General features: G+C 55.9%; 2 protein-coding genes across 2 annotated transcripts; one reads left to right on the top strand and one right to left on the bottom strand.

The window, feature by feature from the left end:
• Positions 1-19288: 19288 nt before the first annotated feature.
• Positions 19289-34558, top strand: SLC7A10 (solute carrier family 7 member 10; the record flags this gene model as incomplete). Its single annotated transcript, XM_079759577.1, has 11 exons — positions 19289-19553; positions 28288-28492; positions 30840-30991; positions 31191-31316; positions 31386-31539; positions 32296-32419; positions 32502-32605; positions 32951-33047; positions 33266-33415; positions 34009-34186; positions 34425-34558. 11 exons carry the CDS (start codon positions 19289-19291, stop codon positions 34556-34558), a joined length of 1689 nt encoding a protein of 562 aa, XP_079615703.1.
• A 1310-nt stretch (positions 34559-35868) lies between these two features.
• Positions 35869-48084, bottom strand: LRP3 (LDL receptor related protein 3; the record flags this gene model as incomplete). Its single annotated transcript, XM_079759576.1, has 7 exons — positions 47999-48084; positions 46159-46206; positions 40430-40568; positions 38696-38910; positions 37107-38223; positions 36675-36807; positions 35869-36453 (listed from the first exon to the last, which is right to left on the bottom strand). Exons 1-7 carry the CDS (start codon positions 48069-48071, stop codon positions 35869-35871), a joined length of 2310 nt encoding a protein of 769 aa, XP_079615702.1. The 5' UTR covers positions 48072-48084.
• Positions 48085-67110: the final 19026 nt, after the last annotated feature.

Genomic DNA, 67110 nt, shown 5'->3' with positions numbered 1-67110 from the left:
TCCCCAGCTGTGGTGGAGGACACGGGGCAGAGAGAGCAGGCACCTCAGGAAGCAGGCCTGTGGCGCTATCTGCAACCCGTCTGTCTCCTTCTCTCCAGATGTTGTCCAAAGTGCTAGGGGCCAGCAAGTCCAGGCCACATCTGCCTCTCTGCCCACCAGGCAGGCCCTGGTCACCAGGTGGAGAGAAAGCATGGCCCAGACCCACACGCAACCCAGACCCACCTCTGCTCTTACAGCAGAATTTCCCACTCAGCGGCCTGACTCCCAGCCTAGGGTCCAAGTCCAGCTCCAGTTCCTGGGGTAACTGTGGAGTCCTTCACCTCTCTGAGGCTCAGTTCCCTGGCCCTGAGTCAGGTAACCGGCAGACTTAGCCCAAGACAGGCAAGGAGGGGCTGCCCCGACACGTGGCTACTGCTGTTTGACCACTACCTCCTCTAACCCAGGATCCTGCTTCCTCGTTCGTCTCCCCCTTTCTTTCCTCCTGCCCCTCCCTCCCTTCTCATTGCTGGAGTTTCGGGGCCACTGCCCCTCCCCTGCTGCAGACGCAGACCGAGCAGGACAGAGGCTGCTGGGCCCCACGGCCTTCAGGTTGCCCATGACGCAGAAGCAGCAGCCAGTGTGCGGATACTCCAGGAGCAAAGAAAGGCAAGGGTCACAGCGAGTGACCAGCAGGTCCCGGGGTCCTGGCCAGAGCCTCTGGGGGCAGAGTCTCAGTGTGATCGCCTGGGAGCCCAGGACTCCCTAAATTGCATCCCAACTTGTGGTGGAAAGACCCATAGGTTCAAAAGACCAGGCTCTCAGAGTCCACAGAGGACTTTAGGGGGACAACGGGCTAGACCTCCGGCGGGTGCCAGGCCCGAGCTGGAGCAGGCTGGGCGGGCCAGGGCAGAGTGGCCCGGGTGGTGACTCTCCCGGCTGAGCCGAAAGGGTGGGGGCCCAGGCAGCATGCTGGAGGCCTCTGAGCAGCCCCTTCCTCATTCTCAAGCCTAGGCTGCTGGGCGCAGATTGGTCAGGGGGATGGCCGTAGAGAGGGGCCAGCAGGGTCAGAGCCTCCATCCCCCGGAGGCTGGTGCCCTGACTGTGGGGCCATGTGGGAGGCATGCTATCCCCCCTATACACCTCCCTGTCCCGGGTCCTTCTCAGCCAGGACCATGCTGAGGACAGGAGTGTTGAGCCTCAGGCCCCAGAGCAGAGCCATTTGCAGGGGAGTGGGAGGTGATGTCTCTGTGGGCCTCAGACAGGAGCCAGGGAGCACAGGGCCCTTCCAGGATGGCTGCACCCCCCAGAGCCCCTGAGCCCCTGGAGGGAGCCTCCAAAGCCTTCCCTCAGTCCTGGGCTGCCTGGCCTGGTCAGCTCCAGGTCCCGGCCTCTTCCCCTGCCTGGCAGGGCTCCTCACCCACCTGCCCCTGAGCGGCCGCTGCCTGTGACCTGCGTGTGGATGAAGGGAGGAGCCGGACCCTGGAGCCTGAGGGTGTCACACTCCCTTCCCCTCACAGCCGGGGCTGGAGCCAGGGAATCACCCCTCATCCACCCCGGAGCCCAAGACAAGGATTGGTGGAGAGACCCATAAGTTCAGGGGTCACTGTGTGTGGCTGAGTCAGAAGTCAAAGATTTGCTGACAGCAGCCTTGGAGGTATTGATCTGGTGGGGGAGGTGACAGAACCCTGTCCCTGCCAAGGGCTGTGGGCTGGTCAGCACACTGGGTTCAGCAGAGCCTACTCCAGGGCAGGCTCCTTCGGATGAGGGGCTGAGGGCCCCTCTCGTGGCCCGGGCCCCTCGGCAGGCAGGGCAGTGATTGTCACACAAGTGATTTCAGTTATCACTCGAGGCTGATGGTCCAGCGTACCTGGGCCTGTATGGCCAACGGGGACAACAGGGACAGGGAGACCGTGTGCTCCAGCTCCCAAGCCCTCCCAGGCTGAGATGACAGGATCTGGGGGGGCTGGGAACTGAAGAGTCACTAAGCCCAGCCTCCCCTGGGAGAGGACAGCAGGCTGTGGCTGGACTGGCGTCCTTGGGGCGGGGATAGACAGCTGCAGTGGACGCAAAGGCCGCGCCAGCCTCACCTGCTCCAGGGAATGGGCCTGGTCGTCCCAACACAACAGCGACCAGAGCACCCCGGAGACAGGCTGTCCCCACCTCAGGACACGGTGCCCGGCGCACTGCTATGGGGTGCAGGCACAAAGCCAGCTCCCTCCCTCCCCAGAAAGATGCAGTGACCATGACTGGGGGGGGTGAAGAAGGGGCCACCTCTCTCGACCGAACTCCCCCAAAGAAGACTTCGCCAGAGGTGGTTCTCCATCCATACTGGAGGCTGCCTGGGGAGTGCATGTGCCTGTGCACGTGTGCACGTGTAGTTGCATGTGTGTACATCCATGCGCTTATTTGGTGCATTTGTTGGTGCACAGTGAGTGCCTGTGTGAACTGTGTGATTATGTGGACACATGGGTGCATTGTGTGTGTGTGTGTGTGTGTGTGTGTGTGTGCGCTTACATGTACTTACTTGGCCCAGGCTCCAGGCTAGGCTGGCCCCCTTCCAGGTGCTGACTGGAGAGACACTCCAGCTGTCCCTTGGAAAGGCTTGGTCTGGGCTTAGCCAGAAACCCTTACCAGTCCCTATGGCCCGGCCCTGGCCGCTGTCCTAGACCGAAGGGCTTCTGATCAGCCCCGGCCAAGCTGGCCGTGTCACCAGAGGGCAGCTCTGTCCACTGGGAGGGCGTGTGGTGGCCCCTGGCTCAGAGCAGACCTAGGCTCGAGGTCACTGGCACGGAGGCAGAGGCCCGTGGCCCACTGGGGTCCAGAGTGCTCCTTGATGCCACCAGGGCCTGGCTGGGCCTCCTCCCACCAGTGTCCCCTGCTGGGAACATCAGGTACTGCAGACTGGCTCTGAGAGCCATTGTCACCACACTGAGGTTCCTCCCTTCAGTGAGCAGGAGGTTGACACCTACGGTTTGCAACCATGCTCCAAGGAACCCCTGGGGCTCCTTTACTTCCCTTCCAAGTTTCCCGAAAGTGATGCTCCCCAGCTCCCCACCTTCCTCCTCAAAAGAGCATGGCTTTTAAGCATTGGGCTTTTGAAGACATTTCTCCAAAAATATTTTTAAATCTCTAGGCTAGATTTTCACCTTTTAGTTCTAGGAGTCTGTTTACGAGTGAACTTAGTCACATCTTTTAGAGCCATTCATTGGGCTTTAATCCCTGTCAGCTCCTGCCAGGTGTCAATGTCACTTTAAGTGGGATTCTGATGTAAATCAGAATCAGAAGAAATCAGAAGAAGCAACGAGGAAAGATAAGGTGCCCAGGGGCCCACCCTGGGCCGGCGTGGACTTCATGGTCCAGTAAAAGGTGTGTATGAGAGAGGCTCCCAGGGAGGCGCTGCCTTACCACTCCAACCCTGACATGGGGAGACCCTGATAACGGGGTAGCACCACCTAAGAAGCCCATTGGCTTCCCCCACAGGGGGGGGGCAGGGCAGTATGGCTTCTCTCTCCCTGCCATGTGGATTCCCGCATCCGCCCACATGCCCCCAGTGTCCCCGTGGAACATGCACAGCACCCCACCTTGCAGTGTTTGCCTAAGGCCCTTCAATGTGGTGTGCATAAGGCAGGGCCAGATGTGCTGTTGTCCGTGGCTCTGCCACCCTGGCCCCAGCCTGGCCCAACGCTCCCAGCTTAGATTGGCCCTAGAAAACTCCCCGTGGGGGCCACCTCCCTGAAATTCCCTCCGGGGGTGTGGCCGGACCCAAAGCAGACCAAGCAGAGCCTCGGGGCCTCTGGGGCAGACAGCGCCTTGTTCAAGCCTTTGGTTCTGCTCCAGGGGGACGTAGGCTGAGGCCCAAGATGGTCCTGCAGTGACCAGACAAGGTCAGGAGGGATGAGGATGGCCGTGTCCCGCTTGTCCCCAGACATTCATTCACTCATTCACCCAGCATCAGTGGACCAAACAGATGGTTCAGCTTATGATCTAGGGTGGCTGGTGGGGGAGACAGCAATAAAAACTAAGTAAGTAAAACATGTAGAATTTCAAATGGTGGTCAGGGAGAAAAGCAGGACAGAGTGAAGGGAAAGTGCTGAAGGAGGGGTACGCTTTGCAATGGAACAGCCCACGAAAGCCTCCTGAGGGGGTGAGCTGTGAGCAGTCCTGAGGATGTCTGGGAAGAGCATGCCAGGCGGAGGGAACAGCAAGTCCAGGGCCTTAAGGCAGGAGTGTGCCGACTTAAGAAGCCGTGTGGCTGGAGCCAAGTGGGTACAAAGAGAGCGCCTAGTGGGTGAGCAAGGTTAGGGGCTGTATGCAAGGCCATGGCCACGGCACGGCCTTTGGATTCACTCGGAGGGTGCGGAGGCACGGCCAGGGGTTGAGGCCGAGCGCCTCAGTGTGGAACCTCGGCCACCCTCCCCTCTGCCCCGCGGCCTCGACCTTGCTCCCAGCCGAGGGGACCCCCTCCAGGAGCCCACGAGCTTCCCGAAAGTGACGTTCCCAGCTCCCCGTCTTCCTCCGGCCCTGTCTGGAGGAGCCCTCCACCCTTGAGGGAAAACCCGCTTGGGTTTTACCTGCACCTCAGCCCTCAGGGAGGTGAGGGCTTGTCCTATGGGGTCTCCCAGGAGCTGTGCCATCGAACCCTCACCAGCCACACTAACCCCAGGTAGGACAGGCCCTCCGGGAAGGCTCAGACGCCCTGCGGAGGGGATGGCCCTAGGAGCCTCCTACATTGAGTGTCCTTGGCGAGAAGAAAGCAATGTGCCCCAAGGCCCTTTGCGTTCCGTTTCCTCCCACCCTCCACCCGCCACCACTGCACTTCATCCACAGGGCCTCGGTGCTTCCCTGACAACAGGTTTGGCTTGTTCTTGCCCCAGGGCCTTTGCACACACTGTTCTAGCTGCCCTACGTGCTCTTTTCCCTGGGGTTCACATGACTGATCCTCCTTTTTACCTGCTCACAAAGGCCCTCCCTTGAGTACCCCCAAAAGCAGACATCCTGATGGCCCTCCCAGTCCCCCCCCCCCCCCCCCCCGCCCACCTCATGACTTATTTCCTGTGTGACATGTCTCCATCACAGATTTTCTTGTTCATTTATTTGGTGACTCTAATACTCGGTAGCGTGCTCAGTGTGTGGAGCCCAGGCATCTTGTTTGCAGCTGGATCCCCTGCCTCCAGCACACAGTAGGTCGTCGCTGAGCATTGCATGAATGAACGCATGGCAGGGGGTGGGGACAGGCCTGAGAAGGGCCGAGGAAAGGGTGAAGAAGGCCCACGGGGGCCCGAGTGGGGCTTTAGGAACCTAATTGCCACACGGGACCTGGGTGGGCACCAGAGTGGTTAAATGCAAGCAGGCAGGCAGGCAGGCCCAGGGTGCACAGGGCAGAGTGCTCACCTGAACGTGCTGGCAGGAAGGAGACCTGTTCAGGGTGCCTGGTCCAGGGAGAGGCAGGGTGGCTGAGAGGGAGGTGTCCCCACCATTCCCTGGCTCTGTCCTCAGCCTGGTCTGTGTGGGTTGGGGGGGGGGGTGGGGACAGGAGGATAGCACCTCCTGGACAGGGCACTGCCATCCCACTGGCTCGACACAGCTAGTGGACACTCAGACCCGTGACAGAGCAGGGAGCACGCCCTGCCTAAGGGAATGAGCACCCCTGGGGGGACCAGGGGCTCTGGCCCCTCACCTGGGCCCTTCTTCTGTCTTGTGAGTTCCTGGTGACACCTAGTGGCCAACATCCTTGGTGCACCGTTTTCCCCATTGCCCAAATTCTCCTGGGCCTTGAGGGTGTCCGGGTCTGAGGCCTCTACCCACTCACATACTCCCCGTTTCCCACGAGGACTCTGGGGCTCACACCCACACGCTCACTCTCACACCCTCTCTCGTCCTTCCCACACAGTCACAGGGCCCCAGGTGCCAAGGGATAGATATCCTCGGGCCCTCTAGGCTGAGGGTCTCTGGTGTCCCACCAGGGCTGCTCCTGCCCTCCAGCCGCCCCCGTCCCCAGGTGCACCCACCCGCTAGTGCCCGCTGGGGACAGAGCCTGGAGAAGATTGTGTAATGGCATCTCCAGCTCTCCACCGCCCGGCCTCACGGATGCTGCTGCTAGAAACAAACCCCGGGCGGAGAGAGGCACGGGGCCAACGTCAAAAAGCAGCAAGAACCCGGAGGTGGCCATCCTGACCAGAAGCCTGTGAAGGCTCGGCCCGTGGGCAAGGCCCACTCCAGTGAGCGTGAGGACCCGTGAGGACACCGGCAGGGAAGGGACCTGGAGCCAGGCCAGCCAGGCCCAGGAGCAGACATGTGCACATGGCCAAGAGCAACCTCAGCTGAGCCAGGGCCAGGCGGCTTGCCTCACTGCGCGGAGCCCGAGGAACTGGGGGAAAGGCCTGGTAGGCAGGATGCCCGGGCCTACCAACTGAGGCATGGGGCACGCATGACCAGAAGTGCAGGGTGGTGCCCAGGGCCTGGGACCCCAGACCCAGCGGGCCTGAAGGGACCAGCTTCAGGTATCCCAGGACCGCTGGCCTTCCCCCGCCCCCCCCCCCCCCCGTCGTTGCCAGGAGAGAAGGGCAAAGATCACTGTCCCAGCTCCGAGATGGGCACTGCGGCCTGGCACCAGCCCACAGAGACAGAGTTGCTGACGCCTCACTTTCTAGAGTCTCAGGGTCTTTACTCCTATGTCCTCCCAGGACCCCAGGTGCCCCTCACCACCGTGCACCCACCCCTGCTGGCTTGCAGACGGAGTCCTCCAGCAGTGCGCCCTCTCAGACCTGCCCCACCACCCGGCCTCCAGTCCCTGCCCTGCACAAAGGAGGTGCCCCACCCCCGGATTAGAGAAACCAGGGCACCACAGGACAGGAAGGCTCTCTGCTAAGGACTGAGGCGTGGCCAGGGAGGGGCGCTGCAGCCCACAGCCCTCGCCTGCTTGCCTGGCACGAACCTTGGTCGGGGACTGGCAGGCTTCGGGGGAGATGAAGAGAGAGGTGAAGACCAGCTCCGGGTGCTCCCAGCTGCTGCCATGCCTGGTGCTCCATGACTCAGGGAAGTCCAGGCCCCACAGGGGTAGATGCCAGGGGCTGGGCCCTCTAAGGGTCCCCCAGATAGGAATTTAGGAGCCCCTCTGCCTCCCCAGGCTCTCCCTAAGCCCCAGCCCCACTTTGGATTGGCGCAGACCTTCCCGGGTGGGCACTCTCGGGTGGAGAAACTCCAGAGCCCACTCAAGTCCCCACGCTTCTCAGATTCCTTTGGGAGAAGGGACAGAAGCCCTGGGCAGGGAGCCGCGATGCTGGTTCCTCCGAGTCGCTCCCCTCCAGGGCTCTAGCCCACTGCTCTCCCGCACGTGCCCCTGAGCATGCACCCCCTTCGGTTATGAGGTGCACCGGGACCTCCGTGGATGAAACAGAATGGAACTGAGTCATGGGTCTCAGCCAGGCCACCTCCTCGGAGCCAGACTCTGAGGACACTAGGGATGGGGCAGAGGCAGATGGGAAAAGTGGGGCGGGTGGACGCTGCCTTGGGGGCTGGGGCAGCCCAATCAGGGGAGAGGGCAGTCAGGGAGGCTCCCTGGAGGAAGACCCCAGGCTGAGAACGCTCCTCCCGACTAGGACTGGATGGAATCCCAGGGCGACCCAGAGGAAAGGGCGCTGAGGGAGGAGAGACCCTACGCTGCTGGAAGGTGGGGGCAGGAATTAGGGAGGGAAAGGTGGGGGGGGGGGTGACGGGGCCGGCAAGGCTGGAGCATGGGTACAGTGGGGCCACGGCAGGAAAGGGCCAGGGAGGAGACAGGGACTGGGCCCGAGGGAGAAATCAAGAGGAAGGTTCCCACAGTGTATGTGGGGGAGGGGAGGGCTTCGCGGCCTGGCTGCCCACCCCAGGATGAGAGAACGGGGTAGGTGAGAGGCCCTCCGCGTAGCTGTGCTTTCCCCGGGTGGTATTTAGGAATCGAGGGGAAATGCCGGGTGTGGCAGTAATGGGGGTGCTGTAGGCATTGCTGGTAGGGGCCTGGGGTGTGACGGCAAGGGGGTTCTGCCCTGCAGCAAGTCGCCCCCTGTCCCACAGTGTCTCAATAGTCCGCCAGCCACTTGGACAGGTTGGTGGCTCCCAACTGGGGGGCGGTTTTGCCCTGGAGGGACCTCTGGCAATGTCTGGAGACATTTCCGATCATCACGACCTGGGATGGGGGTGCTACTGGCATCCGGCAGGTAGAGGCCGAGGGTGCCGCCAGACATCCCACCGTGCACACAGGCGCCGAGAGTGCCGAGGCAGAGGATCCTGGCGGGGGGCACCCCTGTTGGTTATGATCAGAGCCTGGAACCTACTTCCATTTTACATGGTTTCCAAACACAGAATTTTAGGAATGTTAAGAAGCATGAAAACCCAGGGCTGAATGGAATCTGGCTTCGTTTGGAAACTGACCAAGAATCATTTGCCATTTGGGCAAGTCATGTCCCTCAGATGGCACAGTGGCTGCAGCGGGCATCCGAGCCTGGACGGACACTCCAAGCCCGGCTGCATCTGCAGCCACAGCCCCCAATTCTACGGAACCAGCACCTGAGTCCTCGGGAGTCACACCCCCACATTTCATCAAGTACACATTATGGAGTTATAAGTTCTCTTCCTTTTATTCCTCCCCCCCCTTTTTTTTTTTAAGTTAGGACATATTTACTGGTATTTTTAAATTATGATGGTAGGTTAAATTACTTATGAATTTTATTTTGGAATGGTGAGAAGGTGGGATAAGATTCTTTATAGAAGGGGCAATGAGTGTGGTTGCATTGATCAGATTTAGGCGCTCACGGGAGGTGAGGGATCACGAGGAGATGAGGACGAACCCCCAGGGTTCTCGTCTGAGCAGCAGAATGAGGGGTATCCCCTGGCTAAGGGAAGGTAGGGGAGACCTGGGCATGATGCTGCCTCTGGGACCCTCGGCTCAAGGAATGCTGGGTCTTGGAGTGGACAGCAGAGTGGAAACGACAGACCCATAAATCACCAAGTACAGAAAGGGGGCCTGGAGGGCGCCTCAGGGGTGTTGTTGGGGCAGGTGGGGGCAGGGCCAAGCCCAGGGCGGCCTGGAAGGCAGGGTCTGTGGGCAGTTCCCTGAGCTGAGGGAGGTCTGAACAGCAGGGGTCAGACATCTTCTGACCTATTCAGAGGCCTCCCTCCAACCACAGGCAGTGTGAGGAAGAAGCCACCTGACCCCACCTAACCCCACAAGGCTGGCCACATGGGGCCTCAACAGACCAGGGCCTCTGCCCATGAAAATGACAGGCCAGGCGAATGCCAGGAGGGCCCCAGGGAAGGAGGGGCGTGGGAAGCCCCAGAACCAGGAGGCTCCTGCCTTCCAGGGGTTGCGGGACGATCCCACTTACCAGCTCTGTGACCTGGGACTGATTATTCCCTCTCCGTGCCTCGGCTTTTTCCTCTTTGAAATGGGGAGATAACATAGTCCCACCCTGCTCCATCTCCCCCAGACAGTGCCCCAATCCCACCCCATGGCCTGGCCAGGCCAGCACCTCACCTCCTGGCAGGACCCAGTCCTGGCAGCCTGACTGGGGCCCGCACCCGTGGGCAGCCTGGATCTGATGGAGGTGCGTTGCATCCTGACTTCACACTTCTCCCCTCAGTCAGAGGGGCCAAAGAGGAAGAGTTGCAGCGGACGTTGGTCCTAAAGGCCCTTGGCCATGGTGCTGGGTGGGCCCGAGGCTCCCAGCCCCACTGCTGACTCATATCAGGACAGGGCAGCAGGGCGATTCGAACCCTCCTTTAGTGGGGATTTCAGTCCAGCCCACCCAGGCCCCTGAGGGCCCCTCTGGACAAGGTCCCTGGAGAAGTGGCCTCCGTGGCTCCAGAGTGGCTGCCCCCCACCACCCAGGGAAATCAGATCCCCCTGTCCTCGCTGGCTCTGGCATCAGTCAGCATAGGGGTGCCCCCACCGGAGGGAGCTCTAGCTGTGGATGGGGAGGGGACACAGCATAGTCCGCACCCGGGAATGACCTCCTGCGGTGCCCTGGGACCCGTGTCCTCAGACCCACGCGGCAGCTGGTGGTGTGCATCTGTGCGCACCTTAAAAGCACTGGCTTGTTAGAAGCACACCCTGAGTTGCCCCAGTGTTCTGTCACTGGTTTTGATGTGTGTTGGGACCTCAGAGGGGCCTGCCCCTGTGGCCAGCCCCACGCTGCCCGCTTCCCTCCAGGGGCGCCCACTGTGCCGCCCACGCCTTTCCCAGGCTCGTGCCTCCCTGCCTGTTGGACAGGTGGGAAAGCTGGGCCGCGGGGCCTGCAGAGCCCCTGCCCACAGGTCACGGTCGGCCTGCCAGGGCGGCTCCACTCAGCTGTGAGAAAGTCTGGGTCCCATCAGATAAAGCTCTGGGCCCTCCCCACACCACCGCCACCGCAGGAGGCTCTGCCGCCTCCCAGCCCCTCCCAGCCCTGCACCGAGGCAGGTGTGCCGCTCGGAACGAATTTCACCACAATCTCTCTCTGGTTTCACTATGAGTGTCCTGACCCAGGCCAGCCCCCCAGGCTCCTGGGGCCTCCCCTGCACCCCTGGGGCCAGGAGGCAAGCCTGCCCCTCAGGCAGCAGCCAGAGGATGCCTGGGCAGCCCTTAAGAAGGACTTTCCAACGGATTCCGTGGTCCCAGAACAGGCTGAGTCCTGGTCCCAGGAAGCCTGCGCCACCCTCCCCGGCCCCCTGGAGCAAGGTCCAGCAGCGGCCTGGATTCCTTGGCGGCTCAGAGGCAGATCAGGAGGCTGCCCTCTGGTGGTGCCTTATGGAATGGCAGGTGTCCTTATGTGGGTCCAGAAGGCTGCCTGGCAGAATTTGGGGCTCAGAAAACCAGGAAGAAGAAAAGAGCCCAGTTTGAGAGTAAAGGCCCAAACTCCAGTTTCTCATGTTCCTTAGTGGTACCTGCTACCCACAGCCCCATCATTACCAACAGGGCTATGCCTATAGAAGCCTTAGGGGAGGAGATGGGTGACACAGGAAGACATGAGACTCCTAGACCATCTCCCCACCCCCACCCCCGCCCCCGCATTTTCCTCTTCTGACCAGTGGGGCCCAAAACCCTACAACCTAAACCAGCTGCCTCCCACAGCAGCTGTTGGCACTGAAGGATCGTGGGCCACCTCCACTCCTTCCACCTCACAGATGTTAAGTGACTCGTCCAGTTTACAAGTCCGTCACAGAATGGGACTAAGCATCTCTCTTTTTTAAAAAGAAAAATTTTTTTTTTTAGTTTTACTTTTCATTGTGTTTCTTTTTATTGTGATGAAAAACATATAGCATACAATTTTCCATCTTTTTTTTTCAATTATAGTTCACATTCAATATTATTCTGTATTAGTTTCAGGTGGTTTGACAAAATAGTGGTTTGGCAGTCAGTTTGATGCCTCTCTGTCTCCGGATCTATTTTTGTTCATCAGTTTATTGATTTTTTTTTTTAGAAAGATAGGAAGGGAGAGGGATAGGAAGATAGAAACATCATTGATCGGCTGCCTCCTGCACACCCCCTACTAGGAATTGAGCCAGCAACCCAGGCTCGATTGGCTCATGGGTCCATGCTCAACCACTGAGCAACGCCAGCCAGGCTGAACCTGCCTCTCTTGATTCCCAAGTGAGACACCTGGGACTCTTCACTGAGGACCTACTGGGAGGAAGGCCACGTCTCTACCTTTGAGGAGCGCCAGCCCAGGGGGAAGATAACAGCAAGGAGAGGGAGCGACATGGGCACATCGTCCAGTGTGGGGACCAGGATGGCTCCCTGGGGGAGGTGATAACCAGGTTTATTCACCAGGGACAGTGAGCATAAAGGTGTGCGGGGTGCAGGCCAGGGAGACAGCATGGTCAAGGCAAGGTAGGGACCAACATATGAGCCTGCAGAGCTGGGAACACTGGCCTTAAGGAGAGTGACCACACACCCCAGTTTACTCAAACATCCTGCTTTATGCCTATTACCCAGGTGTAGTTATTAATAACACCCCTTTCATTTTCAAAAGTATCCCAGTTTGGACCATACGTGAAATGATCTCCCTACTGAAACATCACTGTGAGGGGTGATCCTTACCCCCGTGGCTGTAATGAGCAAGGGCAGTTTTGGGGATGGGGCTGGGAGGTTAGAATTTGCACTTTGGAGCAATCCTGGGGTAACAAAGAAAGGTGGTCAGCCTGGAGAAAAAAGGTGGGCAGTGGAGAGTATCGGGTGGAGTGTGTGGTATGAAGTGGTAAAGGCCAGAGGTGGGAGGGGAGAATGGGATGTGGGTCCATCGCAGGAGGGAGTGGATGGCCCTGTGTGGCAGCATCGTTTGATCATTCCAGAAGCCCTGAATGTGCAGACTGAGCCCTTAGGCCTGGCGAGGTGGTCCCTGCCATGGACCCCCACACCAGGAAGAGCCAGAATGTCACCGGCACCAACTACAGAGGGTGTGGTGTGTTGTTGGTTTTTTTTTTTTTCATTTTAGTCTCAGAACATTTTGAAGCTTAATAACTAACTGAACACAGGTGAAATGTGAGAGAGAAACAAGTGGGCTAAGAGGAGTGAGTGAATGCGTGTGTGTGTGTGCGTGTGTGTGTGTGCGCGTGTGCGTGTGTGCGTGTGTGTGTGTGTGTGTGTGTGTGTGTGTAGGGGGGCTGTTACAGCCTTCACCCTAGGAAACCAGGGGGGGTGGGGAATGATGCTTTATTGCTTTTGTTTACAGTTGGCTGCCCCCAGTCACCAACAGGGTGTCCAGGCAGCCAGTTCTCCATAACTGTGCTTCCTCTATTCCTGTTCCATCATGACATTTGGAGGGGGGATTAGAAAGGCCTGGAAATCCCCGGTTGGAAAAGTGAGGTGTGGAGAAAGGGTTACCAGGCCAACCCCCATCCCAAGTGTGTGCTCACACCCAAGCGTGTTTGACACTGTCCCAGCTTCCCCTCTGCCCTATGAGGAACAGAGCGAAGACGTAAAATGGAGTCCCTGTCGTCAAGTTGCTAAATTACTAAAATCAAGTAGGCTGCGGCAGAGGAGATTATTCTACTCTTGCTTTTACGAGCCTGGAAACTTAAACTTTTGATAAACTATCCTATATAATAAAAGCATAGTATGCAAATTGTCTCCTCAACCAGGAGTTCATCCGGGCGTTTGACCAGGGGGCGGGGCCGGCCAGGGGAAGGGAGGGAGGCCCGGGCCAGCAGCGGCAGCTGCTAGGGACCCTACCAGTGCACAAAGTTTGTGCACTGAGCCTCTAGTGTGTGTGTGTGTGTGTGTGTACACATACACACACTGTGGTAGTGCTCTTATTACCCCCTAAAGAATTTATCTCTAGCCAAAGTTTTCTGACTCATTTTAACTCTTGGTCAACACCTGCCTCCATTGGTAGTGGCCATCAGGACTGCCCTGGGAGTGTGGTACAGGGCCGGGGTGTGAATGAGGCCTTGGCCATGGCAGAGTTTAATTTGTAACTTCTAAATATTTAGGCATAGAGTACGTGGAACCTTGGTTTGTACTTCTGCCCAAGAAGTGTTAGGAGTGGACATGAGTAGGGACTGTCTAGCCAAAGTGCAGAGGGAGGAGAGAAAAGAAGGCAAGAAAGGGCAGCAACAATGTCCAGGGCAAGGAACCCCACAATACAGAACCAAGAGCCATAAACAAAGAGATGCCTGAGACTGACAGGGAATGGTTTGGGATCAGAATGGCAGAAAGCAAGGAGACGCTGAGGCTGCCTGAGTGGATAGCTGGGCTGGAACTGCGGGTAGGAAGGAGAAGAGGGGCTGAGGCCAGAACTGGTGTGGGAGCACTGAAGGGGTTCAAGGCCCATGAGGAGCTGGTGGAGAATGCAGGCCCAGAGTCCCCCCCAGCGCAGATCCTGTCCCACCCAAGGACCATGCCCAGGACATGTTTAATGTCCTATTCCAGTTCAAATGAGTGTACTAGTAACCTCCATACAAAAAACTGTGCAAACTACTAGTGTTTACCTTTTTAATATATTTTTTAATTGATTTCAGCATCAATGATGAGAGAGAGCCACTGATAGGCTGCCTCTTGCGTGGCCCCTACTGAGGATTGAGCCCGCAACCCAGGCATGTGCCCTTGACTGGAATCGAACCCGGGACCGTTCACTCCACAGGCTGATGCTCTATCCACTGAGCCAAACCAACTAGGACCACTGGTGTTTAACTTTAAGCATTCTGGTGGATGTGAAGTAGTATCTCGTTCTGGTTTTAATTTGCATTTCCCTGATGACTGATGAGGTTGAACACCTGTTCAGGAGCTTACCAGCCATTGACAGCCTCTTGTGTGAATCACCTGTTTAAAGTCTTTTTCCTATTAATTTGAAGTCATTTTCCTATTTTTTAGATACAAGTCCTTTATCACATAGATGTATTGAAATAACTTTTCTCATATGTGGCTTACTCTTTCTTCTCTTAACCATGGCTTTTGATTAACAGATGTTTCTAATTTTGTGTAGTCCAATGTATCACTTGTTTGCTAATCGTGCTTTTATCACTTTCTTACTAATAGTGCTTTTGGTGTCCTGTTTAAGAAGATAAATCTGTTCTCTCCACATCTTCTTCTGGCAGCTTTGTGCTTTTACCTTTCAACATACGTTTTCCTTTTACACTCATGAGGGTGGGGGTGGGGTGGGGACAGGAGGATGGCACCTCCTGGACCTTTGCACGTGCTGGACTCGTGCACTGTTTTCCCCACCCCCCACATTCTCCCGGGGCCAGAAGGGTGTCCTGGTCTGAGGCCCCTTATGATCTAGGGTGGCTGGTGGGGGAGACGGCAATCAAACTAAGTAAGTAAAACATGTAGAATTTCAAATGGTGGTCAGGGAGAAAAGCAGGACAGCGTGAAGGGAAAGTGCTGAAGGAGGGGGTACGCTTTGCAATGGAACGGCCAAAGAAAGCCTCCTGAGGGGGTGAGCTGTGAGCAGTCCTGAGGATGTCTGGGAAGAGCATGCCAGGCGGAGGGAACAGCAAGTCCAGGGCCTTAAGGCAGGAGTGTGCCGACTTAAGAAGCCGTGGGGCTGGAGCCAAGTGGGTACAAAGAGAGCGCCTAGTGGGTGAGCAAGGTTAGGGGCTGTATGCAAGGTCATGGCCACGGCACGGCCTTTGGATTTACTCGGAGGGTGCGGAGGCACGGCCAGGGGTTGAGGCCGAGCGCCTCAGTGTGGAACCTCGGCCACCCTCCCCTCTGCCCCGCGGCCTCGACCTTGCTCCCGGCCGAGGGGACCCTCTCCAGGAGCCCACTAGCTTCCCGAAAGTGACGTTTCCAGCTCCCCGTCTTCCTCCGGCCCTGTCTGGAGGAGCCCTCCACCCTTGAGGGAAAACCCGCTTGGGTTTTACCTGCACCTCAGCCCTCAGGGAGGTGAGGGCTTGTCCTATGGGGTCTCCCATGAGCTGTGCCATCGAACCCTCACCAGCCACACTAACCCCAGATAGGACAGGCCCTCCGGGAAGGCTCCGCCGCCCTGCACCATTGTTCCAGCACCGTTTTTGTTGTTGTTGTTAATCCTCACATGAGGATTTTTTTTTTTTCCCATTGCTTTTTCAGAGAGAGTGGGAGAGAGGGAGGGAAGGGGGAAAGAGAGAGCAACATCAATGTGAGAGAGACACATCAACTGGTTGCCTCTGGCAGGCACTCTAACCAGGGGTGGGGAGCGAACCACAACTCAGGTCTATGCCTTGACCGGGAATCGAACCTGCAACCCTACAGTGTGCAGGCAGATGCTCTAACCGTTGAGTGCCCTGGCCAGGGCAACCCAGCACCATTTATTGAAAAGTCTGCCCTTTCTCCACGCCCTGAGATGTCAACTTTGTGGTGATAAACCAGGTGTCCACTGATGGATGAGTCTGCATCTTCTGTTTCATTCTTCTGGTTGGTTTGTTTATCCTTGCACTGAAACCGAACTGTTTCCCTAGCTGAGGGATAAGTCCTCCACCTTTGTTCTTCTTCATCCATATTTTAGACTCAGTTTGTCAAGTTTCATAAAAATAAAATAAAATAAAGTCCATGCAAACCTCAGCAAAACCCTTGGGACTTGGAGTGCATTGGATCTATAGATCAATTCTATAGTTCAACCTAGAGAAAAATCAACATCTTAAATTCTCATCCATGAATAGAGACTATCCCTCAATTACCTTACATCTTACATAGTGTCATGTTTTATGGTTTCCATGTGTAAATTGTACACATAATTCACTAGATTTATTTTTAGGTATTGATTTTTATGCTGTTATAAATTTAATTTTCTAATTGTTGCTGGCATAAAGAAATACAATTAGTTTTTTATATTGGACTTATGCCCAGTGATAAATTAACTAATTAATGCTAAGTTTACTTATAAATTTTTTAGATTTTCTACTCAATTATGTCACATGTGAATGATAGTTATATGTTTTTCTTTCCTATCTTCATAGCTTTTTACTGCTTTTCAGACTGGCTTTTTTTCACTTAGTAACATGCATTTAACTTTTCTCCCTGTCATTTCATGGTTTGATAGCTCATTTCTTTCTAGCCTTAAACACTATTCCATTGAGTGGATGTACCACAGTTTATGTGTCCATTCACAAGATGCAGGACATCTTTTTTTTTAATAATTATTTTTTAAATATATTTTATTGATATTTTACAGAGAGGAAGGGAGAGGGATAGAGAGCTAGAAACATCGATGAGAGAGAAACATCCATCAGCTGCCTCTTGCACACCCCGCACTGGGGATGTGCCCGCAACCAAGGTACATGCCCTTGACCGGAATCGAACCTGGGACCTTTCAGTCCGCAGGCCGACGCTCTATCCACTGAGCCAAACCAGTTTCGGCAAGATGCAGGACATCTTGATCACTTCCAAGTTTTGGCAATTATGAAAAAAAGCTGCTGTAAACATCCATGTGCAGATCTTTATGTGGATATGTTTTCAATTTCTTTGGATAAATACCAAGGAGCACCGTTGCTGGATTGTATGGTAAGAGTTATTTTAGTTTTGTAAGAAACTGCCAAGTAGCTGTACCATTTTGCATTCCCACCAGCAATGAAGGAGAGTTCCTATTGCTATACAACCTCGCCAGCACTTGACGCTACCAGTGTTGTGGATTTTGGTTACTAGAAAGTGTGCCTTTTACTTCCTTTTCTTGCCTTATTGTACCCACTAGGACCTCCAGCACAGCGGTGTATATAATTGAAGAATGCTAGCATTCTTTCTCATCTCCAGACTTAATGGAAAAGCACCCATCATTTCACCATTAATTAGCATGATTTTAATTGTAGGCTGTTGTTGTTTGTTTGTTTGTTTGTTTGTTTCTTGATGGGGTTTGGGTTTGGGTCGATATCTTTATCAGACTGAGAAAGTTCTCTTCTGTTCCTAATTTGTTAAGAGTTTTTGTCCGTTTAAATCATAGATGACTGTTTCCTCAACCTATTGAGAAGATCCTGTGGTTTTCTACGTTTTTCTCTGTTTATGTGGGGAGCTGTACGGATTGACTTTGGGATGGTAAAGCAATTTTACCAACCGTTTCTTCCCACTGCGGTTTGCAGGTTCCAGTTCAGCCCCCACTGAAATGGCCTCCTGAGCTGTGGGCCGGAGCAGCGCCCTGCAAACTCCTTCCTGTGCCGGGCGCTGGAGTCAGCCCTTCTCCAACGCTCCCAGTTCAGGTGCCAGGAGGCTCGCCCTCCAGAACCACGGGCTCCTGCCAGTGAGTCTCCTGCCACCCCCAGGGTGCTCTAGCCCTGGCTGGACCCTGGCGTTGCCAGTGACTGGATAGGGGGCGTCAAGCCAGCAGGTGGCGGCTACCCGGTGATCAGGACTACCCCGGGGGAACCAGAACTCTGCGGCCTCCCCTCACCCACTCCACCGCCCTGGCGAGAGGCTCCTTTAAGAGAGCCAGCCGCTGAATGAGGCTCACTGGGGCGGGAGGCGGAGGGCGCCAAGAATGCCTCCTTCCACTACGGGTGGCCTCCCTCCCTGTCCCCCCAGGACGTCCCCCCAGGGTCCATCCGGCTCCCTACTCCCAGGTCCCCGTCCCCAACTACCAAGTCCCTTCTCATCCGGCACCACCAGGCTCACACCTCGATGCTCCAGATCCCAGTTCCAACTCCAGGCCCAGCGCCACCCCCTGTCCGCCCTACGGCTGTCGGACCCCAGACAGCGCCCCCCGCCCCGCCCGCCCCGCTAGCCGCGAGGCCTCGGGGAGGGGGGAGGACGGGGCGCTTGGCGCGGCCTCATCCACATGCAGGGGACGGCGCGTGGTGGCGGCCGCCAGGAAAAGACAAAGGCTGTTCCGCCGCCGGCTGCACCGTGCCAGGCTCGCCCCGCCCGCAGCCCCGGTGGGCCCCGATGCGCCTTCCCCGCCCCCCGCCCCTCCTTGTGTCTGCTCCCGGGGAAGGGGTGGGGGGGAGGAACAGTCCCCGAGGGCTTCCAGGAAGAGGCAACCTCCCTCAGCTCCCGCAAGCCTGACTTCCTCCTGCGACCTGGGAGCCACAGTCCTTTCTCTGCCTTCCGGCAGTGGAGGTGGCTCATCTCCGTGAACCAGACCAGGCTGGACTGCGCGGGTCCTTCGCCAGAGACCAGAGTTCTAGGCCGCTGATCCCAGACTCTAACCTGGGACCTGCCAGGGGTGGGGGAGTGGGTGGCTGAGCACACCTCCCCCAGGTCTCCCACACGCGATGGTGGGTCCTCTCTGGGTAAGGGGGCTTCCCCGGGCCCTGCCTCTCCAGACTTGGGTGGTGGGTGCCTAGGGTCTCCTGATCCCTCGGAGGGGGTGCCTGGACCCAGCCTCCAACCCTCCTAAGGGCTGTACCTCACGCCCCGCCATCACCCACCGTCTGGAAGCCCAGGAAGCCTCAGAAAGGGCTGGTGTTTGTGGCCTGACCCTTGCTCTTAGGAATCTCTGGGCCTCAGCTTCCACCCAACCTCCACCCCACCCCACCCCACCCCCCCACCCCAAGCGCGCTCCGTCGTGCCAGAATTCAAGGAGCGTGGGGGCGCTGGCACCCAGTGGGTCCCCACACAAAGGCGGTGACTTCGCCAGCTTCCAAGGTCTCCGTGAGGGCAGGGGCCGTCTTGCCTTTGCGCTCTGCTGCACCCCCCCCCCCCCCCCCCCCCCCCCCCGCCCCGGGAGTGGAGGGAGCTCAGGCGGCAGGAGGGCCCCTTCCTCTTCCCAGCTAGGAAGCAGCTCTTCCTAGGTCTGCCCCCAAGTCCTCTCTTTCCCCGCCCCCCCCCAGGCCAGTCCTGGGGGAGTTTCCTTTAAGGAAGGTGGGGGAAGGGGCTGCCCGCCGGCCCTCCTGCCTCCGCTCCCTGGCCCCAGCCCCGGGGCGCACAGCCCGGGCCCCGCGCCAGCGCATGCGCCCGCCTGTGAGCGCTGTCCGCTCACCGACAGTCGGACTGACCGACGGGCTGGCGGCCGCTCGGATAGACGGGGCAGCGCAAGGAGAGGGGACGCGGCTGGACAGCGAAATGGCCGGCCACACGCAGCAGCCCAGCGGGCGCGGGAAGCCCGGCCCTGCGCCCTCGCCTTCCCCCGGCCCAGGCCCGGGTCCCGGCGCCTCGGAGCCGGTGACGCTCAAGAAGGAGATCGGGCTGGTGAGCGCCTGCACCATCATCATCGGTGAGCGGGGGGGGGGGGGGGGGGGGGGGGGGGGGGGGGGGGCCGGGCGGGCGGGTGCCTAGGGTGCGGGGCTGAAGGCTTGAGGCGCACCGCACCTGACGGTGGGACCCATAGGTGAGAGCCCCTGCAGTGTCGCCCTTCACGCGGGACCTCAGGCTTCTTGTTCCCAACCTCCCCAGGCGCCTTGAACTTCTGTGCGTGAGGGAGGTGCGGGTTCCTCCCGCAGCTGGGATCCTCGTCCTGCCTTTACGTGGCGGTGGGGCTCTGGCCTGGCAGCGACCCTCCGTCCTCTCATCTATGAAGTGGGCAGCATTAGGGTCTTGCCTGAAGCGCAAGAGCCTTGCAAGTGTGGGGGCTGGACAGGCTGGCCCGGCGAAGGCCTCAAGTTCTGGGCTGTGGCTCAAGCGAAGTCCCTGTTGTGTGCACGGTCCCAGGGCCGAGCTGTGGGAGTGATTTCGTCTCAGAAGCAGGAGGGCCTGTGGGGAGACGTGTCAGACAGAGCCAGCCCAGTGGGGAAACAGGTTCAGGGCATCTTTCCTGCAGCGTGATGGGGAGGAGGCCAGTGCTGAGGTGGGACAGACCAAGCCTACAGAAAAGCCAACTTAACCCCTGAGCTGGGATCCCAACAGGCACTGGCATCCCAGCTTCCTCACCTGAGAAGGGGTCCGTGTGTCCGCCCCCAAATGGGGACTTCTCGGTAGACAGCGGGCTCAGGGACAGTGAGGACAGTGGGAGGATCTTCCTCTTTCGGCCCCAAGTCATGGACACTGACTTCTTGGGAACTGGCTAACCAGACCTGTGCCTGTGTCACGCCAGGTGCCTCAGAGACCTTCCTGTGTCCCAAGAGTCATGGCTGGAGGGGTGAGGGACAGGGGTCTGGACTGCTCTCAACCTACCACCTCCCCAACCAGTGGGAACTACGGGTGCATCCAGTGCCCACCCATTACCAGACCCCTGGGGATGGAGAGAGTTCAGGGCTCAGATGGGGATCTTCCCCCCCTCCTCTGCTCCACGCTGGGAGCTCCTAGACCTGGCTGGAGCTGGCTCGTGGCTGGTCCCTGTCCCCACACCAAGAGTCGCCTCAGAACACAGCCCCAATGCAGGTAGCTCTCTAACTCCCCGTTGCCCCTGGAATGGCCTCTTCCAGGAGCGGGTCCTGACCTGGCCCTGAGACCTTCTTGGCCTAGGGGTGCCCCTGCTTGCAGGACGGGCTGGTTCCAGAGATTTGGCCAGGGTACTCATTAGAGCTTTGTCCCAGTCCGCACTCTTTCCAGGAGCTGTGCCCCCAGGAAGGGGAAGCCCACACATCATGGATGGGCCCAGAGGTGGGGGCCAAGAGGCATGTCTGGAGCCAGCTGCAGTGTTCTTCCTGGGCCACCTCAGCAAGTCCAATGTCCTTGAGCTGTATTCTTACTCTGCCTCTCCAGGGGTGACTTGCCCAAGGGTGGCAGACTCAAGAGCAGAACACAGATGACCTGACCCCAGCCCAGGACACTCCATGGTGGTCCAGTAACCCTGCTTGGGGAGTTTTGAAGGGTAACAGCAGACAAGAGGCTGGAGTGGGCAGGAGACAGGCCAGGGGATCATCACCCTGAACAGAAGGTGACAGGAGAGGAGGGAGGAGGAAGGTATGGACTGAGTCAGGGTCTACTCTGCCCTCCCCACCTGATGCCCTGAAGGCCCCCACCAACTCCCATTCACTGTTCTGGGGGGGCCAACGTCCCACCTTCCTGTCCTGGGGAACCTGCTCCCCCCAAAAAATGTTTGTAAAGGATCATAATTTAGCTTTAAAGGTCTTGAGAGCTTTTTACCTTACTCCATAATCTTGGTCACCAGCTACTGACCTTATCTCCAAAGCTTCCAGATACACTTCCCAGAAGATCCTATTCTCCCTTCCCTTGTACCCCCTGCCCCGTCCCAGGCTGAGGAGCGGGGCTTTCGGGAAGGGCTTTGGGCTGGAATATGACTCCACCTAAAAGGTGTTTTGGACAGCACCTGCTGGCCTCTGTGAACACAACTGGAGGGGAACAGCCTGGACGAAAAAGAGCCAGCTGGGGTGGGGCTCTGCGAGACATTGCCTTATCCAATATCTATTCAGAAACCACCTCTTCTCACTGTATAAAACATGTCCTTTTATCTCGTTTGATTCTCATGCCTGCCTTACCAGATGAAAACTTGTACACCCGTTTCACAAATGTGGAAACTGAGGCTGGAAGTTGCATGACACTGCTGCAGGGGGTGGGCTCGGGATTTGGGAGCAGATGTGGGTCCATTGCCCGTCTACAGACTGCTCTGGTGCTGGGCAAAATTGGGGCCAGATTCATGTTCCTTATGGGGAAAGGTCAAGACTGCACTGGGATCTCATCCAACCAGGGCGTACTGTGCTCTCCCCTCCACTACGGATGGGTGCACAGATGGACAGAACTCTCCCCCAACTTCCACACCCCCACCCAGGACTGCATGTACAGGGGGTCTTGTCCTGACTCGGGGACTTCCGCCAGTTCCCTCTCAATCCACACCCCAAGAAAGGGATGTGCCCAGGTCCAGCAGAGTGGGAGTCACCCCTGGTCTGCTGACCAGCCTGTCCTGTCCTCCACTCTCACCCTTTTGACTCAAGTATCCAGCCCATGTAGGGCTTTGTAGATCAGACCTAAGTCTGTTCAGGGACTCAGGGATCTGCTTCACGAATCCATCTCCTTAGGAGCTAATCCTGTCCACCCAAGCCCCTCTCTGTGGCTCTTCAGGACTGGAGGTGGTTGGGCTGCTGAGAGCATGGCCTTCTCCAGAACCCCGGCCCCCTCCTCACCAAGACCCCAGGAGGCATTAAACCACACAGGAGCTTTTCTGTGCCTCACCACAGCCCCAGTGTATAGAGGAGGAAACTGAGGGCCTGAGGCTACAACCAGCCCAGGGTCAGACGCCCTGTGTGCTCTGAGAAGCTGTTGGGGGCCGAGGCAGCTCTAACTACAAGGGCGGGACCTGCCAGCACCGGACACACTCACTCATCTATTTAACCATTGGGTGCTGGAGACACAACAGGGAGCAGCACAGACAATATCCTTGTCTTGCTGGAGCTGACACGCCATCATGGAAGTCAAAAGGGCAAACAAGATCAGCTGAATGCTCGGCCGGCAGAGTAATGACAGGTGTGCTAAGGTGAGAAAATTAAGGCAGGAGAGAGGATTGCAGATAGCAGAGTATAGAGTCAGGAGTGGAGTGGGATCCAAGTTTTTCTTTTCTTTTTGTGATGGCTTGGAACAGAAGAGGGATGGCATGAGATGGGATGGGAAGGGTGGGGAGGGGGTGCGATGGGGCTCCCCAGGGAGCGGAGGCTGTCCGCAGCAAGGACGGAAGCAGGAAGCCTGGCCAGGAGGGCACTCGAGTCACCTGGGTAAGAGATGACAGTGGCTCAGAGCAGGATGCCAGCAGGGGAGGTGCTAAGAGGAGGTTCCGTTCTGGTGTGTTTGGTAGGTAGAATGAAGGGATTTTTGATGATGAAGGATGTGTGAGGACACGGGATGTGGGGAAAAGAGAGGAGGCAAGAGTGGCACCAAGGTTGGGTCTGAGCAGGTGGGAGCACGGTCTGCCATTTATTGGTCGGGGAAGACTGAGAGGAGCAGGTTTGGGAGAAATGGGGCTGGCAGACAGGAATCCTGTTTTGAACGTGTGAGAGGAGTGGTGTCTATTTGTTGAGTAATCAATTGGTTAGACTGGTTTAGTTTTAGCAGGGAGGTGGTGCTAGGGATTTGGGAGTTTCCAGCAAAAACTGGGATAAGGTCTCCAAGGGAGTGAGTGTTGAAAGAAAAAGGAAGAGGTCCCAACACTAAGCCCCAGGCACTTGCTGTGTAGGATTTAGGAGAAATGAGAAGGGACCAGCAGAGGATTGGGAAAGGAGCAGTCAGCGAGGAGGGAGGAGGGCCAGGAGGCTGCCCTGTGGGTGATGATGAGGCAAGTGCGATGAGGCCTGGGCTTGACTGCTGGATGCAGCAGCCTGGAGCTCACCCAGGCACCTGGCGAGACTCAGTCTGGAGACAGGCACGCAAGAGGCCCGCTAGACGGGGCCGGGCTGGGCTGAGCGAGCCAGGCAGAGAGAGCTCCACACTTCGGCTCAGCCCTCTCTCAAAAGGAAAATGGGTTAGGCCGGACATGCATGCCGGCCAATTGGCCATTCCAGACATGTCCTGGAAGTGCCCCCACTCACCTCCCTAGAGTTCTGCCAAGACCTCGGTAGGCACTTTTGTCCCCCAGGGAGGGGTGCCTGACATACTCACTATAAGGACATTCATGTGCTTAAAAGCACAGGCCAACAGCAGGGACCCCAAATTAGGGCCATGACTTCTGACCCCAGGGCATTGAAGGTCCCATGGGGGTCGGGCCTCCAAAGGCCAGATAGGGTGGCCTGAGGTGTCTTGAAAGGGGATGACAAAGCTAATTAAGATCCATAGGTACTTCCTGGGGCCTCCGATGTGCCAGCCGGGGCGGGGGCATGCCCACATCACTGCCTCATCTCCCCATTTTACCGACGAGGCTGAGAGATGAAGTACCTTGTCCACAGCCCCTATCACAAGGGAACTGGGATTCGAACCCAGATCTGGGAGTCTCAACTAGTAAGTGCCATGGCCCATGGCCTCGGGACCTTGGGACCTACCAGTGGGAATCTGAAGCTCTTTGCAGCTTTTGTCTCTTCCAGAGAATTTGGAAGCCAGAGGCCCCATTGATCAAGCCCTAATGGGAGGTGCTGGGACTCATTGCCCAGCACAAAGGAAGAAGGCCTGGCCCGTGGCCAGCCCCTGATCAGGCCCAGCAGGGCAATGCGACCATCTCGCTAAAAAAGTCAGGGATAGGCAAGGCAGGTATGAGGTGACCTAGCCCAGTGAGCTCCCTGTCCTTCTGGGCGGGGGCGGGGGGGGGGTGCAAATAAAGGAATCACTTCCTGGCCGTCCTCCAAATACCATGGCATTGGGGGCAGGGTCCAAGTTATTGGGCCAAGGTGGGCAGTCAGAAAGGGCTCCCTGGGGGTGGTGTTGCTTCAGGGAGGCCAGTGAGTTGGGGAGAGACCTTCACAGTGGGGAGCAGTATTTCCTTGGGGACCATGCAGATGTACAAGATACACGCACCCTGCCCAGCAGTGCCCCTGCCGAAGTCAGGGTTGGACCAGCCCTCTGTTTCCCCTTAGCCCAGTGGCGCTACCTGGCAGAAGGGGAAACTGAGGCCCAGAAGGGCGGGGCCGGCCTGAGGCTACACAGCCAACTCCTGAAAGAGTTTCTAGGGCTGAAGGGTGGTGCCAGCGGCCTGACAGGACCTCCCTGCCCGCTCCCCAGTCAGACTGTGCATCCCCTGCCCCCCCCCCCACACACACACACCAAGGGCAGCTGGCTCTTTCCACCACCACCACCTCCACAGTCCACCCCTGTGACCTTCATGGTCCTCCGTTCCCAGAAATAGGTCAGTGTGCACCGCAACAGCCAGGAGAATAATGGCCCTTTCTTCATTCCTCCCAGGACCCGGGTAAGCCCCTTCAGGCCAAACCTCTTAATGTGATAAAAACCACCGGCAGGGAAGGGAAGAGGGGCGGGAAGAGAGCAGAAGGGGCCTCATCGCATCCTGTCCACCAGCCCGGGAGCTCTGTGCTCCCCCCACTCCCCCTCCCCCACCCCTTCCCCGCCCAGGACCTGCAGGGATCACCGAACAGCTGCCCCATTGGATGGATGGGAACATGGAAGGCTTGGGACCACAGTTCTCTAGCCCGCCATCAGGCAGACACCTCAGCAGACACCTGGCAGTGTGTCCCAGCCCACCCCATGTCCCCTGGTTCCTGTCCCCTCCTCCGCTTCCCCCAGCGGCTGGGCTTGGCCACTGCCCTCCCTGAATCAGGCCGAGCTGATTCTGCTGGGCCTGAGCGTGAGGACCGGGAGGGAGGCCGGCGCCCACCACCACCAGAGCGCTGGGCAGGCACCCCTGCAGCTCCTCCCCACAGCTCCGCGGCCCCTTCCCCACACCCCCTGTCATCGTCCAAGCACCGGAGGCCCCACCCCTGTGCCCACTCCTTGCCCTCTGCCGCTCACCCAAGCCCACAGCCCCGGATGCTCCTGGCAGAGCCCCACCCGGCCACGTGCTGCGGTGTGGAGAGCAGCCCGTGGACCTCCGCGGGGCTTCCTGCCCCTTCTAGCTCAAACCTGCCGCTCTCCAGGCCCCAAGCACCTGAGACATTAGCTGGCACACCTGTTCCTTTGAGCCACATGGGAGTCGTCCTTCGCTGTAGCCTGAGCCGTGTGTCCCAAACAATAGTGATCCCTCACCCCCAGCCCCTCCCCAGGCCCCAGCCCTCGAGTCCCCAGCCTCTGGGCCCAGGCTGGTGATCGGTCCCTTCCGGACCCCAGCCTCCAGCACAAGGTGCCAGGTTGGCTTCCCTGGGTGCTGTGCCCTTGAAGCCCTGCCAAGCTGAACTGTGTCGAGTGGTGGGGTCCCCACGGGGTGCGTGGTTCGGGCTCTGGATGTCCTAGCCCCCATGCACCTAGCTCCTGACAAGGCCACCCAGCCCCCTCTGGCGTTGGCAACTCCCACTCCACCAGGCCCTGAGAACACTGACTCCCCTGCCAGGTACAGCGAACTCAACGCGTTTCCGAAACCCACCCGCCCACCCAGGACCTGGGCCCCGGAGTGGGCGAGGGAGGCCGCGCCGCCCCCGCTGGAAGCAGGCTGAGCGGCTGGGGGGACGGGCATTCCCTCGTCCTTATCTGGATGTATTTAGGGCTCCTGGGATGTGACCGGAAAGCCAAGTGGGCCGTCGTGGCCGTCAGACTGGAAATCTGTGTCGGCTGGGGGTGGGGGTGGGGGTGGAGGGCAGCACGGTGGACAAGGGTGGACAAGGAATGCATGCTGATGGGCGGCCACAGCGGCGTCCTCTTCCAGACCCCCTGTGGGCGTGGCAGGTGGAGCGGCAGGCTCTGGGCTGGTGGGGGTGCACTCCACACAGGGCCCTGGCGGAGGGGGGGCGATCCTGTTGAGGGGCTGAGCCCTGCGCCCCAGTGTTGCTTTTTTATTCATGGGGCCTGTGGATTCTGGGATGATGTCCTCTGGGGCAGGCCCTAGTGCAAACCGCCAGTGACGTGGCCTGACTCGTTCGCACAGATGATGAGACCCAAGTCACCCCGAACACTGTCTCCTCTTTGCTCTAATTGGCAGGGAGCTCAGGCCTAAGTGGGTGCTCAGAGTCTTGCTTATCCTGGGAACTGCCCTGCAGACCCTGAGTTGGCCCCTGAGTACTTCCCTCTGTTCCATCCCAGACACTGTGAGTTGAAGGAGCACGGTCCCCCTCCCCTAATGCACAGCCCCACGGGCAGGGCAGACCTTCCATGACCCCAGCAGGTTCACGTGCACTGAACCTGGGAAGCCAGCCACCCTCTGCTCCCCTTCACGGTGCCTCTCCGGGAGGGCTGAGCGGAGACTGCTGCCCCCACTTCAGAGATGAGGAAATCAGTCATTTGCATCAGGACATTGATGCCATTCGGGGCATTAGGTCATTTATTCTTCCATTAGTTTACTCAGCCGATGTGTGTTGAGCACCTCCTATGTGCTGAGGAATCGAGGTGAGTGAAAGCAGGTGAGGGTGCAGACAGCACACAGAATCATGCGCAGGAAGGTGGGAAGTACATCTGGATACGGCTGAAGGCTTCCCTTACGGTATCTCGCTGAACCCTCATAGTAGTCCCGCTGTACAGACAGACCCGAGAGGTGACCTGAGCCGGGAGAGGGCTGGTCTCCTGGGCTGCAACCATCGTTTCCCATTGGGGTCCTGGTTTTAGAGCAGTGACCTGTTTGCAGCTAGTGGGCTGGCCCAAGGAGAGAGGCAGTCCGTGTCCAGACCCCAGGCCGGGCCAAGAGTCCCACTCCAGTGCCCTCTCCATTCCTTGCATGATGGCTGTGGACCAACCCCCAGCCCTGAAAACGGACCCGACTGGCCCTTGCCCAAGCCCCGAAACAGTGCCACAGTGCCAGGAAACAGGTCTCGTCCGAGTCTGTGCCTGTAGCCTGGGCCCTGGCTGGGTGCCTCCAGGAACCCGGGAAGCAAGCAGAGAAGCTCTCTGACAGGGAAAGGGGAGATGGAGGGTAAAGAAATAAAGAACCGGGCACGGTCTGGGGAACCACAGGGCTGTGAAGTGGGAAGAGGAGCCCAAACCAGCCTGGTCAAGGAGGGCTTCATAGAGGAGGTGCCACTTCCTGAGTCACTCCATGAGTTGGGACTTCAGCCAATAGGAAAGTGTCATGGTCAAGGACTTGATTTAAGAGGCCAGCTTTGGCCAGCAGATTGGAAGTAGGACAGGTGACTGGGGGCTTGAAAAAACTGGAGGCCTCAGCTGGGGGCCAAGGGCTGACCTGGGCCCTGTGGGAATGCACAGGAGTGGCCCCCCTCGGCCATCACTCAGGTGGCTGAGCCTCCTTGCTTGCCCCACCTCCTGGGAGTAAGTGGGGGGTGGATGGGCGGAGAGCAGAGGAACAGGAGCCATCTCTGGCAGGGGAGCCTGGCTGAATGGACAAGGTGCCACTCCCATGCCAGGGACTAGGGAGCGGACATGATCAGCCCAGAGTGGAGTTGCAGGGGGTGAGGGGCCCAGTGACATCCAGGCCTCCAGGCCCTCCTCTCTCCTCCTCCAGGGAGCAGCCTGGGTTCTCGTCCTCATGGAGCACCCAGAGCCCCACAGGGCAGGCTGATGCCTCTCCATCTCCCCCACAGGGAACATCATAGGCTCCGGCATCTTCATCTCCCCCAAGGGAGTCCTGGAGCACTCTGGCTCTGTGGGTCTGGCCCTCTTCGTCTGGGTCCTGGGCGGGGGCGTCACCGCCCTGGGCTCCCTCTGCTACGCGGAGCTGGGAGTCGCCATCCCTAAGTCTGGCGGGGACTATGCCTATGTCACGGAGATCTTCGGGGGCCTGGCTGGGTAAGTGTGGGGCACCAGCGGCTTGGTGGTGGGTGGGGAGCCTCTCCAGAATGGACAGCCAGCCGAGCCTGGACCTGGGTTTCCTCTTCTGCTTCTCACATCACAGGACGCTCTTGGGGATGGGTGGAGGGAAGGGGGGTGGGGCTGTTGGGCACCTTCCAAGGCCAGGGTGGGCGAGAACAGTGCCCACCCGCTCAAGCTGGACACTGCAGCTGGCCCCTTGAACTCTCTGTTTCCTTTTAAATAAAGCTGTCTCTAAGCCCCGCTCCCCACCCAGTGCTTCTGGATGGGGTGGCGGGGGGGGGGGGGCCTTACTATCTGAAACGTCTAGGTAATGCTAGCATTGGGCAAAGATGGCCTTGAGTTTCGTAAGCCACATGTGTGTGGGGAGGGGCGTGATGCAAGAGCTCCCCTTTAAATGGCTCCCAATACTCCTTTGTTCCCCAGTGAGCATTCGCTGAGCACCCACAGTGTGAATAAAAAGATGCGCCCCTGTCCTCACGGTGCAGAAGGGAAACCACCCCTCAAAAGTGCTTAAAACCGAAAGGGCCCAGCTTTGAGGGGGTGTGCGAGAGGCAGTGGCCCAGCAGCCAAGAGACTGGGGTGCCGACCACCTAGGGAAGACTCCCAGGAAAAGCTACGTTTACCGCTTTCTCTGGGGAGCAGTTGGAGCACGTGCAGAGGGTGGTGGCCTGGCCAGCTTGTCAGATCCCTGGTAGGCAATAGGGCTTGGAGGGGAGGAGAGGCGGGGGCGGGCAGCCAGGGCATCAAAGCTATTGCAGTTGTCCAGCTGAGCATACTGAGGCCTCCATAAAGGTACAAGGAGATTCCATACGCATGTAGGAGCCTGGTTCGGGAGGACATGGTAGCCAGCGTGGCACGAGGGAGAGGTGGGTGTCGTGGGAGTGACCCTTGCTTTCCCACTGGCAAACCTCCATAGATGGTGACGGGATGGGGAGGGGGAGGTTTTGGGTGGAGCTTGTTACATGGCATATCTAGGGAAATGCTCAGATATTGGCGGCGGGGGGGGGGGGGGGGGGGCGGGTTGAGCTCAGGGGAAAAAATCTGGGCTAAGTATAAAAAGTGTGGACCAGGGGATTTTAACGGGGCAGCTGTTGATGTGGCCCTGGCAGGGCATGCACACTGCTGGGTGCTCTCCTCTCGGGACAGGGTCCTCACAGGGGCCTGGGGCCTGGGAAAGCAGAACAATTGTGCTGTGCAGCTAGAAGGAACGTAGGGAAGGTGGGAGGGGAAGAGGGCCCAAGACCCTACCTCCTGACTCAGCATCAAGGGTTTGCAGAGGGGAGCACCCGGCGAAGTGGGAGGGGGAGCGGGGGGGGTGGGGCGCGTGGAGTTAGGTTGCCCAGAAGCCAAGGAGTTGGGGCAGGGGGCAAAGCAAGGGGTAGGAAGCAGGGCTACAGAGCAAGGGTGAGGACCAAGAGGAAGCCACCAAACTTAGTGCCTGAGGGGTCAGTGGTGTCCCTGGGTGAGGCAATGCCCACTCTTGAGAGCTGGACTAAAGGCTAAGACCACCCCCACTGACAGGGCCGCCCTGGGCGCAGGCAGAGTTCCCGGAACAAATAGGGCCTCAGAGCCTCGAGCAGGGCCCCCACTCCTACATGGGCACCCTCCAGAGAGAAACTGGAGAAGCGGGGACCTAAATGACTCCCCACCCCCAGCCAGGGCTCTGCAAGGGCTGGTCCCTCAGGGCATCACAGCTCAGAGTCAGTCTTCTGCAGCCACAGGGCTCGGCGGAGAGCTGCAGCGGAGACTGCTGATCCGCCCCAACCCCATCCTCAGAGCAGGAAGCAGCCTGTGGCCAGGGGCTGTGTGGCCATTAGAAAGATGGCTGGCCCCAGCTAGCATGGCTCAGTGGTTAAGTGTCAATCTATGAACCGGGAGATCACAGTTCCATTCCAAGTCAGGACACATGCCTGGGTTGCGGGCTCAATCTCCAATGGGGGACATGCAGAAGGCAGCCTGTCAATGGTTCTCTCATCATTGATGTTTCTCTCTCTCTCTCTCTCTCTCTCTCTCTCTCTCTCTCTCTCTCTCTCTCTCTCTCTTCCTCTCTAAAATTAATGAAAACATATTAAAAATAAATAAAAGGAAAGGTGCTTGGTTCCCCAGTCGGTTCTTGACACCTGCCCAAGGGCAGCGTGTAGCTTTCTAACTGAGCTCAAGGCAATCTCTATTGCAAGCTGCCTCCTTGGACCGAAGCCAGCCGCCAGCGCGGCACCCGCCCTTGGGTTCCAGGACCCAGGGTGCAGCCCTGCTCCACACCTGGGGCTGCTCTACTGGGAAGGTGACGGGATGCCTATGCCACGTGGGTCCTCACTCATTTCAGCTTCCTGCTGCTCTGGAGCGCGGTCCTCATCATGTACCCCACCAGCCTGGCTGTCATCTCCATGACCTTCTCCAACTACGTATTGCAGCCCGTGTTCCCCAACTGTATCCCCCCAGCCACAGCCTCCCGCGTGCTCTCCATGGCCTGCCTGAGTGAGTGCCCACCATGGGGCGGGGTGGGGCCTCCGCTGGGGGAGGAGGGGAGGGCTCCTCCAGCTGCCAGCCCCATGGAGAGGGAGAGGCACACTGCAGGGTATGCCACCCTCCTGCAGCTCCGGCTGGACGTGGCTGTGGCCCGCAACGAGGGTCTCGGCCTCGGGCGCCCACCCGCCCCCTCGCCTTTCCTCCCCAGTGCTCCTGACGTGGGTGAACAGCTCCAGCGTGCGCTGGGCCACACGCATCCAGGACATCTTCACGGGCGGGAAGCTGCTGGCCCTGTCGCTCATCATCGGCATGGGCTTTGTCCAGATCTTCCAAGGTAGGGCCAGGGTGGGCCTGTGCCAGGGCTGGAGAGAGGAAACTGACCCTTGACCTCTGGACCCCCCAGGACACTTCGAGGAGCTGAGGCCCAGCAATGCCTTCGACTTCTGGATGACACCCTCCGTGGGTCACCTGGCCCTGGCCTTCCTGCAGGGCTCCTTTGCCTTCAGCGGCTGGAACTTCCTCAACTATGTCACCGAGGAGCTGGTTGACCCTCGAAAGTGAGTGCACCCGGCTGGGCCTTGGGAAGGGGTGCAGCCCGGCGATGGGAGAGGCAACCTCCCTGACAGGCCTGCTGCCACCTGTGACTGGGTCTAGTCACCTGCCTGCCCATGCCACGGCCCCAGGGAATGGCTCTAGACAGCCGGGGCGCTTGTGTGCCAGCCTGGCCCTGCGTGGCTGTGGGCAAGTCACAGCCCGTGGCTGGGCCTCAGAAACCCTGCATATCCTTGTTCCGCTCTAAATGGATCCCGCTATTTGCATTTGGCCAAAAATGATACATGTGCACACAACAGGGTCCCTGCAGATGAAGCCAGTGGCTCCATCTGATGCTCAGCCAGGGACCCCATAGTGAGCAGCTCCGGCAGGGGCTGGGCTGATAGGGAGTCCCAGGGGGCACCCAGGGTCCGTGGACTGAGCTCTCAGGGCACTGCTGGGATTGTCAAGGCTGGTTTTGGCTATATGCCATTTTCTCTTTATGTGCAGACATTAGACTCACCCCTTAGGATATGGTGCGGCCCCTCCCCCATCTGCCCTTCCTCCCACCAGCCTGTGCCCAGGCTGGGTTTGGGGAGCTGAGGGGGTGCGAGACAGATAGCCGTGCTGCCCCCTTCCCTGCCCTCAAGGCCCCCAGTAGATGCAGGAGACAGACACAAAGCTGCTCCTGTTGCTGGATCCCCTGGTCCCCCTCCTCACCTCTGGAACCCACTCCAGCCCCCAAGAGGGCAGGCACTGATGTACCCTCACCACTGCCCCAGGAACCTACCTCGAGCCATCTTCATCTCCATCCCGCTGGTCACCTTTGTGTACACCTTCACCAACATCGCCTACTTCACCGCCATGTCCCCCCAGGAGCTGCTGGCCTCGAACGCAGTGGCCGTGGTGAGTGGGGCCCCACTCGGTCCCCAGCCCTGCCCTGCCCCCACCCAGCCTCATGCACTGCCTCTCTCCTGTGCTCACTCAGACCTTCGGGGAGAAGCTGCTGGGCTATTTTTCTTGGGTCATGCCCGTCTCCGTGGCACTTTCCACTTTCGGAGGGATCAATGGCTACCTGTTCACCTCCTCCAGGTGACTGGACTGGGGAAAGGGTGGTCCCGGTGAGGCAAGGTAGGTGCCCTGGCATGCAAGCAGTGCTGGGGGCCAAAGGACCAGAAACCCTGCCAGGTGGGGCCCTCCTGAAGCTGGGACAAGGAACTCCCCATTAACAAATGTCTGATCCCAACTCAGGAACAAAGAGCAAGAGGGAGGCAGGCAAGAGGCGGGGAAGAACTGCCCAGTGGGTTGTTGGGGCCTTGAGCAAGGGGTCAGAGGTGACAACAAGAGGGATATCAGGTCTAGAGCGGAGATCCAGGATCTGGCCAGTGGGGAGGCCCAAGGCTGGGCTCACAGCCCCCACCCATCTCTATCCCCCAGGCTGTGCTTCTCTGGAGCCCGAGAAGGGCACCTGCCCAGCCTACTGGCCATGATCCACGTCAGACGCTGCACCCCTATCCCTGCCCTCCTCGTCTGCGTAAGTTGGGTGAGCCAGGCTGGTAGGGCAGGAAGCCCAAGCCACCAGCGATGTGGGTAGTAGCAGGGATGAGCTCTGGCCCTGGTGGGCAGCCCACGGAGGGAGTGGGGAGGGCCAGGGCTCACCGACCTCCTGACCTGAGCCCGCAGGCCCAGGACAGCCTGCAGGGCTGACAGGAGGCAGGTGGGAGGCCAGCCCTCAGCTCGGTCCTCTCCCAGTACGGGGCCACGGCGGTTATCTTGCTTGTGGGAGACACGTACACGCTCATCAACTACGTGTCCTTCATCAACTACCTCTGCTATGGCGTCACCATCCTGGGCCTGCTCGTGCTGCGCTGGAAGCGGCCGGCGCTCCACAGGCCCATCAAGGTGAGAGCTCCCCCCATGTGGGCGTCAGGGGCAGGTGATGACGGCAATGGGGATCCCAGCTTCTGCCACGTGCTACGCCCTGCTCGGGATTTTGTGTGCACTGGCCTATTTAGTCCTCATAACAGCCCCATGAGGTGGGTGATTTGAATACTCCCAGTCTGCAGACGGAAAAAATGAGGCTAAGACACTCGCTCATGGTTGCACAAGAGTCCACGAGCTCACACCAAAACAGAAGAACCCTAAACTGAGCTAAAAGAAAAGCCCTCCTGTTTGCAAATCAGTCCTTGAGCTGGAGAAGTGTTCAGTGCCTGAAATGTGACAGGCCACAAAAGATTTGACCTACAACCAAGGGCAAGCCGCAAGTCCACATACAGTCACTGTAGAGCTTGGACCTGCTGACGCTGACAAGTCCTTAATAATTTGGCCAGCGGGCCATCCGTGAATGGGCTTCCAGCATGTGGGGCTGCGGCCAGAAAGGGACCCGCCCCTCAGGGGTCCGGTCTCAGGAAAGGGTGGAAAGCACCAGGGCCCCCAGGGTGGTGGGGCAGGAGGGGGGTGCCCTGCACCACTGGTGCTCCGCTCACTCACCACAGGTGAACCTCCTTGTCCCCGCTGCGTACTTGGTCTTCTGGGCATTCCTGCTGGTCTTCAGCTTCATCTCGGAGCCCATGGTGTGTGGGGTCGGCGTCATCATCATCCTCACCGGGGTGCCCATCTTCTTCCTGGGAGTGTTCTGGAGAAGCAAACCAAAGTGTGTGCACAGACTCACGGGTGAGCTGGGCAGCCTCCCCCACGTGCCGGGGCTAGAGGTGGGACCCTTTAGGGGGTTCGCCCTTGAGCAGGGTCTACCAGCAGCTGTGCTGGCAACACCGGGCCTGACCGCCACCAACTGTCTCCCCACGAGGTGGCCCCAGTGTCCAGGACCCACCACAAATGGAGCAGCTCCCCGAGAACCCCCGTCCCACGGGGTCAGATCCCAAGGTCCATCTGTCTGTCTGTCTGTCCTCAGAGTCGATGACACGCTTGGGGCAGGAGCTGTGTTTCGTGGTCTACCCCCAGGGCGCTCCCGAGGAGGCGGAGAACGGCCCCTGCCAGCCCTCCCCACTGCTCTCCGCCGCGGACAAGCCCTTGAAGACACAGTGAGACACTTACGGAGCCTGAAGCAGCTATTTCTGTTTACATGTTGTTTATTGAGGAGGTGTTTTGCAAAAAAAAAAAAAAAAAGTTGTTTTTTCTGGAAAAAAAGAGTTCCCACTCTTAGAGGCCTATAATAAGGAAGCCCTAAGAAAAGATCTATGAATAAAACAGGGCTGGTGCACTTGTCTCAGGTGAGTCCCAAGCGGGCATAACTCTGAGGGCACCTGTGGAGCAGGTGGGAAGGTGCCGGCAGGCTCCGGAGGAGGGCCCCTGCATTGGCGGCTCTGCCACTGGAGCCGGGCACTTCCTCCCTGGGACTGGCCGTTGGGTCCAGCGCCACCTCTGCCCCAAAGGGACATCGAGAATTGGGCAGCGGCTGGTGTGCTCTCCCCAGGCCCAGCAAGACCAGGCTGAGGCTCAGCCTCTCCCACCCCCTGGGAGAGTCCACGGATTCCCTCCAGAGCGGCCTTGGTTCCCATAAATCCCCACGGAGTGAGTGTCAGCACTTCGGAGCGCATGCCTCACCCTAGTTTACCGGGTAAGGAAACGGAGGCCCTGAGACAGGAGGTGATGGAGTTGGCCACTGTCGGCTGGTGCCCCGGCCTCTGTCCCCTGAGAGAGCATCGAGCAGCACCTCCCAGGGCCTCGGGGCCTGCGAGAGACCCACAGCCTTCCTCTACTCCCCACCCACATTTCCAGTGCCCCAGTGCCCAGGAGATTGACCCTTCCAGCTAGAGGGCAAGGGTCATCAGCCTGGCCAGGCCCGGGCTTATACCACAGGCATGAGTTTGGGGGCAGAAGCCTCCTAGCCCAGCTCCTCCGGGGCCTGCTGGGAGGATGGAGAGCTCAGTGCCAACAGAGCGCGACCGACCTACCGACCTACCGTGGACTAGGACGGGTTCCATGTGCCCACAGCTATGTTCAGTTCAGGCACAGCTCTGGCGCCCTCTAGGGTGAATGAAGTGAGAAGCCACACACAACACCCCAGAGAGCTCTCCCCTGGTCCTCCTGCTTCTCTGGAAATGGGTTCCCAGAATGGGGGGGGGGGGGGGGGGGGGGCTAGAAATGAGACCCCAGGTGTCTGTGTGGACACTGGGGCCACACCGAGGGGCTCATCATCCCACTCCCCTCCCTGCTGAAGCCCCCACAGCCCCACCCGCCTTGCCCACCAGAAGGGGGGATGCTGATGCGGCAAGCTGGCGGGATTCTGGGTGGGCCGCACTGCAAGAAAGAAGGACGCAGAGGCAGGGTAGAAACAACTGTATATTCCCTGGTTACAAAGCGGGGCTGTGGCAGTCACCAGCGCGTCTGGTGGGTCAGCAGACCAGCAGGGCCTCGTCGTCACTGGCCTCCAATGTTGGGGAGCAGGGGGTTGGGGGACTCCTGCAGACACCCAGTGGCTCTGGTGGGTGGGGGCCTAGGGTGCTGCTGGCAGTGGGGGCTAGGGAGTGAGGGTCCTGGGCCGAGCAGGGCTCCCGAGGCGTGTCCACAGAAGCGGGGCTGTCCATCAGAGGGTCCCTGCAGGCCTTTCTGTCCTTGTCCACTGGCCTGTACTCTGGGTCCTGCAGGCTCAAGGGGGGCAGCACAGAAGGTCCCACCTCTGGTGCATGGACGGGGGCACTGGAGGACCCATCTTCAGCTGCCCCGGGGCTGCCTGTGTCCGTAAGGGGTGCTGGGGGGTCCAGGGTGGCCCCCGGTGCCGGCTGGAGGAGTCCGTCACCCAACACTGTCTGTGAGGTGCGCGCAGCTGTCAGCAGTGGGATCTGTCCTCGCGGCGCCCGAGGCCGGTGAAAGAGCCGGTTCCACAGGCGACCGAGCCGGCGGCGGGAGGGTCCTCTGCGGGAGGCATGCCTGCGCATCTGTCGCCGCATGGCTGTGCGAAGGTTCTGTAGCACGGAGGCCTGCAGGGTGGGTCGGCGGCTGAGGGGGCTGAGGTCAGCACGACCCCCAAGGGACCCGAGACCCCAAGAGACCAATTTGTCCTCTCCATCTGGCCGTGGCCCCATGTCACCCTCCCCTGGCCTCTCACTTCCCGCCTCCACCTACCCCACTTCGTCTCAGCACTCCCTAAGGTCCAGCCGGGAGCTGGGGACTGTCGGGGCTCATGCCCCCCGGAGCTCACCTGGGATGCACTGTAGACAGGAAAGTCCTCCACGGGCGGAATGAGGCCCTGTGCAATGAGCTGCCCGTAGGACGGGGGTGCCTCCCGCCGCACAAACTCAGCCTCCAGGCGTGTCATCTGCGTCTCAAAGGCCCTGCAAGCAATGGGCAGAAGGCAGCATAGCAGGGCTGGCCGGGACCCCGCACGCCCCACCTCCCATGGGCACTGTGCAAGGGCTCACACAGGACGTGGGCCCTGCCACGCCCTCCAGACATCCTGAGACGCCTGGACCCTGGATGCACAAGAGAAGACCCACAGGGATGGCCCGAGCCCCAATTTACCCACAGCTGTAGGAACAGGGAGCCCAGAGCCTCTCGCCAAAGAAACGAAGAAGCCGAGGCTCGTGGCCTGTGACCCCGGGCACCGGGCAGCAGTGAGGCACCGCCCGCCCACCTGTACTCCTGCGTGCGCAGCGAGTAGAGCTTGAAGGCGCAGCCCAAGGCAATGACGAGCAGCAGGCCACAGACCAGGCTGCCGATGAGGGCGGCGGTGATGACCTTCCGGGGCACGGCCGCCAGGCAGCCGTGCTCATCGCTGCCATCCTGGCAGTCCTCCTGGCCATCGCAGCGCCACGTCTCAAAGATGCACAGGTTGGTGCCACAGTGGAAGGTGCCAGGCTGGCAGGAGAAACAGTTCTTCTCGTCAGCGCCATCAGGGCAGCTCTTCTGGTTGTTGCAGCGGTCAGCAGGTGTGTAGCACAGGCCGCTGCCACCCTCGCAGGGGTACTGGTCTGGAGGGCAGGCGGGGCAGCCCTGTTCATCGCGGCCGCTGGCACAGTGCCACCAGCCATCGCAGCGCTGAGGCTCCGAGAAGCAGCCCTGTTCGCCTGTGTCACCCCTGTCGCCCTCGATGCTGCTCCCACACGGCTGCTCCCACGGGAGGCAGTATCCCTTCACCTGGTAGGTGGCGTTGAAGCCGTGGCCAGCGCTGCGGGCGCGGGCATGGTAAGCCACAGTGAGGCGGCCCTGGGCGGCCTCAAGGCTCACAGGCCGGTGGTTGCTGCGGTAGGACAGCGTCTGCAGCAGGCGGTCCCCGCGCTCGCCCAGGCCCTCGTACACCTGCACGTAGTCGTCATAACCCAGCCGCAGCTCCAGCTGCAGCAGCACACGCCGCGTGTCTTGCGTGTCCACCAGCCATGTGCAGTGAAGGTCCGAGGGCCCTCGGGCTGCACCAAACAGGTCTGGGGAAGCAAAGGAGCCATAGAAGCTGCCCAGCCGCCGGCCACACGCCAGGTCAGGGCAGCCAGCCTCATCGGAGCCATCGCCGCAGTCCTGCGTGCCGTCACAGCGCCGCTCGGCAGGCAGGCAGCGCGTGGAGCGTGCCCCGCTGCAGGGGAAGGTGCCCCCGGGGCACAGGCTTCCAGGTGGCTCGGAGGCAGGTGCTGAGCAGTTGCCCTCATCAGAGCCATCGCCACACTCATCCACGGTGTTGCACTGCCACGGGCCCGGCAGGCACTTGCCATTATCGCAGCGGAACTCGTCTGCCTGGCAGGATGCCTGGCCTAGTTTCCCTGCGGAATGAAGAACGCAGGGGAAGGCAGTCAGGGGAGAGCAGGGCCTCCTCCAGCAGGGGGCCTGAGGGCCAGGAACGGGCAGGGTGGCTCCCCCGTTCCAGCGGGGCCTCTGCAGGGCCCAGGAAGAGGAGGAGCCCCTGACCTCTCATGGCCACCTGAGGCATAAAGACCCCTCGGAATGCCAGGTCAACTAAGTCCCTGACCTGAGGGTACAGGGTGAGCTGGGGTGAAGGGGCGAGCCCCCACTCTAACCAATGCAGGAGTGGGATCAGTGGCCTTGAGGAATTCCAAGGCACCCTGAGGCAGCAACGTGACGCATCCCCGTCCCACCACTGTGCTTGGCCTGATGGGGTTCCTGGAGGAGACCCGGCAGGGAGCGGGCAGGTGGAGGGTGCTGCTCTGGCCTAGGCGCCCCCATGGTGCACTGAGTGCTCCGTGGCGCCCTGCGGTGCCCTGTTGCTAGTGTCACCTCGGATGTATGAGAGACGGAAGCCCTGGGCCTGGCCGGAGCTGGAGGCATCGGAGTGGAAGAAGATCCAGACATGGTCCCGGGCGGAGATGAAGGCAGGCGGGATGGCAGAGCCACAGAGCCGGAAGGCCTCCTGGCGGGGTGGGGCCGCTGGGCCCAGCATGAGCCAGTCCAGGGAGCACTGGTGGGACTCCTCCACATCAAAGTTGCGGAAGCTGCAAGGGTGGGTAGGCAGGCAGGGCCCATGTGGCCAAGGACCAGCAGAGAACAATCAGGCCTGAGCTTAGAACAAGGATGGCCAACCCGCCCTGTGCCTCCTCTCCTCCACTCCCCGAAACCCAGGGATCTGAGGGCAGATCCGAGAGTAAAAAACTCTGAATAGCATCCTTCCCATCAGCCCCCTGCCGCTCTGGGAAGGCCCGTCAGCACACACATAGCATCCCCACCCCAAAGCCGAAGTGGAACCCCAGTCAGGAGCCCCATCTTGGGCAATTCCTTCCTCTGATATCCTCCCAAGTGGGGAGACCCAAGGCCCCAGATCCCACCCACACTGGGTCTGCTGGAATAGACCCTGCACAAACTCACAGGCCTGTGCACTGTGGGGGAGGGGCATGCCCCAGGGCTGGGCTAGGTTGGGGCTAGGTGACAGCTTGTCCCCTGGGAAGAAATATCTCAGCCCTGGACCTCTGGCCCAGGCTGTGGGACGAGCGGATCACAGGGCCCGCAGTCTTTGGAGGAGGGTGAAGTCTTTGAAGAGAGTGTGCCTGAGAGCCACAGCCCTGTGACCACGGGAAAGCAGGCACAGACACTAGGACACCCTGATCGTGCCAGCACATCCCATGCTTTGGCTATGGAGTAACGGGAGCCTTCTGGGCATTGGCATTTAGGAGAGGGACTCCCCAGCCAAATATCCCCATGGCCACCCAGGCCGGGAGTTCCAGTCTCAGTTCTAGCATCTGGTCGCCTTACCCCATTTCCCTCTGCATGTCCTGCAGCTGGAGCGCCTGGGCTCCTGCTGAGACTACCCTGAGGACCCTGGGGAAAACCTGCTCCCGGATCCGTGCCAGCCTAGCCGCAAGCCACCCCTACAGGACAGAGAAGATACCTCGGCCACCTCAGAGAGAGCTAGACCATGCCTACCGGCCCCCAGGGCTCCCCTTCCTGGCAGGCCTGAGGTGACTCACAGCCCCCACAGCCCCCCAGAGAGGCTCGGGCAAGACGAGGCCCAGCTCCTCGTAGCCAGCCACAGAGGCCCACAGGGACCTGGGAGCTGGGCACACTCACCTGCTCACAGCACTCATATGCTTACAGCTCACACATGTTCACACCCGACTCTCACACATACACTTGCACATTCACCTGCCCACACTTGTCCTCAAACTTGCTCAGACATGTGCTCATGTACATACATGTGTTCACACACTCACACATGTCCTTTATACCTGCTCTGACTGAGCTCATACACATGTGCTCACACACACACTCACATGTCCCCTCCACACCTGCTCACACATGTGCTCGAACATACACACTCACACATGCTCACATACATCCTCGCACGTGCACTCCATGCCTGCCCGCATATGCACTCAGTCACATGCACCATCACATTCATGCACTCTCTCCCTCTCTCTCCCCCCCCCCTCTCTCTCTCTCTCTCTCACACACACACACACCCTTAGCACTGGCAGACCCATATAGATTCCCTTGGACACCCCCCGGGGACTCCCATACCTGATGGTGATCATGTCACCACGGTCACCCTGGATGTACCAGCTGCAGTTGGTGCCCGGCGGGTAGTTGAGGGGCCAGGCCGGGCTATAGATGACGCCACGCCGTTCTGTGTGCTGCTCCAGTTTCCCACTGCAGGCAGCTGTCAGGACAGGAGGCAAAGAGCTGGCCTCACCTTTGGGCGGGAAGTGGGGCTCATAGTGTGAGCACGGGCCTTTCCAAGGTGTGATAAAGGCCAGCCAAGGGTGGGCATAGCCAAGGGCAAGCCCACTCCTCGAGACTTCACGGAAGTGGTGCATATGGAGGGGCAAGGAGCACCCACATGGACTGAGGGCAGCCGTAGCCCCCAACCCCCTCTGTGCACCAGAGCCTAGGTCTTATCTCCCATCCCGGCAGGGCTGGAAGCGTGCCCACCGACAACTCCCCTTGGCACCTCTGAGGGGCAGCCTCTTGGCCTTGGCACCTCAGTTCCGTGAAGAATTCTGCACCCCTAGGCCAGCCTGCCCTCCCTGGGACTTGACAAATACAGTCCTCAGTCTGAGAGGAAAGAAGCTCTGTTCACCCAACACAGATCTGAGTACCTACTATGTGCCAAACACAGTGCTAGGCGTGCTGAATAAGACAGCAAACACCCTGCTCTGTGGAACTCACAGACTGCGGGGGGCGGAGGGGATCAGACTGACTGCATGCAGATCCCCTGCGTGGAACGAAAATAATAAAACAGGCCTGAAGGGAGGGGCAGATGTCCAGATGAGGCTGGAAACACAGGCTGGGTCTGATTACACAGAATCTGGGTTTTATCCTGAGCCTAAGTGGGAAGCCCCCGGAGGTAGATCTCGTAACCAGATGAGGAAACTGAGGCTCAGAGAGAGTAAGTGGCCAGCCCATGGCCACACAGCCAGTAAGTGGCAGTCAGAGTCCACCCTGCTCCTCCGGTGGGCTCCGTTCTCACTGCCGTGCCTGCGCCAACACATTTATGAAGTGTCTCCAGGCGCTGTGCTAGGGACCAGTGCAGAGGTCACACCTGCCAGCGGGAGTGAGGGGTCACCATGCCCCCCCCCCACTCCCGCACAGCTCTCCTCACCACAGGCTCACTCTACCCTCTTCATTACACATGCCCTCCACTTCCCAGCCTTCCCAGGACCAGGCAAGGCCCCTGCACTCGCCTGCCCCCACCCCTCACTGCCCCTTCAGCCCTTCACCACACTGCTTCGTCGAATCCTCCCAAAAGCCTGTGGCAAAGGCGGGCCCTTATACAGACAGGAAACCTGAGGCTCAGGAAGACACGTGGCGACCCGAGTCCAGTGCCATCACCTCCCCACTCTCCCATGGCCTGGCACCTTCCTCTGTCGCCCTGGAAGCAGGGGTCTCTGCTGGCTCTCGACACAGCTGCACACTGGAGGGTGAGAGCCCTCCAGCCATCTCTCATGCTCTTAGGACGAGGACAAAATTCACCGCCGTGGCACCAGCCCACCTCTTCTGCCTCATCTCCCCCTATAGCCCATCTTTCCACTCTCACCTCCTGTGGTACCTCCCATGGGAGGGAAACTCTGTCCTGTGGCCCCTGGCAGCATGCTCTCCCCAACCGTTAGCCCATCCACTCCTGTGGGCTGCAGCCCAGTGGCCCCTTCCCCAGGGGACCCTCCAATGGGGCTCCAGTCCCCTCCCCCTTCTCTCCTCCACAGCACCTGCCATAGAGCAATTTCCCTTTGAGCTGCACTGGCTCTGGCTCAACACTGTGTCCCCAGGGTCCCACACAGGGCCTGACACACAGTAGGTGCTCAAGAAATATGGCTCAACGAGAACTGGTCAGCCCAAGCACCTGCTTAGCATTCAGAGGCATGAAACCCCCTCCAGTGGGGCCTGCCATGACCCAACACTGTGACGACCAGCGAGTCAAAACCCCCATTCCACAGCTCAGAAGAAATTCAAAGGACGAGAAGAGAAACACCACCCCTTGACCCTAAAGCAAGGCTGACCTCGCTCAGTTCACCCTCAGAGCCTCAGCAGTGCCAGGCCAGAGAGGCACTAGCCAAGACTCTCCCCTTGGCACTCACCCTAGAAGACTAGCCCCCCTGACCTTCAGATTTCTCACCCATGAAATGCGAGCGATGCACGCTGGTCACAGGCCAGGAGAAAAAGGACTAAACGAACACAATGGTCTGGCCGTTCCCTCTGACAGGTGAGGCCACCAGCTCTGTGGACCTCACAGGGGCCCTTGCTGTTGGCCTGGAGATACCTGGGAGGTGAGGGGTTCTGCAAACCAGAAGAGACCTTCTCCTCTGGAAGGTGCTGGGTGGGAGGGTCACAGGCAGGGAGGGCCTAGGCTGCTAGAGCGCATCCTCCCCCGCGTGGAGGCTCTGACGTGTGTTAAACTGAAGCACCTGGCCTCTGAGGCAGGGGGCCCAGGTCAGGCAGGCTGGGAACCACTGTATCCTCAGCCCCGGGACAGGATCTGGGCAGAGCAGGGCCCAGTCAATACCTGCGATGGCCGGGAAGCCTTCCCCAGAGATGGAACACGCCCAGGGCCAGGTTTCTCACCCACCCTGGCGGGAAAGCCATGGCTGCATGCCCTCTCTCTGGCCAGAATACTTCTCCCTCCAGGACTTACGTCTGGAGGGAGAAGTATTCTCTTCCAGGGGTCAGGAGGCCTGTCTCAGACCACCAGCCACGTCGGGAGCAGATGACTGGGCAGCTGCCAGCCCAGCTCTGTCTCTTAACAGAGCCTCCGACAACACATCCCCCAAACAGCCTCGCTCCTGAGGGCCCCCCCCCCCCCCCCAGAGCTGCCCCAGAAATTCTCACATCCAGGGCAGCCACGTCACTCAGTTACTGTTTGCTCTTCTCCAAAGGGGGCCACAGGGAGCACAGTTGTGTCGGCCCAGCCACGCAGAGTGAATGTGGAGCAGGCGGGAGGCTGGGTTCCGTGCTGGGAGCTCTGGTCAGGGCCTCCTGACTGGACATCTCTTGGCGATGGGCTTGGAGGGGACGACCACCAGCTCAGACAACCAGCCCCAGCCCTCTCTGTGGTAGCAGGAAGCCCGCCCACCACAGGATCAGGCACAGGCAGGAGAAAGTGGCTAGTGAACCCAATCCTGGGGCCTCTGCTTGTCCCTCCGTAAAATGTGGTCAGGGGTGCACGTCTCTGAGGACGGTTGGGAAATCTGGGGAAAGTGGCGGGCAGACATTCACGGGATGGGGTGAGTGGGAGTGGCGGGTTGTGACAGGGTACGGGATATGGGCCAGCAGTAAGGGGGGCTGGGAGGACTGTGTGTTTGGGGAGATACTGGAGCAGAATAGAGGATGTGGGGGTGTTTGGGAGGCACTCAGAGAGATGCAGCAGAGCTTTACCTGGAGGGGACCTGTGTTCACTCGGGCAGAGAATTCCCTTGGCCCTGGTGGCAAAGTGGCCTGCTCAAGTGGGCAAGGCATGATGGGCATTTTCAGAGCAGCGAGCGCCTTTCCTCCATCACACTCTCTGGAGAGGCCCTGAGCCTGAGGAAGCACAACTGCAGACCCAGTTCCTAAAGGCCACCAACACCCAGACAACCTGCCTGCTGTCACCGCACCACAGGAAGCTGGGACCCCCCCACCCCAGAAGCTCAGAGGAGCTGCCAGGTGAGTGCAGAAGAGCCTGAAGACCTACCCAAGCCACCCCAGGTCATAGTGGCCACATGGCCGGAGCCCAGAGTCCAAGGTGCAGGGGGGCATTAGTCCCGGGGCTGAGATCCCCAGGACAGCCCAGCCAGGCCCTCAGGAGTGTCTGAGCCCAGTGAAGACTGGGAAGGGGCAAGGGGGACAGTCCTGATCCAGGATCCTCACAGTAGAAGTCTCAGGGAAAATCCTGAAAATTCAATCATGGAGCCTTGGGTCGGGGGTGGGGGGAGGGCCTCAGGGAGCTAGAAGCTGTCTCTTAGCAATGCTAGCGGGGTCAGGGCTGGACTCCAGAGGAGCTAGGACCCAGACCACCACCTGTGACCACACAGACTGTTTGCAGCTCAGGACACCGGGGACACTGTACACAGGCACCATGGCGTGGACAGAGGCCCCTGGATTGGACAGTGTGGGCCCTGCTGGGACTGAGGTCTTGATAGCTAAGAACAACCCAACGTGTGGCGCTGGGGGGCTGTCTCTCCCTCCCTGGCTCTGGGGGTGAACCTCATGCCTGTAGCATCACTCTTCTACACTGGGGCACAGGCATGTGACAGACATGTCAACCCACCACACCAGCAGCAGGGCTGGCCTGGGGCTCACATCTGTAAGACCTTCACGCCGTCCCGCTCCCTCACAGCCAGTCCGTCTTCCCCTGGAAATGGAGCGGGGGCCAGGACGCCAGGCAGGGCTGGGGCTGACTCCGTGCTGAGCAAGGCAGGGCCCTAGGCCAGCAGAGTCAGCAGAGGAGGCCAGGCTGCAGGGAGCCGGAGCTAGTGTGCAAGGAGGATCGGGAGGAGACTGACAGGCCGTGTCTGAGAGACGGGCCCATGAGAGTGCTCTGTGGACTCTGGGCCCCCCCTCCCAGTGACCTTGGCTAGCAGAGCCACCTCTCTTTGAACCAACCTCAGTGAGTTTCTGCTCAAGTTGAGCCCTGAGCAGAACTAGAAGTCCCGTCTCTCCTGCCCCTCCACGCAGCACGGCAGACAGCAAACAAATCGGCAGGCACCCAGATTGGAGACCGCACATTCTCCCAGCTTCCTGAGGCCCTTCTTAGATGTCTCCTGGTGGCGCCCAGGGCCATGAGAGTCTAGACTTACCCATTTGCCAAACCCTGGCAACCCCCTCAGCAAAGAGCAAATGCCCTCATGGCCTCGTCCACCCTTCCCACTCCTGACAGTCTTCGCTGCACTAGGCACTAGGCACAAGCACAAAGATGGCCGGTGGATGGACAGACAGGGGCAGGGCAGAGCTCCACCTGTGTCTTCTCGGATACTGTATGTCTATTTGGCATCCATTAATTGCAGGGCCAAGCTATCGGTCAGCATGTTTACCTCTCTTCTGCATGCCAGCTTGTCTGGAGCCTGCCTTTCCCCAGGCCAGCTGATCCCAGGCTGAGCCCCCACCCACCTTCTTATCTGATTCACACACCAAGCCAATATTCCCCCTGTCTTAGACCATCCTAGCCAATTCTAAACTGTTTCCTTGCCCTGCCTTGACGTTCCCACAGAAACTCCAGTTGATGCTCTGGCCTTGGCCTCCCCTGCATCAAACCTGATCAAACCGGTGGCCCTGCATGGTGTGGCCAGTATCCCTTTCTCTCAAGACACATACGTAACAACTTCCGCCAATGGCATTGACCTCGCCGTGTCATCACTCAGTCACACCTTTATAAATCAAATCCCAGGTATAATTTAAAAACAGGCAGCAGCTCATGGCAGCGCATGGCCCTTGGGGAACCCCACAGCCTACAGGAAGTACAACCTGTCAATTATACCGGGGCCCGTGACAGTGTGCTCGCTGGTATGAAGCCACCATGTGTCAATACCATGCGGAGTACCTTGCCTCATTCCCTCATTCAACCCTAATAACAGGCTTTTAAGTAAGTCTTCTTATTGCGCCCATTTTATAGACGTGGAAACTGACATTCAGGGAAGTGTAAGCTTGCCTAAAGTCCAACGGCCTCTTTGGGATGCAGAAAAGATACACAAGGCAGAACCCGGACCTTAAGGCCTGTGCTCAGAGGTTACTAAACCAGAAGGCAGGGAAGAAGGTAGGAAGGAAGGAGGGGAGTGTCTTACCTAAAGCAGGAACTGCGCTGCTGAGCCGGCCAGTGAGAACGATGTTCACTATGAAAAACAGAAAGAGGGTCCAGGGGAGGGTGGCTCTTGGGGCCTAGGCATCTGCCATTCAGGGGCACAAGACACTCTAGCCCGAACTCCAGGCTGGTTCTCTTCCCCTCACAGAGCAAAAGCCCAGAGCACTGCTCCAGAGACTGCTGATCCCAGCCTGGGCGTGAAGGGACCCCAGAGGGTCTCAGAACCCACCTGCACACCCACAGCAGAAGAGAGCCGTGCGCAAGCCTGGCTGCACCAGACCGCTCCGGCCACCCCCCACACCTGGGAATTCTAACTCACTTGGGAGGGGGGATGTTCCTGTCTCCCGTTGGGCTTGAGAAGCTCAGGCCTGGACCACCCATCAGAGAGAGGCCCTGGCTCAGCCTGGGCAGAGGCCCTGCCTGTTCAAGGGGTTCCTGCCACCTTGCCAGCCACCTCAGCCACTGCCAGCCAGGAGGTAGGAAAGTCGTTCTGATCACCCCCACTTTACCGGGGTGCACGCCTAGCAGAGGGCAGGGGGTCTTTACTGTGCCACACTAACCTTGAGAAGGGAGGCAAGGAACTCTCCTGCCACCCACCCCTCAAATACCCCCCTCCTGGGGTTTGTCCTCTGCTTTCACGTACGGCTTTCCTGCAGGGGAACCAGGAGGGGGATATGGGCAAACCCAACTTCGCAGAGGTTCGGGGCGCCCCCGCCACCCAACATCAAGTGAGCCAAGGAAGGCAGAGGGTGTCTCTGGAGGGGTTCACCCCACCTGGTGAGGAAGCAGGGACAACTGCCCCCTCTCAGGACACCCAGGCTCTGGGCCACATCTGGGCAGGGAGGGCCTTGGGAAGCCAAAGGGCCTGTACACAGCCTGTCCTACTAGCGGGGAAGTCCACCCAGCACTCAAGAGTCCAGAGCACAGACCACCAATAGGTTGGGGAGGGACCACTTCGAAGCTCACACAAGAAGCAGGTGTCTTCCCTCACCCCTTGCCCCCTCTCCCCTCCCCTCCCCTTCCCCCCCCCCCCCCCCCCCAGCACCCTGATCCTCGCAGGACAGGGGATCATGCAGCTTCAAACCTTCAGGTTTCTTTTTTTACTTTGTCATTTCAGGGGCTTCAGCAAACCTATAGGGTTACAGTGCCTTCCTCAATGACACCACAGGGTGTCCAGTAATGACCCCAGGCTCCGATAATGGCCTCCCTCCTTTATCCTGGTAAATAAAGGAGCCATGTGCATTGAGGATCTAACTCTTTCCTTCTCTCCCCGACATAGGGCCCTGGAAAGGTGGGCAGAAAAACTCCTGGGTAGGGTAGGAGCCCTCCTGGCAGGTGCCTGGCCTGGACAGGTCCCTCGGCCCTCCCCAGACGCCACTGAACTGAAGGGGCCAGCCCCTGGTCCCAAGAAAACACAAGAGGGAGACTGGAGCGTTCTCGAAGCGGCCTCCCGCCTGGCATCCTGAGTCCAGGCTCCGGTCAGCACCCGCCCCCATCCTGACTATGGGCAGAAAAAGGAGACTTCTTGGGGGGTTTGGGGGGGGGGGGCAGCCGGCCTCGCCTTTGTCCGCAGCTCCGGAGGCCCCCGGCGCCCGCCCCACCAGCGCGCACAGCCTCCCTGCGCATCACCCGCTCGGAGCCCCTGTGCCCGGCCGCGCGGGGCAGGAGCCGCGGCCGGGGTCGCACACCAGGCCCACGCCCCGGCAGGCCCCGAGCTCCGGAAGCCCGGCCGCAGGGAGAGGGCGGGGCGGAGGGTCCCGTCCCGGCGCGGCGGGGTCTGCGAGGCTGGGGCCCGGACTCCGCGGCCTGCGCGGCCCACTCACCCAAGCAGACGACCGCCAGCTGCGCCCGGGCGCCCGGCGCCCCCTCCGGCCCCGCGACCGCCCGCAGCTCCATGCCCGCCCCGGCCGCCTGCAGGCCCGCCTCCTGCCCCCCCGGGTCCCGCTAGGGCTCCGGCTCGGGCTCGGGCTCCGACTCCCGCAGCGGCTGCGGGCCCGGCGCGGGTGGCGGCGTCTTGGCGAGGCGGCGGTGCAGGCCGGCGGCGCGCGGGGCCACATCGGCCGCGGCGTCACGGGCCCCGCGGGGGCTCAGCGGCGGCCACCAGGGAGGACCCCCGCCCGCCGCTGCCCCCACGCCCCGGGCGCCCAGCCGCGGCCGGCCTGTGCCCGGGAGCCGCCGGCGCGCCCATGCCCCGCGCCGTGCCGCGCAGCCCGCCCGGCTGGTGCCACCGGTGGTGGGTCCGTAGGTCTGGTCCTCCCGCCCGGCCCCTCGCCCGCCCGGAGCTTCGAGGCCGCGCCGCGCCAGCCACGTGACGCTCCCGCCGAGCCGCAGTGGCGCTGGCGGGGCGGGAGGCGGCGGCGGGGCGGGCCGGGGGCGCGCGCCCTGCTCGGGTGCTGGACAGCTCCGCGCCCGCCGCTCCGCCGGGTCCGCGCCCTCTGGCCCTGGAGAGCCGGGCCCGTGGGCCTTTCCCCCAGGGCTGAGTCAGCGATGGCCTGGCCTCCCGCTGGTGGAGCCCGGCGCCCGGCCCGCGAGTGCTGGGCAGCGCGGGGGAGGAGGGTGGGCAGAAGGTGGGCAGCTAGAGAAAGGAGCTCCGCAGGGCTGCTCGGGAGACCTGAGGGCAGGACAGCATGTGGTGGCTCAGGCTCCTGCCCCTCCGACCTGACCCCCTCGATTGCCACAGCCCAAGGGGCCATGTCACATCCCTGAGATGAATCCCTCTGTGCACAGCAAGGCCTGTGAGGGGATATTGGCGGCCACTCTAAGAGGCTTTTGGAAACGCACCCCTCCCAGGGGGCCCCTGAGCCCATCCGGTCATCCGTGCAGCACTGGGAAATAGAGAGGAGGCCTGCATCTCAGAATAGGGCCATCCTCTGAGAAAGCAGTGAACAGAGGGGCTGGGCTCAGAAGAAGCAGAAACCTGGAGAGACAGAAAGAAGGGTTGAGGAGGCCATTTAGGGTCAAGCAGGTCAGCCCTCCTTCCTTGAGAATGATGTGAGACCAGACGTCCCCAAAGGTTCCTGGCATGGAGGCTGGTATGGACTGCCCACCCCCAGCTGGGGCTCAGGACCCTCTCATCCGCCCCCCCCCCCCCTCACCTTTGATCAGAGCCTGTTAAGAGAGAACGTTGAGAGGAACTGGTGTTATGTTAGTAAAAGTTGTAAACACAGCACCTTTTAGTTTTTCTGGTTTTTCTCGTCCGCGGCTTTGTCCCCACTTCAATGTACATAATGTGTTACATACTAGTAAGGAGTCCAGGTTTAAGACCAATGCCATGAGGAGTCCTACTAAGAGCCTGCGGCAAAAAGAAAAATAGGAGCCCCTGTATATACCCATCGAAACATCCTCCCATATTTTGGACCAAATGGGAAAGTTCTACAATCATAAAACATGACTATACTAAAGCTCTAAATTGCCTAAATCTGGTAACACTTCATTGTCAACCCTCATAAAGCCACACGGCAGGGGACCAGCGACCTACCTGGGAACCACTGCACAGCAGTGTGGGGTCCTAAAACAAACAACAACCTAGCTTTATTTAAATGTTTAGTCATTTGTCCATCACAGACTTTTCCCGTTTATTTTTATTTTTAAAACATAATTCATTTTGCCACTGACTGCTTCTGTGGGGTCTGTGGGTCCTCCTGCCAGGCTGGGTGTGTAGGGGGCACAAACTTGAACCCTGCCCATATTGAGAGTGATTGGCATCCCATTTCTGGTTTAGTCCCTCCGTGGTCTAGTGTCCTCCAGAGGCTGCCGCCCTAGGCAAGAGAGGGGGGCGGTTTGCCGGGAGTCCCCAGGGTAGCCCTGGCCCAGTCCTCTCCCCCAAACCATCTCACCGCATCTGGAATCGTGTCTAGCAGCCCCGTCTTTGCTGCAGGACTCCACAGCCTGGCTGCAGGCACCTGCTCCCCTCCTTCTCTGTAACCTTTTAACAAACATCCTGCATTGGCATGAGCTGTATCCAGGAGGTTTCTACCCCACACCGCCCACAATCTCCCAAGTAGTAGATAATTCAGTACTGAAAGCGGGTGGTGCAAGTAATAGACCCTGAGAATGTGTAAACGGGCTGGGACAGATGAGGGAGAAGCAGGGCAGAAGGGCCCAGCTGGGATCAGGGTCCTGCAAGTGGGAAGCTGGCCTTCCTAGGTAGGAGGAAGCAAAGATGCTGTCACTCATGTGTGTCCCCTGAGATGTGGACTGTGGGCCATTGAGGCCTTCTGCAATCTCTTCCAGGAGTGAGAGAGAGGAAGAGGACAAGCAGAAGGGAGAGGGAAGGAGCACCGAGGTGTCCCACATAAACCCCTGTCCAGAACAATGGACACTGCCATTGCCCAATCAGTGGCTGCATGCCCTGAGGCTGCCACAGGACACAGAGTAAGCCATGCCTCTGGAGAGTCCTCTCACCCCTCTCCGCCATCCGCCTACCTGCAGATGCAAACTTAAGCCCTCTCCTATCCAATTGGTTGTTGGATACTACCTAGAGGATGCTGAGTTGAATGGTGATTATCTTTCTTGATTTCAAATAGTTAGAGTATACAGTATTTGAGGGTCAAAGGCCAAACGTGGCTTTGGCAAGTAAAACTGAAACAAGGTCCTACAACCCCCTGGTCCAGGTTTTAGTGCAGATGCCTCCAAGGAAGGCAAACCCTTCATTGTCCCACCTGAACTCTAGACTGGACACCTCCCCATCCACACCCAGCTCAGCTCGTGGCCACATCACTTACTGAGGAAATACCTTCTACTCCAATCTTCCCACACCGTCCATCACTAATGCCGATAGTCCCCACATGTATCTCCAGTCTGTCCACTTCTCTCCATCGCCACCATCTCCTCTCTCTTGGACCTCTGCAGACGCCTCCTAAGTGATCCCCTGCCTCCCAATCAACAACTCATATTGTTATCAAGCCAAGTGAATCATGTCCCCCGCAGAAAATGCCACAGAACAGACTTCAGAGTTTTTAACCTGAGCCTCAAGATCCTATGGGATTAGCCCTGCCTACCAAGACCCCCTCTCCAGCCAACTCCTTCTGTTCTCAGAACGTTTCCACTCTTCCCAGAACTCATTTTGACTCTTCCTCTGTTCTGCCAGGATACCAGTCAAGAAGCAGAGCCAGAGTGCATTTGGAGGACTGTGAGCAGCCCTCAGAGCAGCCTCCCCAGGGCCCAGGCCCCCTGGAGAGAAACATTCCAAACACCCAAGGCCAGCTACTCAGCGAGCCAGCGGCGAGAGGAGAGCTGTGTCTCCTTGGGCAGAGCCCCTCCCTGGTGCGTTATAAGGTTTCTTTGGGGGCCCCTGCCGACGAGCCTCCCAAGACAGTGTCTTCTCAAAGGCTATTTTTCTCTCACAGACGTTTAAATTCCTGCTTCTCAAATGATGTTTTAAGATCTCAGCCACTTAAGGAGAAACAAACACGAAAGCCTGAGACTATGGGATTTCTGAACGGCATCTAATATTGTACAACTTTTAAAGAAGATGGTGGGAGGACAGGAAAGGGGGGAAGGAGAGAAAAACCGCTTTAGGAAAAGGGGAATTAAGGTTTATTTGAATTTAAAAAAATACTAAAAATATACAAACCACCGTGAGATGCCATTTTATATCCATTAAGATGACGATTAGAAAGAAAGAGAGAAGAAAAATAGCAAGTGTTAGCAAGAACGTGGAAAAGTTAGAATCCTTGCACATTGCTGATGGGAATATCAAATAGTGCAGTTACTATGGAAAATAGTTGGGCAGTTTCTCCAAAGGTTAAACATAGAACTACCATATGACTCAACAATTCCACTTTGGGGCATGGAGCCAAAGAATTGAAAGCAGGAGCTTCAGGAAATACGTGCCCAGTCATGTTCATAAGATGATTCACAGTAACCAAAAGGTGGAAACAACCCAAGTACAGTGACGGGTAAATGGATAAACAAAGAGGAGTATACCCACACAATGGAATATTATTCAGTCTTTAAAAGGAAGGATATTCTGACACATGCTATAACATGGATGAACCTTGAGGACATTATGCTAAGTGACATAAGCCAGTCACAAAATGACAAATACTGTATGATTCCGCTTACATGCGGTACCTAGAGTTCAAATTCATAAAGACAGAAATTAAAAGGGTGGTGACCAGGGGCTGGAGGGAGGGGCAATTGGGGAGTTAGTGTTTAATGGGGACAGAGTTTTAGTTTTGCAGGGGGGGGGGAGTTCTGGAGACAGATGGTGGTGATGGTTGCACAACAATGTAAATGTGCTTAATGCCACTGAACCACACACTTAAAAATGGCTAAAATGGTAAATGTTGTGTTATGTATATTTTACCACAATAAAAATACAGTGGAAATAAACCGGTAAAAGTCAGGGTTGTCACAACATTTCTACCTGTGAGAGATGAGGCAGCCAGGCTGCCTGGCTGCTTTGGGTTTAGTGCGGCTCCTAGGTCCCTGCCTTCCTAGAGCCCTGTTCTTTGGGGGAAGGGGGGACAAGGCTTGATGAGCCCTGTTCTTTGGGGGAAGGGGGGACAAGGCTTGATGCCCAGCGCTTGCTCCACCACGTAAGGGGCCCAGGCATCACCCCCTCCACCTTCCACCCCCTCCCACCACCACTCACTGATCCAGCCCTGGGACATCTGCAGGCACATCTATGGTGATGGGCCCGGTGTGGCCACACACATCCAGCCATAGATGTTCTCCAAGCTATTGCTGGCTCTCACAACTTTAATAGACCAGCAGCAGTAAAATCACTTCACCTCCAGTATCGAGCGGTAATTTTAAAATTACAGGCCTGGAACAGCGATGGTACGTGTGTCGTAGAAGCACCATTCAGAAAAGGAAAAAGGCTTTTATGGCAATAGAAAATGTTAGCACCAGTTCACCCCTTGGTTTACATAACCCTCTCAACAGTAATTTTGGATGCTGAGTACAGTTCCAGTCTTCAATCAGACAGCTCCCCTCGGCCTTGCCGAAGCAAGCGCTCAGAAGTGCCCTGAAACAATAATCATTTGTGTATTGATTTTGGGGGGAAATCAATCCAATTCAGTCCACCTCACTAAATTATTAATGGAGCAAAGCACATCAGAAGCCCGAGGTGGGTCAACAGATGAGGTTTGTTTCTTAACCCTGTTGCTGCCACAGGAATAAAAATTACAGGTTGAGGTGAGCCTGAGTCCAGAGACACACATGCAGGTCTGGGGAACCCAAGGCTGGAGGGAGGCTCAGGGAAGCCGCCCGGACAAGCCCTCCCATTTCAAGGAGCTTCTGTGGGAGATGAAAGCATCCTGCTGGGGTGGCTCCTAGGCAGGCTGCCTGTCCCTGTTAGAGCTCCTAGGACTCCCTGGGGGACACACAATCGAGTGGAGTCGTGGGCGCCAACCACTCACCAGGGCCGCTCCTCCACCATAGTGGGCAGCGAACCTTCATGTCGTGGACTTAATGATGGCACGTAAATCAACTCCTTTTGATTTTATTTAAGCATTCCTACTTCGAAATGAAATTCTTTATCATTACCTTGAACGTAAACCCAGATTTCTAGCCCTCAATAGGTAATCATAAATATGTAAACATGACCAAAACAAAACTCGGTACGTTCTGTTGCCTGCATGCCTGTTTCTCCCTCCACCAGGGAGACGGAAGTAGCCTAGCCCTAGCTGGTATTGCCCAGTGGATAGAGCGTTGGCCCACAGACTGAAGGGTCATGGGTTCGATTTCGTTGCAGGGTTGCAGCCCTTCCCAGCCCAGGTAGGGGTGCGTGCTGGAGGCAACCAAGAGATGTGTCTCAACCAACAGATGTGAAGAAAACAAAGACCGACCACCTGGAGAATAACATCTCACATGGATGTTTCTCTCTGTGTGTGTGTGTGTGTCTCCCCCACCCTTCCACTCTCTCTAAAAATAAATGGAAAAATATTTAAATATTTTTGGGTGAGGATTAACCAAAAAAAAAAAAAAAAGAGTAGTCTATCCCTGGCTGGTTTAGCTCAGTGGATAGAGGATAGTCCTGGGGACTGAAGGGTCCCAGGGTTGATTTCCTGGTCAGGGGCAACATTCTTGGGTTTCGGGCTTGGTCCCCAGTAGGGGGCATGCAGGAGGCAGCCAATCAATGATTCTCATCATTGATGTTTTAATTTCTCTCTCCCTCTTCCTTCCTCTCTGAAATCAATAAATAAATGAATATATATATATATATATATATATATATATATATATATATTTTTTTTTTTTTTAAGTAGTCTAGACACACTGGCAACAAAACAGAGAATTTCTCCTCAATTGCATGAGAAACACTGGAGGACAATTGAAGAGAGAATAATGTCCTTGCATCTGTGGTATTTCCTGCAAGATGTGACCGCTCTGATCCAGATCATCCGGGTCCTACTGGATGGAAGTCACCCCAAGTGTCCCACAGGCAGGAAGGCCGGCATGGTAAAGCAGAGGCTCTGGAGTCAACCTGCCGAGGATTCAACCCAACTCCCCACTCACTCCCCATGGGAGCAGGTTTCTTAACTTTTATGAGCCTTGGCTTCCTCATCGGTAAGTAAGGGCACAACCGTACCCACTTCACTGGGTCAGGGTAAGAACAAAAAGCATTAATACCTGAAGGCACTTACAGCAGTCCCTGGCACTGAGTAAGCACTCGGTAAATGCCAGCCACCATCCAACTACCCCTTTCCACGAAAATTCCTATTCAGTCTTCACAACCCAGGTCAGCTATCCTCTCTCTGCCCTCCCAGAAGGAGATAGAACTTCCTCTCCCCCCACTGCTCCATCTGTACCTCATGCTACATGTATTTTGCCACACTAAAAACACAGTAAAAAGAAACCAGTAAAAGTCAGGGTTGTCACAACATTTCCACCTGGTGTCTTTATAAGAAGAGGAAATCTGGACAGCGATGAGTGAGCACAGAGAGGAAAATGCCACATGAGAACATTCGTGAGAAGGCAGCCATCTGCAAGCCAAGGAGAGAAGTCTCAAGAAATGAAACCTGCTGACACCTTGATCTTGGACTTCCACCTCCAGAACTGTGAGAGAATCCATTTCCAAGTGTAGGGCCTCCCCCCCCACCCCCAACTGTGATATTTTGTTACAGCAGCTGTATCTGACTAATACAAGGACGAGGGAGAGATGACTCTAACATGCAGGTAAGTAAGGGAGCACAACACCCCGGGATGAAGGTAAGTGCACTACAGAAAATAAAACACAGGATCAGGATGGAGGGACCTCAGGTGGCCTGCCTGAGGGATGCACCAAGGTGGCCAAAGCTTGCACAGGTGGCCTTCAAGCTGAGAACTAAATAACAAGGAGCGCCCTGGCTGGTTTGGCTCAGTGGATAGAGCATCAGCCTGCAGACTCAAAGGTCCCAGGTTTGATTCTGGTCAAGGGCATGTACCTTGGTTGCGGGCACATCCCCAGTAGGGAGTGTGCAGGAGGCAACTGATCGATGTTTCTAACTCTCTGTCCCTCTCCCTTCCTGTCTGTAAAAAATCAATAAAATATATTTTTTTAAAAATAAATAAATAACAAGGAGCTAATCAGGCAAAGGTTTAGAGGCAGAGGGAGAAGCTTGTAAAAAGATCCTAAGCTCTAGAAGATAACTGCTGAGTGAACAGGCGCCGGGGCTACACAGTTCTCCCTTCCTAGTCCCATGCCTCAGCTGCCTTTTGAGGATGCCCTGCCCCTTGTCACTGTGAGAAGTCCAAAGGTCTATTCATCAACACCCTATCCTGCTCCCTGCGAACATGGACAGGCATGTGACCAAGGCCAGCCAATCACCACCTCTTTCAGGCCCTGGTTCCAGAGCAGGGAGGGCAGGGATGAGGAAGGGGGAAGAAACTGGGGGGTCAGGAGTTTGGTGGCTGGTCCTGGGGAATGCCCCTTGTTCTGCAAGTGCCAAGCTGGTTCCCAGCTTTGCTGCTGTGGGTTCCATGAACCGCCCCCAGAATGTCCTCCCACCCCCCCTCCCACAAAGTCCCTTGGTGGTTAGAAAAGTTGATGGTGGCTACTGTGGGTAAGAGCAGGCGGCAGGCACCAAAACTGATGTTCTTCTACCAGGCAAAGTGGCAGGACCCAGGCCCAGAGTCTGGCCCCCCAGCCATTCTTGTGGGGAAATATGGGGTGGACTGAAAGGGGTAAGGAAGGTGGGCAAGAATTACACAGAGCTCCTAGGGGAAATGTGTCCAACAGCAACACCTGAGGGGAGGTGTGGGGGCAGGTTAAAATTTTAAACGGATTCAATGAATCCACAGCTCACTGGTTGGCCAAGAGGGGCTCACAGAATATAAAAGTAATGAATGCTCATTGTGAAGAAAACAAAGACCGACCACCCGGAGAATAACATTGCTATTTTGGCAAATATCCTTCCAGCTGCTTTTTCTTTTTTTTCTTTTTTAATGTATTGTGGTAAAATATGCATAACATAAAACTTACCACTTTAACCGTTTCCAGTGGCATTAAGTACATTCACCTGTTGTGCAGCTATTACCATCATCCATCTCCAGAACTTTCTCATCTTCCCAAACAGAAACTCCGCCCCATTAAATACTAACTCTCCATTCTCCCCTTTCCCAGCCCCTGGCAACCACCATTCTACTTTCTGTTTCTGGGGAGCTGACTCCTCCAGGTACCATATCAGTAGCATCAGGTAGTACTTGTCTCTTGTGACTGGGCAGACTACTTTTTTTTTAAACACACATACAGAGTTTATACAGAAATGGAATCATAACAAGTAGCTTTACAGCTTTTTACTGGGTGATACATCACAACATGCCTCCACCTTCGCATGTGAAGTTCTGCACCCTCATTCTGACTACCGCCTCACTCCAGGGAGAGCCGACTTGTCATTTGGTTGTTTCTAGTCTCTCTCCTGAGCAATCTTTAGTAAATAACCTGTCTCCATCCTCACAAAGTATCCCGCCAGGTCTTTAAGATGAGTGCCTGGAGGTCTGGCTTCTGAGCCACAGGGAGCAGTTTAAACCTGAAGCACAACTCTAGATTGTACCATAAAAAGTACTCAGTTTCTCAGCAACTCTGGGGCTTACCATCAGCCTTTATAAATATTTTCTTATGTGGCTGGAGGAAAAATATCTCATTGCTTCAATCTGCATTTGTTCAATTGAACACATTTTCATGTGTATTGGACATTTGCCTTTCTTCCTTTGTGAATTGCCTATTCCTACCTTCTGCAATTTTTTAAGGAAAAATAGTATTCAGAAATAAAGAGGGATATGCGTGCTACCCTCAGTAACAAGACCAAATAAAATTGTGCCTCCTTAAGCCTCTCAGAATGGCACCTTTGTCAACAGAATGAATGTGCTTTGATATTCCTCCTTTAGCAGGTTTCCAGGATTTTTTTTTTTTAAATATGTGAATCATTAGTATCACAACAGCTGGAATAATCAGCGCCAAAAGCTTACAGGTTTCCAGCTCCTAAATCTCAGGTAACAAAGAAAACAAGCAAGTTATCTAGCATTGGAAGTACAAACCTATATTTTCTCAGGTAACGGAGGCCAAGTTCAACTTAACATCATTCCTGGAACCTAGTGAACTGCATGCAGACAGGAGATCACAAGATCTTTGTCAGCAAAGGAAAATCGTGCAAAAAACAAGGACATGATATTTTTTCCATAAAATGAACAACAGATATGTCCATCCAGAAAGTTCATTCAACTATTTATTTTAATAACATTATATGCCACTTAGAAAACCAACAAATAATGTTCTTTACGTTTTTCTTTGTGGTGTTTTTTTTTAATTCTATTGAAAAAGAGAAGAAAATAACTCTAGTTTCCTAAATTGTTTCAACAACAGCCAGAGTCTAATTTGATTCCATCTAAAATGTGTCCACAGTAGCCATGCAGTTGTCAAGTTTGGGAGGTAGGGAATATGTAAGACCCCCAAAATGAGACCCTTACTCTGTCCCACGAATCGACGGCAACCCCAATCAACCGCAGGAGGCGTCACTTGATGCAAACAGCAAGAGGCTTTATTCCAGCATGCTGGGGCCCAACTCGTAACTCACGCAGGAGCAGAGGAGTTAAGCAGCCCAGTAGGAAATTTTACAGGCTTATAAAGGCAAAAACTACATGTTGGGAGGGGTCACACATGAGAGGGAGGAAAAGGGGACCAAATGCTGCCGGGGAATTCAAAAGGGGAGCTGGGCTTGTTAATTTCATGTTTTATGATAGGGCTTTTTCCTGGGATAGCCTTGATGGTCTGGCTCCTATCACCAGGAGGGAGACTTGGAGGAGTTGAGATAAGACACACAGCTTTACAACTTTAATGGTCCTGTTCCCATCACAGGAAGGGGGAGACACCTTGGGTAGATAAGACATATGGCTTTACAACTTTAAAGGTCCTGTTCCCATCACAGGAAGGGGGACCTTGGGGAGTTGAGATAAGACAGGCAGCTTTCAAAAAAATTTCTTTATTCTTACAAAAACACAGGGACACCCAGAACTACTGTGCTCAGTTAAGTCTAGTTATAACAATAAAGACAATGACAACAACAATAACAAGAGCTCTCAAGAACATTTAATACCTTCAAGGCAACAAGTTTGTTTTTTCGCTCCTTGGGAGACAAAAATCCTGAATCTTCTCCCCCACCACCACCCCCCCATTATCATTGTTGCTTTTTTATATTCTTTGTCCAAAATTCAGATGACCTGGTGTCCCTCCTTACAACACCCTTGTCCAGGCTGTCCTTTGAGTACCCTCCATGCAAGATCCTCCATGCAGCAAGTCAAAGTGAAAATGAGGGAAGCATGGCATGGCTCGACCACAGTGGCCCACCACTTAGACTAAGGAGGAGGAGGCCACTTGAGGGAAAGTGACAGGTAACATGGAAAAACTCTCCTCCCTAGAAGAAAACATAAATTGTCCAAGGAGAGACATTTGAGCATTACACTTTCTCCTGCAAGTAATGGAAACCTTGTTCACCATTTCCCATGGGGATCTGGCCCAGAGCTTAGGACAGGGATGCACAGAGAGACTTGGTAGGAAACTATGTGGTTCAGATCTCTCTTCCCAGCCTTTCCCCCTGTGCCTAATCTGGTCTCTTCCCCAACTTCTTCTGTTTCCTGCAACCACATGGCAGAAAACATGGCACCCCTCCCTCTCACCCTGCGCCCCCACCACCATCACCCACAGCACCTGAGTCTGCACCTTATAGGACAGCCACTCAAGTTCCAAATTCTATAAAAGGGCTCTAATTGGTCCAGCCTGACCAGGTACTCTTCTGTGTAGGCCATCCTGGGTCAGGTGTCCAGCTATGGCCAAGGGATACGGTTATCTGGTCTTGAAGCCCTGAGAATTGACATCAAGTAGAAACCATTCCCAAATATTCTTGTAGTATGTCCCACAACTCGCCATAAACTTCTGAATTAAAAGGTTTTGCTGTAAATGTAAGTTTTCAATTCACTTGGGTAAATATCTAGGAGTGAGATTGTTGAATTGTATGATAAATATATTATCAGAGGCTAAGACCAGCAAGTAGTCAGCATAATTATGGAAGAAGTCTGCTGGAAGGCTAATGGACTTCAATGTTCAGCAAGGGCTGAAAATCAGCATAATATTGCTGTTGGCCGAATGGCTGAAGGCAATCCCCTAACCTGATAATCCTTTTATTGTTTACCAAACTTTACCATTGATATGCCTGTTTGCATTCCTAAAGGGCAAATGTGTATTGAAGTAAATAAAAGGCTGGGTTTCAGAGAGCCTCTCCGCTAGAGAGTAAGGTCTCCACCTGGCTCCCCCATGGCTTCTAAATTTATATTTCTTGTCTAGTATGTTCATTTGTGCGCAGCCCCTTCTCCAGACCTTGAATCCTAGCCGAAAATGGATGTGGCATTCACAATATATGTTTAACTTTACAGGAAGCTACCAAAGTTCACTCAAGAAGAAATAGATAAAGCAAATAGTGCTAGATCTATCAGCAATTGAATTTGTAATGAAAACCTTCCAACAAAGAAAGCTTCGTGCCCAGATGGTTTCATTGGTGAATTCTACCTGTGGACGAAAGGGGCCACATGCTGACCTGACAAGCTCAGGGGAGGCCTGCATGACAGTCTTGCAAACTCAGGGACCTAAAGTAACCACAAAGGATGGTCTGAAATCAAACTTTAACTAAATGCAGTGATGGTGGGCAGTTACATCCTAGGCCGGTATCTTCACTGACACGGTCAACCTTTACATTAACTGAGCCTATCTGTCTTTTTGCATCTATGATAACATACCCTTGAAATGTCTGGGTAGCTTGTAACTTCCCTTTTTCTGGAGCCCCCTGGGGCACAACCAAATGTGGTGGGCGCCAGGACAGATGCCACAAATTCCTTCATTACCATGTTAATTGTTCCTGCATTCACCTAAGTGTGTTATGTGTCCATCATTTTACTTTTTATCCAATCCCAGGGGTTTCCCACCACTTTGCTTTATCCCACCTTCTTAATCTGTCACCAATGAATTTCATGTAACCCACCTATGGCCCTCCTTTGATTGCAATGTATAAATACAAATGTAACCCACCATTCTCCGGAGCATTATCTCAATTTGTTGAGGTTCTGCTTCCCAGAATATGTCAACAGTTTGGCTCAAATAAACTCACAAAAATTCTTTACAGGTTTCAATGTTTTTTTTTACGTTAACATACCAAACTGTGAAGGAAAAAATCATTTCAATTATACACAGCTTTTTAGAAAAATAAAACAGGAGGAAATTTTCCCAACTCACTATATGAGGCCAGATTTATCCTGGTACCAAAATCAGAGAAAGACTTTACAAGAAAAGAAAACTACACACCAATATATCACATGAACATAAATGCAAAACTCGTCAACAAAATATTAGCCAATTTAATCCTGCAATATATTAAAAGGATAATATATCACAACTAAATGGAGCTTATCCCAGGAATGCAAAGCTGGTTCAATGTTGCAAAATCAGTTTGTGTAATTTGTAAAAAAAAAAAAAAAATTCTAGAACTGGCCCTAGCCAGTATGGCTCAGTTGGTTGGGCATCATCCCATGCACTGAAAGGTTGGCAGTTTGATTCCCAGTCAGAACACATACCCAGGTTTTGGGTTCAATGGGAGGCAAGCAATCGATATTTCTCTCTCATATTGACGTTTCTCTCCCTCTCCTTTTCTCTCTCTCTCTAAAAATCAATAAAAACATACTTTTTTTAAGTTATAGATTTGTACACCACAAGAGTGGATTTTCTGTATGCAAATTTTTAGAAACCACCCAGAATGTCAGGAAATCAAGATAGAATGTACCCAGTGACAAATGAATATTTACAAATGGGTGGCTCAACCACACTGAAACTTATGAGGAAAAAAGGAGCTGAGACAATGTTTTGACTAGATACTGTAAGACTAAAGCAAAGAGATCTGCAGAGAAACACTCTGGTTAGCAAATTTGTTTCTCAAATAGATATAGGCTATCAATTCTGAAACTATTTTACATGTATAGTAGAGTTGAACAATAAAGTAAATGTATTGGAAATAATGAGGGAGACAGGTTTTTCACTGACTGAGAAAGAAAAAGCGAGGGGGAATACTAGAATAAATATTATGGTGCTAGATTGGATTCAGAAATATCAGTCTGAGTTCATTTGTTAATGTACATGGACAGACAGAAATATAGACATATGTATATGCATGTTTAGACTACATATATAGGATGCTCAACAGCATGAAAAGGACATAGAAACCACTTTAAAAGTCAGAAATGAAGAAAACATTATCTGAAATTAATACACTGGAAGGAATAAATAGTAGGCTGGATGAATCAGAGAATCGAATCAGTGATTTGGAAGACAAGGTAGAGAAGAATGGCTGAAGGCAATCCCCTAAAATGGCAAAGGTTAGCCTTGGCCAGGTAGCTAAGTTTATTAGAGCATCATCCTGCTACATCAAGGTTGCATGTTTAATCCCTGGTCAGGGCACATACAAGAATCAACCAAGGAATGCATAAATAAGTGGAACAACAAATCTCTCTCTCTCTCTCTCTCTCTCTCTCTCTCTCTCTCTCTCTATCAATTTTTAAATCCTACCTAATAATAGAGTAATATGCAAATTGACCGTACCTTTGCTACACCCACAAGCCACGCCCACCAGGAAACCGTTGCAGGGACGTTGGGGTGTGGCGGAGCCCAAGGCCGGGAAAGCCTGGGGCACCAGTGGGGAGCCTGCATGGATCGCAGGCAACCACGGGGGGTCGGCTCCTACAATCCGTAGCAGGGAGGCTGGGGTGCAGTAGAGCCAAGGCCACCGCCCGGGGCCAAGCCCCGATCCTGAAAGAAGGCAGAAGGCGGTGGCCACAGCCAAGGCCTGGGTCCCCGGTGCCGGCAGAAAACTGGTGCAGGCAGCCAGGTGAATGAAGGTCTATTGCACGAATCTTCGTGCAAACGGGCTGCTAGTAATAAAATAAAATTGCAAAGATTAAAGACAGAGAATCCTAAAAACAGCAAGAGAAAGACAGTTAATTACCTACAAGGGAGCTTCCATAAGACTGTCAGCTGATTTCTCAACAGAAACTTTGCAGGCCAGAAGAATGGGCAAAAATATTCAAAGTGACCCAGCCAGTGTGGCTTAGTGGTTGAGTGTCAACCTATGAACCAAGAGATCACGGTTCAATTCTCAGTCAGGGCACAAGCCCAGGTTGTGGGCTCCATCCCCAGTGTGAGGCATGCAGGAGGCAGCTGATCAATGATTTTCTTTCATAAATGATGTTCCTATTGCTCTCTCCTTCTCCCTTCCTCTCTGAAATCAATAAAAATATTTTTTCTCAAAAAGGGGTAGGGTAACTGCCAGAGGCTAAGACCAAAAATAGTTAGCATATTTAATGTGACATTCAGCAGGGCTGAAAATCAGCATAATATTGCCCTGCTGTTGGCCAAATGGCTCAAGGCATTCCCTAACCTGATAATCCTTTTACTGTTTACCAAATTTTACCTTTGATAATGCCTGTTTTCATTCCTAAAGGGCAAATGTGTATTCAAGTGAATAAAAAGCAGATGGGCCGAGTTTTGGGGGAGCTTCCCCACTAGAGGGAAGTTTTCCATCTGGCTCCCCCAGGCCTTCTAAATTCATATTTCTTGTCTAGTGTATTCATTTGTGCATCGGCCCCTTCTCCAGATCCTGAACCCTTGCTGCAAAAGGTTGCAGCAGGTAACTAAAATGGATAAGGAAATAAAATCTATATATATGCTGTCTACAAGAGACCCACCACAGAACAAAAAGGATACACAGAGACTAAAAGTAAAGGGCTAGGAAAAGATAGTTCATGCTAATGGAAAGGGGGGAAAAAGCTGTGGTAGCTATACTTATATTTGACAAAATAGACTTTAGACTGCATACATAAAATTCCCCAGCTCTGTTTGCTGAGAGGGCCTAGAAGCAGTGACACCCCACTAGCAATGAGCACACCCAGTACCCAGAACTTGATTTCTAAATACTGCTCTCTAATATAAGGAACCAGGAGCCTTGGGCAGAGTGATTCTAGGGCTACAACAGAGAATACACAAGTGAGCTGACAAAGTCAGAAGATAATAAAGTTCTTTTTTTAAAAAAATTGTATGGTATTCTCCCCAAAAATCCATAATCTTTGTCTGATTATGAGAAAATATGGGATAAATCTAAATTGAAGGACATACCACAAAATGCCCGACCTACCCTTCAAAAGTGTCCAAGTCATAAAAGACAAAGTTCTGAGATGAGAAACTGTCATCTCCTGGAGGAGACTACACAGACATGGAGACTACATGCAGTGTGGGATCCCATGTTGGATCCTGGAACCAAAAGTGAACACTAGTGGAAAACCATGAAACGCTGAATAAAGTCTAGTTTAGGTAATAATATGGCACCAATGTTAATTTCTTTCTTTTGAGAAACATACCATGATTACATAATATGTTAATATTAGGGATGCTGGGTAAAGTGTACATGGGAATGCTCAGTTCTATTTTTGCAACTCTCCTGTAGGTCTGAAATCAGTTCAAAATAAAACGTTTTTTAAAAACCACTACACTCTTATTAGATGGCTAAAATAACATTGGCGGTACCAAGGGCTGGTGAAGTAGCAGAGCAACTTGAATTCTCATACATGCTGGTGGGAATGCAAACCCGTATAGGCATTGTGGAAACCAGCGTGCAGTTTCTTAAAATACTTCTCATCAATCCTACTCCTAGGTATTTACTCTAGAGAAATACGAACTATGTTCACACACATCTGTATTTGAATATTTATAGCAGTTTTATTCATGCTGGCCAAAAATCTAGCATCAATCAATGATCACCGGCATCAATTCAATGCCAGCAAGAACCCCTAATTTGGGGTGCGGTGAAGAAGGAAACTTTATTCAGCGGACAACAGCGTGACTGTGGAGCAGCTCTAGGGCCAGGGGCTCCTGGGGCCATTACCTTCTCTGGCTAAACGGACCAGACAGAGCTCTGCTCCTCTAGCTCCACGGAGCCCTGTTCCTCCCTGGTCTGCTCTGCTCTGCTCTGCTGAGACATCCTTAGTGTTTCAGCTCAGCCTGCAAGGTGCACTCTTCAGTCTTCCATGGAAAGGGAAAGCGTGCTCCCGCCAGGGGAGCTAACTGACAGGGACAGAAGTCTCCACCCCTGTCTCCTGATGGGTCTGTCCTCATGCAAATGAGGATGCCAAATCCTCACAGTTTGATTAGTCCAAAACGCACTGCCGTGATTGGTCAGAATAGAGCCACTTGGATTGTTCGGAGATGCACAGCTCTAACTGGATGCGGGAAGCCTCCATCCTATTGATTGAAATAGGATTCCAGGAAACCTTTCTGAGAGCTGGCTCAGATGACAGAAACACAGTGCCGGCAGGCAGTTCAGCACACAGTCAGGCAATGTAAAGCAGAGGCCTCTCCAGGCCTCGCTGTGAAGTGCAGCCTGCATGAGAGACTCCTGGGCGGAAATGGCTGCAAGTTCTGCATTTTCCATTTGAGCCCAATTAAGCCACCAGGGGCCCTTCTTAGTCGGTATCTTCCCCCCCCCCCCCCCCAGGGTTCCCACTAATAACCCAACCTCCTTCGACAAGATAAGCAAACCCTGGTATAACCAAACAATGGAATACTACTCAGCAGAAAACAGGAACAAACTATTGATGTATACAACAATGTAGATGAAAGAAACCAGACTCACAGGCAAACTCTCAAACAGGTAACACTTTAGGGAGAGGAGATCAGTGCTTTCAAGAGGCTGGGATTTGTGGAGGGATTAGCGACTAAGAGGTTAACTACAAGGGACATTTTGGCGGGTGATGCAACTGTTCTTTATCGTGGTTGTGGTGGTGGCTGCATGACTTCATGTGCTTGTCAAAACTGAAAACTGTACACCAAACACAGTGAATTTATTACATGTAAACTATTTTTAATGACACTTCATGATTTAGTCCAGTATATATAAAGCCAAAGCCCTCTTAACACCTCATTCCAGTCTCTCCCCCGCCTTTCCAGAGGTCACATGCCTATATGTGTGCCCATAGAAAATATACCGTGCAACTTTGGTCTTGTGGTGGTTTTTTAAGCATAACTCTCTCCATGGCATGTATCTTTCTTCCTACGGTTGTTTTCCCCTCACTCAGCAATGATCTCTGGAGTCATTCAGAAGCACGTGCTGATGTACCACCGGGACCAGGAGGGGACACGGTGGACTTTCCCTTGCTCCTGGTAACAGCATTTCTAATTGTCTTTGGGCCCTCGCTGCCCTCAAACTCAGCCCAGGTGGTGAGTGGAGCTGATCAGCCACCACACACACACACCACCCGTCTCAGGGACCTGCCTGTAACCCAGACCTGAGCCAGTCATTGCACGTTTTATATTCCTTCCCCCCGGCCTCAGAGACAACATTCTGGAAAGGACCGAGACCCCACTCTGGCTCACACACTCAGCCCAAGATTTCAGAGCAACAGGAAACTCTCCCCTGAGCAGGTGAGGCAGCAGGATGGAAGTCTGGGGCCGCTGGCAGCCAACTCCTCTCCCTGCCTGAAATAGAAGCAACAACCCCAAAGGAAGCGGAGCCAAGAGACGGAGAATGAGCGGGTCTTTACGGCATTGCCGAAGACCCTGGAGCCACCACAACCAGGAGCCAGTGACACCTGTGGACTTCCCCGTGTCGGGAGCCAGTGACGGTCTCTTTTCTTTTAGTTCTGAGGAGTCTTCAGGAGCACGCAGGCCCATGTGCCAGCAGAGGAGCTGCCGGTCACCTTTCCCACCAGAGAGGTCTTCTCCCTTCCCATCAGGGCTTTGGCCCTGCTAATGGAATTGCTGACTTGTATGCTGATTCAGCCCGGAGGCTGCCCTTATGCCCTCCCTGTACCTTGACACCCTCTCCTTGGATTGAACTAGTCTCCAAAAGACACTGTTCATACCAGGAATCACAGCCTAGTCAGTAGCACAAGCTTTGTTTACATCCACTTTAATTTTTTTTTGTTTTTAATTTAATAAATCTTTATTGTTCTGATTATTACAATTGTTCCTCTTTTTTCCCCCCATAGCTCCCCTCCACCTGGTTCCCATCCCACTCTCTGCCCTTACCTCCCCCCCTCCCCCCCCCCCCCGCCCCGCCGCTGTCCTCATCCATAAGTGTACGCTTTTTGTCCAGTCTCTTCCCGCACCCCCCACACCCCTTTCCCCCTGAGAATTGTCAGTCCACTCCCTTTCTATGCCCCTGATTCTATTATATTCACCAGTTTATTCTGTACATCAGATTTTTAATTCACTTGGTTTTTAGATTCACTTGTTGATAGACATGTATTTGTTGTTCATAATTTTTATCTTGACCTTTTTCTTCTTCTTCCTCTTCTTAAAGAATACATTTCAGCATTTCATATAATACCAGTTTGGTGGTGGTGAACCCTTTTAGCTTTTTCTTATTTGTGAAGCTCTTTATCTGACCTTCAATTCTGAATGATAGCTTTGCTGGGTAGAGTA

Source organism: Cnephaeus nilssonii (genome assembly GCF_951640355.1).
Source record: "Cnephaeus nilssonii genome assembly, chromosome: 20".
Lineage (NCBI taxonomy): Eukaryota > Metazoa > Chordata > Mammalia > Chiroptera > Vespertilionidae > Cnephaeus > Cnephaeus nilssonii.
The sequence above is the reverse complement of the archived record's forward strand: the minus strand, read 5'-3'. Positions and strand labels throughout refer to the sequence as shown.